The 72,089-nt window shown below is 45.6% G+C and overlaps 1 protein-coding gene across 1 annotated transcript; it reads right to left on the minus strand.

The window, feature by feature from the left end:
* Window positions 1-21,504: 21,504 nt before the first annotated feature.
* LOC123044811 (E3 ubiquitin protein ligase RIN2) lies at window positions 21,505-57,330 on the minus strand. Its single transcript, XM_044467688.1, has 12 exons — window positions 56,847-57,330; window positions 55,475-55,552; window positions 51,687-51,773; window positions 51,493-51,614; window positions 39,698-39,794; window positions 39,396-39,501; window positions 38,637-38,794; window positions 38,403-38,540; window positions 38,247-38,314; window positions 24,881-25,072; window positions 21,974-22,331; window positions 21,505-21,886 (listed from the first exon to the last, which is right to left on the minus strand). The coding sequence occupies exons 1-12, from the start codon at window positions 57,057-57,059 to the stop codon at window positions 21,827-21,829; spliced, it is 1,677 nt and encodes a 558-aa protein (XP_044323623.1). The 5' UTR covers window positions 57,060-57,330; the 3' UTR covers window positions 21,505-21,826.
* Window positions 57,331-72,089: the final 14,759 nt, after the last annotated feature.

The raw sequence follows: 72,089 nt of genomic DNA on the forward strand, positions 1-72,089 counted from the left end.
TATGGCGATCGTCAGTAGCCGCTCGCCCATCCCCTACGGTTTCTGGGTCGTGTGGGAAGGACCCCCCCCCCCTATCGCCCACACTCACTTGGCGACGGTTCCAAAATACCGTCACGGAAAGGGGTTAAAAACCGTTTGTATAGCACCTTATGGTACCAATGAGCCGTAATAGCCTAGCATAATGTTGCTTGCGTATTTATTTCCTTATTATCTTGTTTATTTATTTGGTTGTAGTCACTGCAGTTCTATTTCCGCAGTTTGCTAATGGCAACAATAAAATATTTTTTAAAACTAGGTCGTAATAACCACGGACCATTAGGTCATGACCATGGGCCTCCTAAGGGCCGTAGGATCTATGGGCCTCCTACAGGCTGTAGGATCAATGGGCCTCCTATGGGTCGTAGGATCAATGGGCCTTGTGCGGGTGTTAGAATCAATGCGCCTTCTATGGGACGTACTATTCATGGACCAATAAAGGACCGCAATATGGGTCGTAAACGGGCTAGAGTGGAAATTTTCTGTTTATGGCCCGATCATAATGGCCCATTAATATCCGATATGTATAATGGGCTTAAACGGGCCGTATTGACGATGCTAAAAAAACAGCCCAACAGATTAATGGGCCACAAACGGGTCGACTTTAACCACGGGCTGAATTTGGCCCGCAAGCAGAACAGGCCAGTAACGGTCCAGAAGTAATCGAATGTTGGAAATGAGCCCAAGAATAAATGGGCCCTTAGAAAGCCGAAAGATCACATGGGCTTGAAAGGGCCCAATGGAATAATGGGTCATTAATGGGTATAAAGCGATACATTGTTCATTATGGGCCAGTGTCACCACTAGACGTTAATGGGCCAAGAGTTACATAGGGCCTCATATGGGCCGAAATACATCATGGGCCATACATGGGCCGGAAGTTACAACAGGGTGGAATCATATTAGACAGCCCAAATGCTGGTACTGGGCCTAATTTGGATAGGCCATAACGGGTTGTGAGTTAGCGGACTGGAAATGGGTTGTATGTGAACAGGTCGTTAACAGGCTATGCGAACAGGTCGTTAACAGGCTTTCCATGGGCCGGCCCGCTACCTTTCGACCAAGTCAAATGGGCTGGCCTTTTCACCTGAATGGCCCACTATTGGGTCATGCCATGTGTCGACGTATCATGAGTGCCTCCCGTCCAATGAGTGGACGACATATGTCCTAACGCTGAGCAGACACGTGGATACTCCGGCGAGTCAGAATTTTACACCTGGAAAATCCCCATTAGTCTGGGATGTTAACGGGTTATCGGATCCAAACCGCAACCCGATAGCTTAACGGCGACCCGTTACGGTGGATGCCACATGTCGGTTACCCTTGACGAAAGGACTTGCATGACGTGCCATTTATCGTCATGGAAGTGGACACTTCCGTGATGATAATTTTGATATTGTCATGGAACACTTCTACGGCAGCACAGGTATGACTATCTTGATTCTGTCATAAAATTGTCATGGATGTACATGCATGACAGAAACGTGACCTACTGTGACAAACACATATCATCACGGAAGTGTGTTTGTTTTGTAGTGCAAGCTTGGATCGGTGTATCACCTATTGGTTGGTCTTGCTACCTCCAATACCATCATGAGGCATACTTTGATGCCCAAGTCAGGGGATGAGAAGATGACTAGAGGCCACCCTATCAACATGTTACATCACGTCGATCAACATCAGAAGTTCAAGGTTATGGATCTCATTGTTGAAACTATCAACAGAATTGCTGCAGACCAGAAGAGATCATGTGGCTTTGCACCACACATCCAGATGCTTATCAACTCTAAGGGTGCAAACAAGGCATTTCTACTGGATCGTGAGCATTTACCGCTATAGCCAGAGTTCGAGGACAACACCGTGACAATGGATCCTTCCCATCCCACCTCGGTTGCAGCAGAGGCTGCTAGGACTGCATAGGCAAGTGCTCCCACTGCTCCATTGCTAAAAACCAAGACAAATCATATGAACTATCTCCTTCAAACTACTCGAAGGATCGAGTGGAGTTTGGCCGACCTCGCATAGAACCACAAGAGTCTTGAGAGGATCATTGAGATGAAATTCTATGATCTGGGTGTCAAGGTTACAGAGATGTAGACCACCATCGAGAGTCTGAAGAAAGAGGTGGATGAAGCCAAGGCATAGTCTAGTGATGATGAGCACCATGGCACGGGTCTCCCCATGACCACTCAGTTCCATAATATGGCTAGATCAGCAGCAGTACCAGTCACTTCTAGAGCCATAGTCTCAGCTCCAGCTGCTGCATCTACGGTTGCTCCATCGGTGCCTCTAGTTGTCTCCACACCTCCACCTCAGTAGACTTCAGCAGAGATCTTTGCAGACACTCTACTCTCCACTCCGACGTTGCTGCAAGTCAGAGGACTTCACCACCAGGAGCTACCGGAGATCGAGCCTAGAGCGACGTTTAGCTCTATACTTCTTCAAACTTTTTGGAACTTGTTGCCAAAGGGGGAGAATTAGTATAGATCATTAGGCTTTGAGAGAGAGTGCTCTTGCTTTTTTCATTTGGTTTCTTTAGTTTCGTGCTACTTTGAGATACTTTTGTTTGTGCTTGTATGAGACTAAGTTACTTTGTGCTTGGTCATACCATACTTTGATGCTATGTTTGCTTAATTATCTATTCATAGGCTCTTCGTATGAGCATTCACTTGTTTGGTTGGCGATGAGTGCTTATTACATTGCAATCATATCTTTTTGAGCGTTCCACCAAGATGTATGTGACATGGAAGAGTGACCCATGATCCTAATCGATTGTGCATTTGCATTCAAACGCAAATTTTTAATAATGCACAAATTTAGGGGGCGCTTGCTTATCACATACTTCTTAAAGCGATGATGTATTTCATTGATTATATCATTTTTCAAATTGATCTATATGTTTTCATCAATTACCAAACCGGGGGAGATTGAAAGTGCAACTAATCCCTGGGTGGTTTTGGTAATTAATAACAACATATAGGTCATTGATCTAATGCTCATTGATAATAGATTTCAGAGAAGATCAATGATTGGCATGGCAAATACTAGTGATTGTGGACCCCTCAAAATGCTAAGAACAAGAATTGGCAAAGCTCCAAGACTGCATTTTTGGTTAAGTGATCCAAGACCAAATTGAGTCCATAGGAAAGCCAATACTATTAAAAGGGGATGAGGTTTTGATCATGTGATATTACTCCAAAAAATCCTCAAACACTTTTCCACATCACATCTGTCCAAAACCTTAAAGTGTCATCTTGGTCCCATCAAAAATCTATATTTCAGACTCATCGAGCTGATTACATACACTGCCTAAGCCAAACCCTAGCATTTCAGTTCTACCGATATGCATCTCAGCCTCACCGAGATGGCGTGACCAAGTTTCTATTGTGAAGTTGCTTCATTTCAGAATTACCAAGATGAAACGATCGAAACTACTGAAATGAGGTCTTTCCCTAGCCATTGCACTTCGGTCAAACTGAGATGTTCTAGTCGGTCTCACCAAGACTTCCAATGTTCGAATCTTTTACACTAGTTGGTCTCACCGGGACTTTGGTCTGGTGTCACCGAGTTGGGTCAAAGACTTGTAACGGTTGAATCTTTGGGTGAAGGCTATATATACCCCTGTTCTCCACTTACTCTCTAATAGAGCCATCAGAATGAACCACTACTTCCACTACTCATTTTCTAAGAGAGAACCACCTACTCATGTGTTGAGATCAAGAGATTCCAATCCTACCATTTGAACCTTGATGTGTAGCCTTCCCCAAGTTTCTTTCCATTCAATCCCCTCTTCTACCAAAGCCAAATCTGTGAGAGAGTGACTGAGTGTTGGGGAGACTATCATTTGAAGCACAACAGCAAGGAGTACATCATCAACAACACCATCTAGTACCTTTTGGAGAGTGGTGTCTCCTAGATTGGTTAGGTGTCACTTGGGAGCCTCCAAGAGATTGTGGAGTTGAACCAATGAGTTTTTAAGGGCAAGGAGATCGCCTACTTCATGAAGATCTACCCGAGTGAGGCTAGTCTGTCGTGGGCGTAAGCCATGATGGAATAGACAAGGTTGCTTCTTCGTGGACCCTTCATGGGTGGACCCCTTCATGGACTCGTGCAACAGTTACCTCCATGGTTTCAAGTCTCCATCAACGTGGATGTACGATAGCACCACCTATCGGAACCACGACAAAAATCATCGGGTCTTCATTGCTTTTGATTTCTCTGATCCCCCATTTACATTCACATGCAAAGTCTTTACTTTATGCTGCTCAACTCTTAGACTTGCATGTGTAGGGTGTACTTGACTTGGTAGAACTGCTAAAACTTGCCTACAACTAAAATTTGAAAAAGGACAAGTTATTATTTGGTCAAGTAGTCTAATCACCCCCCCCCCCCCTCTAGACATACTTTCGATCCTACAGATGAGTCATCTATATGTATAAACAACTAAAGATTTGAGATGTGCATGTATAAACATGTGTAATTTACATATCATATATGTAAAATATGTGATCTCAAGAGCTTATTACCATTTTAGACTTCATTGCTTTTAGGAATGTCCAATGATGCCTGCTTATCGGATGTTTTTGGTTTTTTACACCATGGGCACAATGGGGGAATTAGCTAACACTCTATTGATGGAGCGGTGGGCTCAAGAACGAACAACACTGTAAATGTTGATGTTCCTCTATTCTTCGATAGCGGAGGATTGGTGCGTATGGTTGTACCCGGATTCTATGGGTACCCAAGCAGGCAAGAAACTCATAATGGTGTGCTTATTTCCAGATGACACGTCCAAAAAAATTAATCGAAGCAGCCCTTTTCAAAATAGTGTGTCCAAAGCACACAACACACATTAAAATCAAATCAATCTTGCTAAAAATCAGTTGTCATCTCTGGAAGCGGTGGCAAGGAGACAAGGTTTTTGAACCCCTATCATTGCAATGTATGGCAGCTACGTGTGGGCGGGCGTGTGGGGTTGCGTGGGGCTTATTTGTCCATCCTTGTTTGTGTATGCTCGGATGGTGGATGTTGCTGGGGCGGCCGCAAGAGCTGGCATCGTTTCGTATGCTTCATTTATGGGTCAGTGTTGCCCTACGACTAAGGTGGGTTCACTCCTTTCGGGCATGCCCAGCTATTTACATGAGGTTGGCTTGCCTCTTTCATGCCTACCCAGTCTGTGGTAGGGTGGAATTGTGGCCATCCAGTACTTCTCTGGACGATTGTTATAAGGTTGATGACTCCTTTGTGGTGGGCACCTTCTTGCTTGGATCCCGCTTAGCTATCCCATCCAAAGGTTGGTTGGTGATGACCAAAGATAGAGCATATGTCTTGCTAGGCGGCTAGGGCTGGCTGAAGTCGGTCGGCCTCTTTCCTGCCCATTTGTTTTGTGGCCGAGTAGAGATGTGGTCATTACATTCATGTGCAAAAGGGCACGCCTACACTCCTCGGATCAGGAAGCAACAAGACGGAGCGTCTACACGCCTTGCCTCGGTAAACAAGGAGCCAAGACGAGCACGAAACTTATTGATCATCAGCACTTTGGCTCTCCCCTCACAATCCAAACCACCATACACACCCCTCTCATCGAACACTTGTTCCCACCATTGGTCGCGCATGTTCCACCACCTAATGAGCCAACTCCTTCACCTACTATCGATGCCAACCACCATTGTAGGCTTGTTGACATAACGCAAAAAATCCTCTCCCTCAATCCGTTGAAGAAAATGTTGGCCTCGCATGCTCGAGTATGCACTAGGGAGGCGGGCACTAGGCTTGTGGTGACCGGTACTTATGATGTCATCATAGCGACAGCAGCAAAAACATCTGCCCAACCGATAGTAGGGATGTTGTCATTCCAATTGGGGTTTTGTCCCTCACCATTTTCTCCATCTCCGCCTCCAGCAGCACCCGAGCAAACTATAGCAAGCATTGTAAGTGCATCAAACTCTAAATTGCTTCTTCGGTTGTGTGGTTTCGATCTAACGGTTAGGTTTTTTAGAGCAGTTACAACTCCAGGAATTTCAAAGAAAACAACCACCTTTTTATGCTATGAAAGTGCTAGGCGGTTGTTATAAATATATGCAGAATTGATGTTGTTTGATTTTTGCATCAGTTATATGCGTTGACCAAACTAGTGGAGGTCATTAGATTGATCATCGGTTAAGGGTCAAGTTCGGGAAAGGCTAAGTTTGATTAGGGGTGGACGCTTGGTTTTGGGAGAAGAATGGTTTGGTTAAAATTGTCTTGGATGGTGATCTTCAGCGAGATGAAGTGCATGTGCTAGGATGTTTGGTTTTTATGGTGTTGCGCATTGTATTTCGATTTATGTTGTCAATGGTGTGTTCAACCTAATATTTGTCATTACAATCATATACAAGAAAGCTGGTCACCGGCAATAATACTTCAGCCAACTTCTCCAAGGATAAAATCGTTGTATAGGTCGGCCCCTCCAAGAAGCTTGGGGAAGGCTGGTGAATGTGTGGCACTTCCATGAGCGCGGGTCCAACCCACTTTTGCATGGTGACTATTGCACCTGAGATGGAGTTACATCCGATCCTCAAGCCCTTTCTACAATTACTTTGCTTCCTATGCAAGGAGGGGTATCTTCTCAACCCATGGATGGAAAATAGGACACTACCCAAGTCCATGACCCTAATGGTTCTCAGCAGTTGATGGTGTTGGAGGTCACTACTAGAAAGGATGTCATCACGGTTGTAGCTAGAAGGTGAGCTTGATGGAAGACTCACCATTAACCAAGGGTGGCTCGACTTCGCGGTCGTTCGACAGATTAAGGTCATATACTTCCTCACCTTCAAGGTCCTGGATAAGGATAGTTTCATGGTTATCATGTTTGACCTTTTCAAAATGAAGGTTGTGGCTAAGTGCGGCCCACAAAAAAAGCGTTTCACATGATCCAACTGTAGTTGTTATTGTTGTCGTTTATAGTTTGCTTGGCTCTACAAGTTTTCTATGTGCTAAGGGCACAATAAGTCATTTGTTTTAAATAATGTGGTTATGCACATGCTTGTTAGTGTACTTATATTTGTGCTTATTCATGGTCATGTGGGAATAAGGAACCCTCTGCTGATCATTCATAAAACATGTTGTTCATTACTCCATCCGTTCCGAATTACTTGTCGCACGTATGGATGTATGTAGATGTATTTTAGTTTTAGATACATCCATTTCAGCGACGAGTAATTTGGAACAGAGGGAGTAGTTGCTTGGCTTCTTGGCTCCAATTGGTTTTTGGGCCAAGGGCGCAATGTGTCATCTAGTTGCATAGACATAGAACATTGATTATATTTAGATAAAACTTTCAGAGTGCTCCAAGCAAAAGTAATATATCTCTATAGTTTCATTCCTCAAAATGTGAAAAAGAACAAACTAAATCTTGCTTACTGGGGTGTGATCAGTCAATCATACATATCAAAAGAACGGTGTGTTCAGAAATTTCAACTAGTGCAGTAATAAGGAAACAATATGCTTCAAGCAATAAACAAACTATCAATTCCTGGTTTAGTCATATATAAATCAGTTGTAGCATGTAGAGTTCAAGAGGATGAGCAGGTTAGAACATGACTAAAATTGGCTACCTGCATCAAGTGGCAGGGGGGCGACGAGGCAGATGGGTTCACGGTTGAGGAAGTCATGGTGCTCCTTGTGTGGGTTCAGGGAGGTCCTGATGGTGGTGTGAATAGGCTTTGTCGAGGGCCCGGGATGATTTGCGGGTGGGTGCTAGGGAGATGAGCTCGACATGGAGTGGTAGAGGTTCCCTTGGATTAGTGTCGGGGATGCCCTACTAGTGGAGATGGACTCCAGCGGCCAGGGTCCTATGGACAAGGCGGCTGAAACAGGTCTATGGTCTATGGTTCCTACTAGTGGGGAGAGAGTGTAGGAGGTCCTGCCAATGGGGAGGATGCGTAGGAGACCTATAGAGTGAGGATAAGAGGTCACATGCGAGCGTCATAATACATGGGAGATCACCATGGGCGGTGGCGTGCAGAAGGAGATAAGGGCCTCAGGGCGAGACAAGGGCGGCGAGAGAAAGGAATTATGGAATGAAGGCTTCCTGGCTAGAATTCTATACATACTGTTTCATACATATGGAATTGAGGAACTGATGAGGCAATAGATGAGGAAAAGAAAAAGGAAATCATTTATCAAATCCATTTGGCTACTTGTAGATCTTATACTCTAGTCTAGTATTTATTTTGTTTTCTTAACCCTAGCTACTGTTTTATAGAGTGTTCTAGATATGAGTAGCTATGAGTAGAATGATGAATCTTAAGTAATATTTTCTAGAGTGTTATAGCTATAAGTAGAAGTGAGATGTGAAGGCTTCCCAAAGCCCTACAAATAGAAGCCCTCACCTCTAGTTTCTAGCCAGACTATGTACCCCACTACCTATAGTAGAACTTTGTGTTCTACCTAAGATCTTGGACTAGATCTTGTGCTCTAGGAATCTTGGATTGAACTCCTACTACCACATCGGCCTATTTCCTTCTCTAGAATGATATCTAGCGTAGCACGTTGAAGTAGTTCATTCAACACTTTGTGTTGTACACTTCGTGGAGCAAGGTGGAGTTGCTCCTCCACAACCTTGTGTTGCTTCAGGTGGTATCAGAGCCTCATTGATCCACACTTGTTCTTGATTTTCTCTTTGAGAGTGGAGCTACAATAAGCAATGGATCAATGGTGGAAGTGAATGGATATTGTAGAACAAAAATTCAAAGTGTTGCGTGAAGATCTTAACGGGAGATTCGATCAGTTGGTTGAGATGATAAGAAAATGTGTTACCCCTACTACCAACGAATAAAACTCACCAAATGATGAATAAGATGTTCAACAGAGAAGAAGGGGAGGTGATCTTGGAGCTAGACTACCATAACAACGTGCAGTTCGACGTACTACAAGAAGGCCAATTTATGTCGGAGCTTCTGAAGGTGAAGAATATGATGATGCCCTTAACGAACCTGGTCTATATGACTCATATCGAAGAGTAATGCAACACTATGTTGGAGATATGCCCTAGAGGCAATCATGTATGATGATATTTCCTATGTGTTTATGAATAAAGATAGTCCTTGGACATTATCAATGATGTGTATCAGCAAGTACATGACTTGTTTGTGGGACTACGCATTGTATGATGATTGTCCTAAAAGGTCCCTAGTCAAAAGCGATGTGTGGACGCTCAGCTAACTAGACTAGCATATGACACGATGGATGGCTCAGTCTCACTGGACATGCAGCATTGGATACTAGTCAGATAATATGGACTTGGAAAGATCAAGTCGGATTTGACATAGTCGGATCCGAGTCTAGGTAAGGTCTGAGTCGGATAGACCCGACTATGAGACGCGGTGATAGGTCATCTGTGAGTCTCTAGTACAACATATATTCTATGTCCTAAGACCTGAGCTGACGCATGTACTCGGGATGGTTACAGTCCTGCTCTGGGCCGACCAAACGCTACTCCATAACAGGGTAGTTATAAAGGTAGGTTTTAGGCTTATCCAGACCCATGTTGCGAGACATGGTCGAGCAAGATGGGATTTGCCCCTCCGATCAGGAGAGAGATACTCTGGGGCCCTCGTGTGATCTGACCAAGATAAGCATGGCCATGTGACAAGGATTATGAGATAATCTGGTTTGTTGTCGGCATCACTGGAATGAGAAAGAGGTCGGGCTAGCACAAGGATGACAGACTCGCCTTGAGACAGACAATATATATCGTGTGGCAAAGGGAACATAAGTGTGACATGTCGTACAGGTTCGCCAACCAGCTTCATTATCTACTTGCGGCTCGACATGCCTTGCTAGCGGCCACTACCAACCAAGCAGGTCAGAGGTGATCCGACCTGTGACCAAGCCGGCTTCAAGCTAAGGGGTCGTGCACTTAAGGGAAGGAACTGGTGATGCTGGATCTGACTCCATGAGTCAGATGTGATCATGCTCGGCCTCGGATCCAGGCCGAACAGACTTTGGGCTTTAGGGTCCATGCGGGACCTAATTGTTGAGCCCGGGATGGATGCCTATATATAGTGGAGGTGAGGCACACTCATTCGGTTGATTGCTTTGGCGCCATCACTAGGCATTGCATGTGTTACAACTAGCCACCTCCACTCGTTGTTGGTTGTGTGATCGGACCTAGTAGTCCGTCGCATGACGTTCCTCCTGCACATGCGGATACCATTAGAGGTGGAGCACTTGCACCGCTTCGGCGAACCTGATCATGGAATCCGATCAACTACGTGGGAGATCGACAAGGAGGAGACGACTCCGGAGACGCGCTGCCCCAACTCTTCTTCTGTTGCATGGCATTGCGTGTCTAGCGGTAGCGATCCGTGATCCATCCCTCGTAGCATGTTCCTAGATGTTTTGCGGGTAGGAATTTTAATTTGCAGTCGACGCACCCTACCACAGAACCCACCACCCTACATATGCAACGGATACATACAAGGTGAGAGTTGAGGTTCCAACTTTTAACAAAAATGTTCAAATTGAAGGGTGCCTTGATTGGTTTTATGAAGTGGAGACTTTCTTTGAGGTCATGGAGATTCTAGAAGATCATAGAGTTCCTTTGATCACGTACAAGTTGAAAGGAGGAGTCATTGAATGGTGGCATCGCCTTCAAGAAGAACGCGGGCTGAGAGGAGAACCTCATGTGAAAACCTAGTAGCAAATGAAGACACTTTTGAAAGGGAGATTTTTCCCATTGATTATGACCAGATGCTATTAATCCAATTTTAAAATTGTGCTCAAGGAAAAAGGACTCTTTCCATTACATGTAGGAGTATCTAAGGCTACAAGTGAGGTGCAACCTTGCTGAAACTGAAGATCAGCAAGTTGCAAGGTACATCAATGGTCTCGAGGATGCTATTCAAGATCGATTGGTGATGCAACAAATCTAGTCCATTTATCAATCACAAGCTCTAGCCTTAGATGCCTAGAGGTTTGTGAGGACAAGAAAGACAACCAAGGCTCCATATCCTCATACCGAAGGGTCGTCTAGCAGTCATACTAATAGAGTGGAAGAAAAGACTGCTCCACTAAAGGGAAAAAACAACACATCCCGAAGCAAACTAGAGGCACGGGTAAGGCAAATGAAGGCCCGGAATGCTATAAATGTGGTGAAGGGAGACACATATCTAGCGGTTGCCCACTTAGGAAATTTGTTAACACCACTATCCATGATGATGAAGACGACGAGGAAGAATATGAATTTGAAGATGTAGAGGAATAAGAGGTTTGTCAAGAAGAAAGTGAAGATGTGGTATGTGTGATTCAACGTCTCCTATGTCCTATAAAACAGCTTGATGATGCACAATGAAAGAAAACATTCAGGAGCAAATGCACTTTGAATTGCAAGGTATGCAAATTAGTGATTGATAGTTGTACCATTGAAAGAAAATATTATCTCCCAGAATTTGGTGAACCATTTAAAGCTTCAAAATCACGATCATCCAAATCCGTACACTATAGGGTGGATCAAGAAAGGATTTAATAAGTGGGTCACCAAACAATGCAACATGCCACTTTCTTTGAGCCAACATTATCGCTCAAATTTGTTGTGTGATGTGGTTGACATGAGTGCCAACCATATTCTTCTTGGTAGAACTTGGGAATTTGATGTGGAGACTACACATAAAGGGAAGGAAAATTCCTATCTTTCATTTAGAACAAGAGGAGGATCATTATTCTACCAAACAAAACTAATGGTAATACCTCTAAGGAGGAGGGGAAAAGTATATTAACTATCTCCCGCACCTCTAATGAGTTTATGGAAGACTTGACGGAGGAACATTTGTGTGATGTACTTATTGTAAAGGGAGAAGAGCACCAGGTTGTCAAAATTCCATCAAACGTACATGGCTTATTAGCAGAATTTTAGAGCATGCTAGGATAGCCACAAGGCCTTCCACCGATGAGAGGAATTCAACATAGAACTAACTTAATTCCAGGAGCAAGTCTTCCAAATCTTCCACACTACCAAAAGTGCCCAAAAGAGCATGATATGCTGAAGGAGAAAGTGGAGGAATTGCTGCAAAAGAGACACATTCGGGAAAGCATTAGCCCATGGGTTGTACCAACCTTGCTCAAGCCAAAGAAAGATGGATTTTGGTGCATGTGTGTGTATAGTAGGGCCTTCAACGAGATCACTAGAAGGTATAGATTCCCTATCTCCCGTTTGGATGACATATTAGATCAGCTGAGTGGAGAAAGAGTGTTCATAAAGCTAGATTTAATAAGAGGATATCATCAATTCACATTAAACCATGGATGAATGGAAAATAGATTTCCAAGACAAAGGAAGGGTTGTTTGAATGGCTAGTTATGCCATTTGGACTCCCAAATGCACCAAGTACCTTCATATACTTGATTGATGAATGTATTCCTTAGGCCCTTCTTATCCCACTTTGTTGTGGTTTATTATGATGACATCTTGATCTATGCAAAAATGAGGATGAACACTTTGATCAGGTTCGGAAGTTTCAGGAGTACTACAAGAAAATGAGCTCTACATCAACTTAAATTAATGTGTTTTCCTACAAATGCAACTTCTTTCCTTGGATTTGTCATAGCATGCGAGGGCATCAGTAGAGTTACTAAGCTCCCATGATTTACTCGCTTGTGGTTCAACGGGACGTTGGGTGACGTCTGTGGCCCCACTTGTAACTTGGTGGATCCTAGGTCATTAGTCGGTTTGCCAATACATGTGTGACACGGATGTTCACTGGCGTCGCTGAGATCAAGCTACCAGGTCGGTTTCCACGACACTCCCGATCTCTATTTCCTCTTGCCACTGCCCCCTTCACGCTAGGGTTTCGGCGCCATCTTCCTAGCTGCAGCCGGCACGGCCCTCCCCGGTTCGACGGGCCTCTGTATCCCCTGCCCCACCCCACAGCCTACCAGATTAGCGAGCGACCCAAAATATTGCTTGTTACCCACCCATCCTGCGCTCCTCCCCTGTATGGCACCGGCCAGTCAACCATTGAATCCAGTGAGTCGGGAGTCATGGGAGAGACAGTGAGCACGCAACTTGGAAATGGAAGTTCCTGATGCGTGGTGTTGAGGGCAATGACTACTTGGACCTGTTGATAGCGGCGTCCGAATTGGGGGCTTCAAGTTGTTCTTGTTCCTGTGCTACATCTGAGAATTCGGTTTCTTTCCTATTTGTTTTTTTCCTTATGTCTTGATTGTTGCATTGATTTTTGTGATGATGCATAGCTGTGGGGGCTTGTGGGTGTAATATTTTTGGGGGAGGAGAGGGGTGGCAAGGTATGTCTCGCCAGAACGCTTGGTCGATACGTAGTTTGTGCGGCTGCTTAAGTGTTTTGGGGCGCTTGTGGTGTCGTTGTTGGTCTGTTGTCAATTCTAGTGGTCATACTGTCCTGGTCGGGGGTGTGCTTCTTCATTTCCGGTGACTTACTTGTTTGATGAATATTCCTGATGGGGTTTGTTACAGACTATCTCTAATATAGCAATAGTAGGCTTCTGGTGTTTCAAGCTTTGATTACATGCATAGTAAACAAAACTGTTGGATGTGCATTCATATTTTTGTGTATCACTTGTTTAGCCTAAAATAAGGTACCTGATACTTAATAAACAGATCCTAGAATATGTAGGCTCCAGAAAATCTTAACTATTTCTTGATCTTTAAATGAATGTGAAGCAAGTCATGAATAAATAGCATGATGTAGTATCATCGCATCAAGTACATATATGGAGCCTATAGACGGTGGAGCTTCAAGAACACCAGAAAGCAATCAGAGCAGACCACTTGGAGAAGCATAACATACCACTTGGAGAAGCAATCACAGCCTATGGTTTTGTTTCCAGTAACAAATGTGAGCATCTCACCTTATTCTTCCTCTGTATCTGATTTGGGTCGGTTTCAGGTGAGTTTTTTTTGGCATTCTGTATGTGTGGATGCTTAAGCATAAGCATTTGTTAATTGGTTCAGTTAGAGATTAGAGCACATTTAAATTGAGTGGAAGGTGTATATATTTGATGTATAGAAGTGGCCAAAACAAGGAAGTGCTTTCATAAAAGTTAAAAATGCAATTTGTCATGAATCTTCAATGGCAACTCGAAGTTTGATGTTCTTATTTGTAATATGAACAAAGCTTTAACCTATTCAACATGGATGGGTAAATAGACCAGCCAATAGTCTAATAATGTTTGTTTATGGTCTTGGAATTGTATTCCTGCAAAAAAAGAAAAATATAGGTTTGAAATCGCAATGGAAGCATGCTCTTATGTTCACGACAATCCAAGAGCTGATTTTGTAGGTTAATATTTGCTTCATATTTTTCATCCTTAGCCGAGGGAGTTGATTTGGTGATAATTTTGGAATCTCTAGGTGGTTATTATTGACTTGACCTAACATGGAATCGTTTCCTTATTTAAACAAGAGAGATCATGTGGGTCATATAGCCTTGGCTATCAACTGGGATGTTAATTGCTACTTCATAGAATTATTGTTAATATCTCTCTTTTGTTGTATCTAACAATCAAGATGAGTGGTATACACTTAAGGGTCATGCCAACTGAACTGGTGATGTTTGTTTCTTCATTTCTCCACCTCGATTGATGCCACATGTTTCCCGCTGTTGCCTCTTGAGTTTGACACCATGTTTATACAGTTAAAATCACCCTCTGGTTGCTTGATCACATCTGATTTATTGCAGAATTTGTAACAATATTTTGTGTGTTCTTTGTTTCCTGTGCACACTTATGAAGTGTCTTCAAAATGTTTGTTAGAGCAGAGTTTGTGTATCCGGTGCCTTGGCGATGTCAACTATCAAGCATGTTTTTATGTTCATCACTTATACTTCACCTTTTGTTCAACCCAATTTATATGCACAACAGTTATTGTTCCTTAAAGCAATTATAGAAAATGAGTTACAATATTATTATTTTTCATGTTTTTCTTTAATATTTGAATATTACAAATTTCGCTCCCTTATGCCCCCTTGATATTTCATACAAAGAAGGTAATTAGATGCATTCTTCTCACCTTTTCTCTTTAATACCTGGATATTACAGTTATCCCCCCTGTTTTTTCATACAAAAAAGACAATTAGATGCATTCTTTTGTCTCCACACTCTTGAAAACATTGGACTTCTGCACCAGTGACAAGCTGAAGAATTATTTGGTTAATCTTAGAAACTAATTTTCGTTCTAGCAATCATGGTATCCACTAGCAACTATGATAATTTTTTCTTTGGTAAGAGTTTGCACGCGCCGGTAGCCCAGGCACATCTGAACCGTGGAGTGTGGAGTGGTAATAGCGAACTGGTTAGTTCAGCAGAAGAAGGTATTTAGAAGCTACCATTGACACATTTTTATATAATTTTGCAGTCTTTGATGTTCTTTGCAGCTCATGTACGCATCTATTTCTAATGAAATGAACTAATCATTTTATACTATGTATCAGGTGACCTCTCAGCGACGTAACCCTCTCAGCGACGCGCCACATCGGAACCCGGGTGTGGTGGAAAATGGGCAAGGGCCGGGCCGTCACCCCCCAAGTGGCGCGCTGTATCTTGATCCGGATACGGTGGCAAGTGAGCGAGGATCGGGTCGTCGCATCCTTAGTGGCGCGCTACATCGGCGCCCGGATGTAGTGGAAAATGAGCAAGGGTCTTCGCATTTGACTCGACGAGTGCGAAGGGTAAGGAAGCTAGCCGAGCCTAGGAGGATTCGCTTAGGTAGCTGGAACGTAGGGTCTCTGACAGGGAAGCTTCTGGAGCTAGTTGATGCAGCAGTGAGGAGAGGTGTTGATATCCTTTGCGTCCAAGAAACCAAATGGAGAGGACGGAAGGCGAAGGAGGTGGAGGATGCCGGCTTCAAGCTATGGTACACGGGGACGGCTGCAAACAGAAATGGCGTAGGCATCTTGATCAACAAGAGCCTCAAGTATGGAGTGGTAGACGTCAGGAGACGTGGGGACCGGATTATCCTGGTCAAGCTGGTAGCTGAGGACTTGGTTCTCAATGTTATCAGCGCATATGCCCCGCAAGTAGGCCACAATGAGAACACCAAGAGGGAGTTCTGGGAAGGCTTGGAAGACATGGTTAGGAGTGTACCGATTGGTGAGAAGCTCTTCATAGGAGGAGACCTCAATGGCCACGTGGGTACATCTAACACAGGTTTTGAAGGGGCGCATGGGGGCTTTGGCTATGGCATCAGGAATCAAGAAGGAGAAGATGTCTTAAGCTTTGCTCTAGCCTACAACATGATTGTAGCTAACACCCTCTTTAGAAAGAGAGAATCACATCTGGTGACTTTTAGTAGTGGCCAACACTCTAGCCAGATTGATTTCATCCTCTCGAGAAGAGAAGATAGGCGTGCGTGCCTAGACTGTAAGGTGATACCTGGAGAGAGTGTTGTACCCCAACATAAGCTGGTGGTTGCTGACTTCCGCTTTCGGATTCGTGTCCAGCGGGATAAGCGTGCCAAGGTCGCTAGAACGAAGTGGTGGAAGCTCAAGGGGGAGGTAGCTCAGGTGTTCAAGGAGAGGGTATTTAAGGAGGGCCCTTGGGAGGAAGGAGGGGATGCGGACAATGTGTGGATGAAGATGGCGACTTGCATTCGTAAGGTGGCCTCGGAGGAGTTTGGAGTGTCCAAGGGAAGGAGAAGCGAAGATAAGGATACCTGGTGGTGGAATGATGATGTCCAGAAGGCGCTTAAAGAGAAGAAAGATTGCTTCAGACGCCTATACCTGAATAGGAGTGCAGACAACATAGAGAAGTACAAGATGGTGAAGAAGGCCGCAAAGCGAGCTGTTGGTGAAGCAAGGGGTCGGGCATATGAGGACCTCTACCAACGGTTAGGCACGAAGGAAGGTGAAAGGGACATCTATAAGATGGCTAAGATCCGGGAGAGGAAGACGAGGGATATTGGCCAAGTCAAATGCATCAAGGACGGAGCAGGCCAACTCTTGGTGAAGGACGAAGAGACTGAGCATAGATGGCGAGAGTACTTCGACAAGCTGTTCAATGGGGAGAATGAGAGTTCTACCATTGAACTGAATGACTCCTTTGATGAGACCAGCATGCGTTTTGTGCGGCGCATCCAGGAGTCTGAGGTGAAGGAGGCTTTAAAAAGGATGAAAGGAGGCAAGGCGATGGGCCCTGATTGTATCCCCATTGAGGTGTGGAAAGGTCTCGGGGACATAGCGATAGTATGGCTAACCAAGCTTTTCAACCTCATTTTTCGGGCAAACAAGATGCCAGAAGAATGGAGACGGAGTATATTAGTACCAATCTTCAAGAACAAGGGGGATGTTCAGAGTTGTACTAATTACCGTGGAATTAAGCTGATGAGCCATACAATGAAGCTATGGGAGAGAGTCATTGAGCACCGCTTAAGAAGAATGACAAGCGTGACCAAAAATCAGTTTGGTTTCATGCCTGGGAGGTCGACCATGGAAGCCATTTTCTTGGTACGACAACTTATGGAGAGATATAGGGAGCATAAGAAGGACTTGCATATGGTGTTCATTGACTTGGAGAAGGCCTATGATAAGATACCGCGGAATGTCATGTGGTGGGCCTTGGAGAAACACAAAGTCCCAGCAAAGTACATGACCCTCATCAAGGACATGTACAATAATGTTGTGACAAGTGTTCTAAAAAGTGATGTCGACATCGATGACTTCCCGATTAAGATAGGACTGCATCAGGGGTCAGCTTTGAGCCCTTATCTTTTTGCATTGGTGATGGATGAGGTCACAAGGGGTATACAAGGAGATATCCCATGGTGTATGCTCTTTGCGGATGATGTGGTGCTAGTTGACGATAGTCGGATGGGGGTAAATAGGAAGTTAGAGTTATGGAGACAAACCTTGGAATCGAAAGGGTTTAGGCTTAGTAGAACTAAAACCGAGTACATGATGTGCAGTTTCAGTACTACTGGCTGTGAGGAGGAGGAGGTTAGCCTTGATGGCCAAGTGATACCTCGGAAGGACACCTTTCGGTACTTGGGGTCAATGTTGCAGGAGGATGGGGGTATTGATGAAGATGTGAACCATCGAATCAAAGCCGGATGGATGAAGTGGCGCCAAGCTTCTGGCATTCTCTGTGACAAGAGAGTGCCACAAAAGCTAAAAGGCAAGTTCTACAGGACGGCGGTTCGACCCGCAATGTTGTATGGCGCGGAGTGTTGACCGACTAAAAGGCGACATGTTCAACAGTTAGGTGTGGCGGAGATGCGTATGTTGAGATGGATGTGTGGCCACACGAGGAAGGATCGAGTCCGGAATGATGATATACGAGATAGAGTTGGGGTAGCACCAATTGAGGAGAAGCTTGTCCAACATCGTTTGAGATGGTTTGGGCATATTCAGCGCAGGCCTCCAGAAGCTCCAGTGCATAGCGGACGGCTAAAGCGTGCGGAGAATGTCAAGAGAGGGCGTGGTCGACCGATTTTGACATGGGAGGAGTTCGTTAAGAGAGACCTGAAGGATTGGAGTATCGACAAAGAGCTAGCTATGGACAGGGGTGCGTGGAAGCTTGCTATCCATGTGCCAGAGCCATGAGTTGGTTGCGAGATCTTATGGGTTTTACCTCTAGCCTACCCCAACTTGTTTGGGACTAAAGGCTTTGTTGTTGTTGTTGTTGTTGTTGTATCAGGTGAACACAATATGTTTAATATTTAGCAGACCACATTACACAGGCCATCATTTTATCCTTACATGGTTTTGATGTTGGTGGCATCTGATGTGCATCCATGATGTCTCTGTCGCAAATCACACCAGATACCCACTTCTTATAGCCAAGATGTAATGTATAACACTTTATTTTTTATGTATGAGAGCAAAATGACATTAATTTCACCATCATGTTATTTGCGTGTGGGGAATTTCACCATCTTTTTAGTATGGCCAAGAGGCTTTGTATTTCATTTGGCTTTATAGTGAAGATGTAATGTATAACACTTTAATTTTTGATGCATGAGAGCAAAATGACATTAATTTCACCATCATGTAATTTGCATGTGGGGCATTTCATCATCTTTTTAGTATGGCCAAGAGGCTTTTTGTATTTCATTTGGCTCCAAAAGCTAAGAGTTGACTGGCCCATCAAAATTTGCAGCTACAAAACTAGACTGGGTTGTAGAAATATTTGTCTATTTATAGGTGCATTAAGAGATCGATCAGTGGATCATTGGAAGTTGGGCATTTGCTTCATGTTTATCAATCAAAACATTTATTAAAAAAATGATGCGGCGAAGCGCGTGTTTGCTTCTAGTTTGTGTTGATGATTTCAAGGTTAAGATAATTCGAGATTGGCCAGCTCCGGAGACCATTTATGAGGTATGAAATTTTCATGGACTTGCAACCTTTTATATGTGATTTGTGAAGAATTTCAACACTATTATGGCACAAATTACCGTGTTTTAAGAAGGAAAGTTCTAATGGACACCAGCGGCTAAAGTTAGTTTCAACGAGATCAAGCAAAAACTTTCATAAGCTCTTGTCTTGGTGTTACCTGGTTTCAACAAGACTTTTGAGTTAGAGTCTGATGCAAGTGGACTAGGCATTGGAGTTGTTATATCTCACGAAAGGAAGACCATTGCTTTCTTTAGTGAGAAGTTAAGCAAAATTAGGCAGAAGTGGAGTACTTATCAGTAAGAATTGTATGAATTTTTTGAGCTTTAAAAACTTGGGAAGTCCTTTTGCTGCCTAAAGAGCTCATCGCTTACACTGACCATCAATCGATAAAGCATTTTAGAAATCAAAAGCATGTTGATCGCATGCTAGCAAGATGGACCGCACATCTGTGGAGGTTCAACTTAATTGTGCATAAATCTGGAGCAACCAGCCTAGTGGGTAATGCTTTGAGTCGTCGTGCATGTCTCTTGGCTTCTTTTGAGGTTGAACTTTCAGGCGTGGATCAAATAAAGGAGTTGTATGGGGATGTTGAAGACTTTGGCCATGTTTGGGTAAAGCACATCAAAGTTTAGCCATTAGGTGATGGCTATTTGGTGCAAGATGGCTATCTCTTCAAAAATGATCGTTTGTGCATCCCAAGAAGCTCTGTATGGGATAATGACTATAGAGCTCAATCAGGTGATCTTAGTGGCCATGTTAAACAGGACAAGACTATTACTAACCTGGAAGCTCGTTATTTTTAGCCATAACTAAAAAGAGATGCTGGAAAGCTTGTTACACATGCAAATCCAGAACATAGGGTTACACGTGCCTTTGCCTATTCATGTTGCTCCATGGGAGGATATCTCTATGGACTTCGTCTTGGGTTTGCCAAGAACAATACGAGGGAGTGATGTTGTGTTTGTGGTCATGGACAGATTCTCTAACATGTCTCATTCCATTCCATGTCGCAAGACAATGGATGCTCAACATGTGGCAAACTTATTCTTTCGGGAAGTGGTCAGACTCCATGGAGTTTCAAGGTCCACCGTCTCAGAACTTGATAGGAAGTTTCTTACTACATTTTGGCTCACTTTGTGGAAGCAAATCACCATTGAATTAAAAATTTCAAGCACTGCCCATCCACAAACAAATGGACAAACAGAAGTGGTGAACAAGATATTTGGCTTTATCTCTTGCAAAGTCCTCCTACAATAATTCAATCATTTATCCACGGGAAGGAGTCCTTTTTTCATTGTCTGCACTTAAGTTCCAACACATGTGGTGACCGGGTGAAGCTATCATCAATGGAAAGCTCAAAATCAGCATTGTTCTTTGCCGATAATTACACTAAGATATTTGAAGAAATTTATGGTGTTGAAGCACAAAATCAGAAATATAAACAACTTGTTGACTGCAAAGGAGGCTGAAATTATTCCAAGTTTTTTTAGGGTGAAATCATTAGTTGATGATAAGGTGATGGTCTACCTCGAAAAAGAGAGATTGCCTTTACGTGCTAAAGAGAAGCTTATGCAGCGAAGGCATGTGCCCTTCTCTACTATGAGGAAGGTAAATGATAATGTCTATGTGACCTTCGAAGCAACATGGGTATATCCACACACTATCAATGTTGAGGACTCGACTCTCTACCACCCAAAGAAGCGATCGATGTTGAGTTCCAAACAATTAGAGGAGAATGATGAGGAAAATAAAAATAAAATCATATGCCAAATCTGTTTAGCTACTTCTAGATACTTCTACTCTAGTCTAGTTTTTTTTTCTTAACCTTAAATAATGTTTTCTAGAGTATTTTAGCTATAAGCATAAGTGAACTGTGAAGACTTTCAGAACCCTATAAATAGTGGTCCTCACCCCTAGTTTGTATATGTACCAACTACCTATAATAGACCTTAATGTTCTTGCCTAAGATCTTATGCTCTAGAAGTTTTGGATTGAACTCCTAGCACATCGGCCTATTTCCGCCTCATCATCGGATGATCTAGGCATGGTTCAGGGGTAAAAACAACTTCGTGATTCATGATAATAATAAAAAGCAGCTTCACCATTTTCATGACACAGACCATTCAAGGGTTCTTTTGGGAGCTTCCCAACATTTCAGGATAATCAACGGTACTGCCAACACAAGTTACCTATGGTAATTTTATTTGGGTGGTAGCACTTGCATCTTTTTACATACACTAACCTACAGCATATTGAGCATAATGTTGTACAGCTATGACTACTATACAAAGCTGGCGCATTTTATCCATATGGAACAAAATAGACCAAAACACTTATTACAAGAACCCAGTGCTTTAACACCCAGGCTCGTCTTTAACTATACAAACTTTTCATATATAAACTTATAGCCAGTAAATATCATCGTTAAATGTTGTATTGCTCTATCATTGCATCAGCAGAAGATTATTCACAGTGGCATTCACGTTATTCGTTCTCATCAGGTCCTGCAACAAGGTTGAAAAGGTAAAACATTAGTGCATACTAGCGTCTAGAGAAATTACAAGAAGATGCTAGCAAAAACAGAAACGTACTTCAATAATTAGCTCGTCAGGCATATGGGGTAAAACTTCTCGTACTCTATCTACCATGGTATTAACCCGCGACATGCTTCCGTTAATTGTTCCTGCCGTGCCTCGGAACCGCAAGCTAGCAGAAGACACATCAGGCCTCGAGGAAGATGATGGAACAATTGAAGGGCCTGCCATTGACTCAGGCCACAGATTCCAGGTGGCATCTGCATGCCCATAATTATCAGTCACAGAAGCGAACTGCCTCATCATCATCTGAACTCCGCTAAGCCCCACGGATCTCACTGCACTAGAGGAACTGGGGTCATCGACCCCAGGGCTCGACCACGGTGGTGCCCAGCGAGAATCAAGACCCGCACCTCTGCGACAACCAACACAAACACATTAAGGAATCAAATATCAACAACTCTGTAGTCACATAAATTGAATGGAAAACTGCATTGCTGCCATCATTGATGAACCATATCTTCTGGGTTTTGAGTTAACATGTTAATAAAACAGGTAACAGTTCTACGCCTGAGCATTGTATTTACTTCCTCTGATCCAATATAAGGCCCTGTTTGATAGCAAAGCATTTTCTAAGTATTTTGAGAACACTACAGTTTTTGTGATTACCATAGTTTTATTTACAACGAGGTGTTTGGTCGCCCTTAAAAAATTGTGGTTTTAATACTACAGTATTTGCTAAACCATGGTTTTTTCTCTGTATTAAAAAAAGAGCCCCATTCCTCTTTTTAAAAAACAGAGGAGCTGAAAAGAACGTCATGGCACCGCGTTATCCTCTCCCCCGCTGTTCAACAACTCGTTTCGCTCTCCAAGGGAACTCGTCTGCTCCCACGCCCCGCCCCCGCGGCGGCTGCTGCCCTGCCCGAGTGCCCTTTTTATAACCTACAAGCCTTGAGCATGGCTGTTGACTGGAGTTTTGTTTGTGCAAGCTTCGGTTGCTATGCACGCGGATGGTAAGGACTGGCCAGCTGGCTAGCTAGCTGGAAAAAAGCGCTGCTGTGTGGCCGTGTGCATGGCCGTTCTTTGGCTGGTTGCTACATGCAACGGCTAGCACCGCAAGAAAAACGGGCGTGTTTGCAGCTAGTATGACTAATTTTACAACACTGTCAAACAGCTTCTCTGTATTGTTAATACTTTAAAAATACTCTGCTATGTCAATATCACAGTATTTCACGCCTACTGTCTAAATTACTGTAGTTTTTTGATACTTTGGTTTTTGCAATACTTTACTATCAAACACAGCCTAAGTGTCGTGGTTTTAGTTCAAATTGGAAACCATGGTAATCCTAAAAACTGTAGTATTTCCAGAATACTTCGAAGATACAGAGCTATCAAACAGGGCCTAAGTGTCGCGGTTTTAGTGACACAAGGCCCTGTTTGATAGCTCTGTATTTTCGAAGTATTCTGGAAATACTACAGTTTTTAGGATTACCATGGTTTTAATTACTTTGAGCCGTTTGACAATCACTAAAAACTATGCTATTAATACTACAGTTTTTCCAATACTATGGTATTTTCTCTGTTTTAAAAAAAGAGCCTCGGACCTTTTTTTTTAAAACCGAGCACGCGAAAAGAACGAGAGCTCATCGTTATATTCGCTTGCTCCCAAGCCGCCGCCCTATTGTCTGTGGAGCTCGTCTTGATCGGGCAGCCATGGACAGATCAAGGAACGGCAGTACAAGTACAGTGCACTGCGAACTGCCATGGTCGATGGGGCGGAGCAAGCTGGTAGACCTGTCTCTTTCCACGCTGATGGCAACGCGGATGAAGGCCAAGCTGTTTTAGTTCACGAGCAGCTTCGCCGTATGGTCCACTGCCTCCACGCGCAGCTCCTGATTATCCCAGACGCGAAAGAAAACCAAGCAGCTCCGGCAACGTGCAGCTCCGCCGTTGACCGCCTCCCTGTCACACCTGATACACCTGATACAAGTGTATCAGTGGACATGTAATAGGTGAGGAGAGGAATTGGGCCATAAGCAAGTGGGCTGGAGCCGTGGATGTAATGGGCCGCGTGTGGCCTAGAGCGGGTACTTAACCATCGTGTATCAGAGGACTGGTTATGCAATGAGAAAATACTGAATACACTTCTCGTCTCCCTTCGTCTATCTCTCCCTCCTGCTCTCCTCACCTACTCCTGTTCCCCTCCGTGCGATCGATCCCCTTCCTAGGGTTCATCGGTCGTCACACTCCCCCTATTTGTTACTTTGGTAAGCGTAACAGCGAGATTGTGCACGGCGCGTTTAGCTTGGCCATTCAGTTAGTGCATGATCGTACGTCGGTGCCGTGCATGGCAGTTCATCAGTTTGCAGATGTCTAGCTAGCTCAACGCACAATTCAAAACTGCTTCCAATGGCTCTTGCCAAACAGGTCCACTGTATTCTAAATACTTCAAAATACTCTATTATGGCAAAACCGTGGTATTGTGTACCTACAGGCTAAATTATTGTCGTTTTCAATACTTTAGTTTTTTTAATGCTTTGTTATCAAACGGGTTGGATCTGAGGGAGTACATGATTAGGCACAAAACTTATGTTAGTTTACTGCTAGTGTTCTAATTTTCGAAGTACATCTATATTCAACTGCACATATGCTAAATCAGAAGTCTTTAAGCAACCAGATTCCAGCAGAACTTCCCATAACCAGTGTCAACTGGCCAGTTTCTAAGAAACTGAGGTTTTGCAACTAGAACACCATTACTCTTGACTGCATGCACTTTGAAGAGGGTCGACGCAGGGAATTAAAGAACAACAAATTGCACTACTTTACTGAGTTTTGAGGGCTAATTTCAAAATGACGTTATTATATCAGAAATCTATCTAATAGTTACGAAAAATAGAGAAGCAATCTGGATTATAGTCTGGTGAAGTGCCACAGATATAGAACATTTTAAGTTTTTATGCATACCTCCAAACACCATCTGAAGGATCCTGCTGTTCAGGAACCCTTTGCTGATTTAATCCCATATTTAGCTGTTCCGAAATTAGCTGAACATTTGCTACCTCTGCTGTTGTTGACCTAGAATGTCCTTGAGCTGAAAGAAAGAGTGGCCTTCGACAAGTTGGACAAGAGTAACCCTCCATTAATCCTTGATCCAACCTGCCCATAGCAACAATATGAGTAAAATAAAACGAGGATCAAATTTCCTACATACATTTGATGGTAAAGACACTTAAGCCTTTAATGTAATTTACTAAGCAGATCAACAGAGGGGCACTCAAACATGACTTCAGTAATTGATCCTTGAAGGTGAGAAATTTCCATTGATTTGTTCGCTATGCACTGGTAAGTAATACTCCGTCCATTAACAAATATAACATGTTCTAACTTTTTTGTGAATCGGATGTATAGACCCATTTTAGTGTGTTCGTCCACTCATTTCAGTCCGTATGTAGTCCATATTGAAATATCAAAAACATCTTATATTTATGAACGGATGAAGTATCAAATAAGGACCTGCATATGGTGTTCATTGACTTGGAGAAGGCCTACAATAAGATACCGCGGAATGTCTATGTGGTGGGCATTGGAGAAACACATAGTCCCAAATACATTACCCTCATCAAGGACATGTACGATAATGTTGTGACAAGTGTTTGAACAAGTGATGGCGACACTGATGACTTCCCGATTAAAATAGGACTGCACCGGTGGTCAGCTTGAGCCCTTATCCTTTTGCTTTGGTGATGGATGAGGTCACAAGGGATATACAAGGAGATACCCCATGGTGCATACTTTTTGCGGATGATGTGGTGCTAGTCGATGATAGTCGGACGGGGTTAACAGAAAGTTAGAGCTATGGAGACAAACCTTGGAATCGAAAGGTTTTATGCTTAGTAAAACTAAAACAGAGTACATAAGGTGCGGTTTCAGTAGTACTAGTACTACTAGGCACGAGGAGGAGGTTAGCCTTGATGGGCAGGTGGTACCTCAGAAGAACACCTTTCGATATTTGGGGCTATGGGGATATCGATGAAGATGTGAATCATCGAATCAAAACCGGATGGATGAAGTGGCGCCAAGCTTCTGGAGTTGTCTGTGACAAGAGAGTGCCACAAAAGCTAAAAGGCGGGTTCTATAGGAGATTCGACCCGCAATGTTGTATGGCACTGAGTGTCGGCCAACTAAAAGGCGACATGTTCAACACTTAGGTTTAGCCAGAGATGCGCATGTTGAGATGGATGTGTGGCCACACAAGGCAGGATCAGGTCCGGAATGATGATATACGGGATAGAGTTGGGGTAGCACCGATTGAAGAGAAGCTTGTCCAACATCGTCGGAGATGGTTTGAGCATATTCAGCATAGGCCTCCGGAAGCTCTAGTGCATAGCGGGCGGCTAAAGCGTGCTCATAATGTCAAGAGAGATCGGGGTAGACCAAACTTGACATGGGAGGAGATCTGAAGGACTGGTGTATCACCAAAGAACTAGCCATGCACACGGGTGTGTGGTGTTAGTTAATATTCTAGCCTATATATTTTCCCCGTTGTATGAGGGGTTTCCTGCATATTTTACCACCCGTACATGTATATATATTGGGCATTGGCCATTGGCCCTCAGGGAATACAGGTTGTATATTACATAACATGGTAGTAGAGCTAGGTCTATTTTTTAGCACGCGCAACTCGTGCTTGAATCCTGTCTATCGCGCCGCCACCATCTTCTCTTGGCTGCCGACGCCGCTTCTCGTTCTTCACGACGGCTTGTCTACCTCCATCTGCCCCGTCTACCAAGTCTTGCCGCGTCCGGACGACGCTTCTGCAAGCCTGCGCTGCTTGCTCCACCCACCCGCCCATCTACAGGTCAACTTCAGAGCCGCCCGCCTCATCTCAGTCGGGCCATTGTTGCAGCTCTTCGCACGGGCCGCCCGTCGGCTGAAGGACGACGCCACCACGCTCCTCACGATCGGGCCCCACTGCCTGATCCCGATCAAACCAAACTGCTACTAAATCCCACCCGCGCTCCACTCCGCTGCACCCTGCAGATCGGGTCATCATTCCGCCCTCTAGATCGGGTCAACGCTCCGCAGGGCTGCATCCGTGTCCGCGTCGCCCATCCTGCAAGTGCTTCCGCTGGATAAGGTCACGGTCGTGACGTCACAACCGTGACCTGCCGCGCTCGCTGGCTAGTTGTGCCCAGAAATCAGCGATTACTGATTTGCTTGCTCTAGTCACCCCTGCCGGTCACAGGCACTCCTAGCTGCATCTTCATCACCGGTTCCAGGGGAAGACCAAAGATCTTGCGCGGTAGGTCCGCCAGAAAAACTCAAAAGAGAAAGAAGTCTCGTTAATCTCCTCATGCTCATTCCAAGTTCGAAGTACCTTTTGGCCAAAGTTTGAATCAAGCCGCCGGCCTCCTCTCTTGGGACTGATTCTGCTGATTGGCCTCTAGTAAAAAAAATTGTTGATTGGCCTCTAGTAAAAGAAATGGTGTCTCCAGCTTATCCTTTTGTGATCTTCGACGGTGCTCCCTGTACTGATCCCGTCTTGCACATGCATCGTCTCTCGGTGCTTAGTGCTGGTCCGCCTGTGACGTTGTTCCCTTCGGCGTCTTCCGAAGGTTTTGTTGGTCACTCTCCTACGACTACTCTCGCGACTTCCGCACATGGTGAACATCGCTCTACACCGACTCTTCTCACAACTTTCACCGGTGATTGTCGCTCTACACTTGCAACTTTCACTGGCTGTGCCGGTGCATATGACTCCACAAACTACGCCTCGCACACACGCCTTCCCGCGATGCTTGGGGCTTGTCCGCATGCGGCCTTTAGACTTTACGGACGGTCCTAGTCATGCTCCACCGCCACATCTAGCGGCCACAGGTGGTGGTGGCCGCTCCTCTCCCGGTGCTACTGTGTCGACTACTTCAGCTGTGTACTTCACCGAGGAGATTGCGCGACTTCACGCCCTGTTGATTGCCTCCGGCTCTCTATTGTCGGGTGCATCTACATCGACCTCTTCCGTTGAGCCCCTGACTAAGCAGGAGATTGTGCGACTTCGATGCCTACTAGCTCGGTTTTCCATCGACAGGTTTTGCTGGTTCTGCTACTGACTCTTCTGGCCTCTTCTGGCATTGTGAGACCGCCATCTACACAGGCAGGTACATCTGTGGATTTTTATATGGGAGCATCTTTCATATGACTCACGATTCATCCAATTTGTCCTCTATTCGACCTCTCAATTCTCTTGTTCGTGTTCTTGCTGCTAATGGTACCTCCCGGTCAATGGTCGAGGCATTCTTAGCACTTCATCCTTTCATGTTCCTGATGTTGCTCATGTTCCTCGATCTACCATGCAGCTCATGTTCGGTGGTCAGATTGTTGACTCTGGTTACTCTGGTTGTCAGGTCATTCTCGACTTTGGACTCGGTCTCTGTTCTAGACCGTCATACTGATGCTCTCCTTATTGCTGGCCCCCGGCACCGTGACTCCTAGGGCCTCTAGGAGTTGAGCTTGACTGGCTTCACTTGACTGGCTTCACCTTCCCTCCGCTGCCACTGCCAACAGTCTCTCCCCCTCTGTTGCCTTGTCTACCAACTTTTTTCAGCAGTGGCATCATCGCCTTGGTCACTTGTGTGGCTCTCATCTCTCTCATCCTTAGTTCAACTTGGTCTTCTTGGATCCTCCGGCGGTGTGTCTTTAGACTACTAGGGTTGTCGGCTTGGTAAGTAGGTCCAGTTACCTTATCCTCATAGCGACACTTTATCTCAGCGTCCTTTCGACCTTGTTCGCTCTCATGTCTGGGGTCCAGCTCCCTTTACCTCAAAAGGGGGTCATCGCTACTATATTATCTTTATAGATGATTTCTCTCGCCACACTTGGATATATTTCATGTCTTCTCATAGTGAGATCTTATCTATCTACAAACATTTTACTGCCATGGTTCACACTCAGTTCTCTACGCCTATTCGTGTGTTTCGTGTTGACTCTGTTGGAAAGTATACTCCAAGATGTTGCGTGAGTAGGGTACTCTTGTTCAGTTTGCTTGTCCTGGTGCTCATGCTTGGAATGGCGTGGCTGAGCGCAAGCATCATCACCTTAAGACGGCCCGTGCGATGATGATCGCCGCCACTCTTCCGCCTCACTTTTGGGCTGAGGCTGTCTCCACTTCCACCTATCTCATCAACCTTTAGTCGTCCACTGCCCTACAAGGTGGCGTTCCTTTCGAGCGACTCTTTGGTCGTTCTCCCAATTACTCGGCATTTTGTTTGTTTGGTTGTGGTTTGCTATATTCTTCTTGCCCCTCGTGAACGCACCAAACTGTTTGCTCAGTCAGTTGAGTGCGTCTTCTTAGGTTATACCGATGAGCATAAGGATGCGCATTTCTCGGGATGTGACTTTTGATGAGTCTCATCCCCCCGCATCCATCTTCCTCGACATTTTCAAAGGATATATCTTCCCTCACTTTCCCTGACACACCTATCACTCCCGTTGAGCCTTTGCTCGTCCATCCTACTGCCCCTACTTCTCCGGTTGTTGCAGATCCAACGCCACCATCTCCCATGGTTTCCTCACCTGGCTTGTCACCGGATTCTGCACCTTCATCCCCGATATCTTCTTTGTCACTTTCGCCTATCTCGATGAATCCTCCTCGTATTCTTCCATATTTTCCTTAGTATTATACTTGTCGCCCGCGTAATGTGGATACGTCTACTGAAGTGTCATCTTCCTCGTCTTGTCCTACTTATGCCTTGCGTCCTCGCGCCGCTTCCGCCTATTGATCGCCTTGGTTTTCCACGCGCTGGTGCTACCATTCTTGAGCAGACTTCCTATCGTCAAGCTGTTATGCATCCCGAATGGCAGTTTGCGATGGCAGTGGAGCTTGCTGCTCTTGAGCGCATCGGCACGTGGGATCTTGTTTCTCTTCCTCCATGTGTTCGTCCCATCATTTGTAAGTGGGTCTAAAAGGTTAAGACTTGCTCCAATGGTTCTTTGAACGTTACAAAACTCGTCTTGTGGCTCGTGGCTTTCAGCAAGAGCATGGTCATGATTATGATGAGGCTTTTGCTCCTATGGCCCATATGACCATTGTTCGCACACTTCTTGTCATGGCCTCTGTTCGCCACTGGTCTGTGTCTCAGCTTGATGTTTAGAATGCCTTTCTTAATGGTGAGCTGCGTGAGGAGGTTTACATGCAACCCCCATCTGGGTATTTTGTTTCTGATGGCATGATATTGCCATCTTCGTCGCTCTTTCTATGGCCTTAAGCAAACCCCTCGCACCTAGTATGAGCGTTTTGCCTCTGTGGTGACTGTCGCTGGTTTTTCAGCGAGTGCTCATTGTTAGAGAGTTATATATATATATAACCTTTCGTATTTACCCTATCGTATAAGGGGTTTCCTGCATATATTCCACACCTGTACATGTATATATACTGGCTTATGACCACCTGGAAATACAAGTTGCATATTCCTAACATGGTATTAGAGCCTTAGGGTTTTTTTAGCACGCGCAACTCGTGCTCTCGATCCAATCTTCTATCCACCGCAACCGCCGCTTTCTTCTCTAGACGGCGCTGCTCTTCAGCGCTGCTCTCGTGCGTCTTCACCAACCCCAGGTTGCTTTGCTTTGGCGCCGTCACCAAACTACCGTTGGTCGATCGATCCAGCTGTCAGCCCGCGATCTCCAACGTCTGATCCAGCTCGCAGCGGATCTGCCCCGCCGCCGCCTGAGTACTCCAGTCCATGCAGCGAACCCAGCCGTCTGCCCGCTCGCAGCGGACTCATCATCCCAGCCCTGCCCGCTGCTCCGCCCGAGGCCCTCGTCCGCTCCAAGCCGCCCAAGGTCCTGCCCACTGCTTTGTTGTCTAGTCAACGCAAAGAGCCAGCACTTCCATCCGCAGCCTGCGTGTTGTTCCTTGCCCGTCGATGCATCTCTCTTCAGCGGCTCGGTTGTCTTCTGCTGCTGCTAGCTCCAGCCCGTCCGGTTGTCATCTGTTGCGACTCTCGTCAGGTCTCTCTGCTACGTTCATTGCTGCCTGTTGACAAAAAAAAGAAAGAGAGAAGAAAAGGCACGATGTCTCAGTCCTCGGGTTATGTTGTTGTTCCTCGCTGTCCGCTGATTTTTGATGGTACCAACTACCTTGAGTTTGTCGGCTCAATGCGGATTCACATGCGTGGCCTTCGTCTTTGGGGTGTTCTTTCTGGCGAGGTCCCTAATCCGCCGTGTCCAGTTCCTCCTGTGGCTCCTACTCCGCCGACGCCACCGGTTCTTGCTACCGACGCTGATCAAGCTGCAAAGGATGCAGCTAAGCTGGCTGATGACGCTGTCGTTCTTGCTTATGATGAGCAGGTTCAGACCTATGAGGACGCACTTCAGACTTATCATGCAACTTTGTCTGCTTACACTCAGTGGCTTGATGATGATGCCCGTGTCGCAGCTGTTTTGACTGCTAGTGTTCTACCTCAGTTTGCCCCTGAGTTTCTCGGCCTCTACTTTATTTGAGAAGTGGACTCGGCTTCGTCAGCGCTATCAGCCCTCTGGTGATGCCTTATACCTGTCTGTGGTTCGTTAGGAACATGCTCTTCAGCAGGGTGACTCCACTATTGATGAGTTCTATGCACAGAGTTCTGCTATCTGGCGTCAACTTGATTCTCTCTGCACCGCTGGTTGTCGTACTTGTCAGTGTTACCAGGCTGTGCGGGCTGATTTGGAGTTTCATCGTGTCTACGAGTTTTTGTCTCGACTCCGTAAGGAGTTTGAGCCCCGGCATGCTCAGTTGTTTGCTCGTGGTCGTATCTCCCTCATGGAGGCGCTTTCTGAGATCCGTGCTGAGGAGACTCGCCTCTGTGGCGCTGGTTTACTTGAGGTTCCCTCTGTGCTCGCTATTCGAGTTCCTACTATGCCTGCTGCACCGACTCCTTCCCACTCGAGTGCTCCGCCGCTCTTGCCTACTCCTACGGGCGGCCAGGGTCGGTCCCGTCCTCACTGCGGCTACTGCAAGATGGATGGTCGTGTTGAGTCTCGGTGCTTCCAGAAGAAGAAACACCTGCGTAAGGCGCGATCATCAGCTTCAGGGACTTCTTCTACTTCGACATCTTCAGCCACCACCTTGACTGAGCAGGATGTTCTGCGACTTAAGCGTCTGCTTGCCGCTTCAGGTTCTCCTTCGACGGGTACTACAGGTTCTGTGACCGATGCTTCCCGCACTAAGCAACCACCCTCTACACAATCAGGTACATCCTCGTGGGTTCTGGACTCCGGAGCTTCTTTTCATATGTCTTCTCATTCTTCAAATTTGTCCTCTCTTAAATCGCTTGATTTTCCTGTTCATGTGCTCACTGCTGATGGTACTCCTCTTTTTGTTGCTAGTCGAGGCAATCTTACCACACCTTCTTACTCTGTTCCTGATGTTGCTCATGTTCCTCGACTTACCATGAATCTTTTATCTGTCGGCCAACTTACTGATTCTGGTTGTCGCGTCATCCTTGACGTTGACTCTTGTTCTGTTCAGGATCGTCGAACGCACACTTTGGTTGGGGCTGGCCCTCGCCGCCGTGACTCTCAGGGTCTTTGGGAGCTAGACTGGCTTCATGTTCCTTCCGCTGCCACCACTATCGCCAGTCCATCCGCTTTTGTCGCTTCAGCTACCGGCTCCTTCCAGCAATGGCATCATCGACTTGGTCATCTTTGTGGGTCTCGCTTGTCGTCATTAGTTCGTCGAGGTCTTCTGGGGTCTGTCTCAGGAGATGTCTCTTTAGAGTGTCAGGGGTTGTAGACTAGGAAAGACGATTCAGTTACCTTACCCTACTAGTGAGTCGGTGTCTCAGCGTCCTTTTGATTTGGTCCATTCTGATGTATGGGTCCGGCTCCCTTCGCTTCGAAAGGGGCCAATTGATACTATATTATTTTCATAGATGATTTCTCTCGTTACACTTGACTTTATTTTATGACTTCTCGCGGTGAGGTTCTTTCCATCTATAAGCGTTTTGCTGCCATGGTTCACACTCAGTTCTCTTCGCCTATTCGTGTGTTCCGTGCTGACTCCGTTGGCGAGTACATTTCCAAGATGTTGCATGGTGTTCTTGCTGAGCAGGGCACTCTTCCTCAATTCTCTTGGCCTGGTGCTCATGCTCAGAATGGTGTGGCTGAGCGAAAGCATCGCCACCTTCTTGAGACAGCTCGTGTGTTGATGATCGCCGCTTCTCTTCCACCTCATTTTTGGGCCGAGGCTATATTCACCTCCACCTATCTCATCAACCTTCAGTCGTTCGCTGCTCTCCAGGGTGTTCCTTTCAAGTGTATCTTTGATCGTTCTCCTGATTATTCGACGCTTCGCTTGTTTGGTTGTGTTTGCTATGTTCTTCTTGCGCCCCGTGAACGCACCAAACTGACCGCTCAGTCTGTTGAGTGTGTCTTCTTAGGCTATAGTGACGAGCATAAGGGCTATCGTTGTTGGGATCCTATCGGTCGTCAGATGCATATTTCTCGGGATGTAACTTTTGATGAGTCTCGTCCTTCCTACCCGCGTCCATCTTCCTCGACCTTTTCAGTGGAGGATATCTCTTTCCTCACTTTTCTTGACACGCCTACCTCTGTGCCTAGTATTCCTATTCCTCGTCCTGCTGTTGCAGATCCGACGCCATCCTCTCCTACGGATTCTTCCCCTCCCTCATTGCATGACTCTCCACGTTCATCACCGACACATTTCCCATCTCCACCTTCATCACCGATACCTTCCTCTTCTCCACCTTCATCATCGCTACATTCCCCGTCTCCACCTCCAGTAATTCCACCTCTTCCCTCCTTCCCTTTTCATTATACTCGTCGTCCACGTGTTGTGGATAAATCCACTGACGTGCCATCTACTTCTGGTGCGTCGTCCTCCTCATCCCAGACGACTTATGGTCTTCGGGCTCGGCCTCGCCCTCCCCCTGACCGCTATTCTCCTAGTCGATATGCTCTTTCGGCTATACTTGAGCCTACGTCTTATCGCGATGCTGTTGTTCATCCTGAATGGCAGTTTGCGATGGCAGAGGAGCTTGCTGCTCTTGAGCGCACTGGCACATGGGATCTTGTTTCTCTTCCTCCCGGTGTTCGTCCCATCACTTGTAAGTGGGTCTACAAGGTTAAGACTCGCTCTGATGGTTCTCTTGAGCATTACAAAGCTCGTCTTGTGGCTCGTGGTTTTCAAAGGAGCATGGTCGTGATTACGATGAGACATTTGCTCCTGTGGCCCATATGACCACTATCTGCACACTTCTCGTTGTGGCCTCTATTCACCATTGGTCTGTTTCTCAGCTTGATGTTAAGAATGCCTTTCTTAACGATGAGCTGCGTGAGGAGGTATACATGCAGCCACCACCTGGGTATTCTGTTCCTGATGGCATGGTATGTCGTCTTCGTCGCTCTCTCTATGGCCTTAAGCAAGCCCCCCGTGCCTGGTTTGAGCGTTTTGCCTCTGTGGTGACTGTCGCTGGTTTTTCAGCGAGTGCTCATGATCCAACATTGTTTGTCCACCTTTCTCCTCGTAGTCGGACTCTTCTTCTCTGTGTTGATGACATGATCATCACTGGCGACGACCCCGAGTATATTGCCTTTGTAAAGGCCCGTCTTAGTGAGCAGTTTCTTATGTCCGATCTTGGACCTCTGCGCTACTTTCTTGGGATTGAAGTCTCTTCTAGCTCTGATGGCTTTTTTATATCCCAGGAAAGTATATACAGGATCTTCTTGTTCGTGCTGCTCTTACCGATGAGCGCATTGTTGAGACTCCAATGGAGCTCAATGTTCACCTCCGTGATACTAATGGCGACCCCTTGCCTGATCCGACGCGTTATCGTCATCTTGTTGGGAGTCTTGTCTATCTAGCTATCACTCGTCCGGATATCTCTTATCCGGTTCATATTCTGAGTCAGTTTGTCTCCGCTCCCACTTCGGTTCACTATAGTCACCTCCTTCGTGTTCTCCGGTATCTTCAGGGCACGATCTCTCACCGTCTATTCTTTCCTCACTCCAGTTCTTTACAGCTTCAGGCCTATTCGGATGCTACGTGGGCTAGTGATCCCTCCGATCGCCGTTCACTTTCTGCTTACTGTGTTTTTCTTGGTGGTTCTCTCATTGCCTGGAAGATGAAGAAACAGATTGCAGTTTCCCGTTCGAGTGCAGAGGCTGAGTTACGAGCTATGGCTCTTTTGACGGCAGAGATGACTTGGTTACGGTGGTTACTTCAGGATTTTGGTGTTTCTGTTACTACACCTACTCTGCTCTTGTCTGACAGTACAGGTGCTATTAGCATTGTGCGCGATCCTGTGAAGCATGAGCTCACCAAGCATATTGGTGTTGATGCTTTCTATGTGCGCGTTGGTGTGCAGGATCAGGTTATTGCTCTTCAGTATGTGCCTTCCGAGTTACAGTTGGCGGATTTTCTGACGAAGGCCCAGACTAGAGCGCAGCATGGCTTCTATCTCTCCAAACTCAGTGTTGTTAATCCACCATGAGTTTGAGGGGGGGTGTTAGAGTTATATATATATATATATATATATATATATATATATATATATCCATGTAACCTTTCATATTTACCTTATTGTATAAGGGGTTTCCTGCATATATTCCACGCCTGTACATGTATATATGCTGGCCTATGGCCACCTGGAAATACAAGTTGCATATTCCTAACACTCATGATCCAACGCTATTTGTCCGCTTTTTTGCTCGTGGTCGGACTCTTCTTCTATACGTTGATGACATGATTATCACTGGCGACGACCCCGAGTATATTGCCTTTGTGAAGGCTCGTCTTAGTGAGCAGTTTCTTATGTCTGATCTTGGCCCTCTTTGCTACTTTCTTGGGATCAAGGTCTCTTCTACTCCGATGGCTTTTCTATTTCCTAAGAAAAGTATATCCAGGATCTTCCTGCTTGTGCTGCTCTTACTGATGAGCGAACTGTTGAGACTCCCATGGAGCTCAATGTTCACCTCTGTAATACTAATGGTGACCCCTTGCCTGATCTGTCGCATTATTGTCATCTTGTTGGGAGTCTTGTCTATCTAGTTGTCACTCATCCGAATATCTCCTATCCGGTCCATATTCTGAGTCAGCTTGTCTCTGCTCCCACTTCGGTTCGCTATAGTCACTTCCTTCGTGTTCTTCCATATCTTCAGGGCACGATCTCTCACCGACTGTTCTTTCCTCGCTCCGATTCCTTACAGCTTCGGGCCTATTCGAATGCTACGTGGGCTAGTGATCCCTCGGATCGCCGTTCACTTTTTGCTTACTGTGTTTTCTTGGTGGTTCTCTCATTGCCTGGAAGACGAAGTAGACTGCAGTTTCGCGAAGTGTAGAGGCTGAGTTACGAGCTATGGCTCTTTCGACAGCAGAGGTAACTTGGTTACAGTGGTTACTTCAGGACTTCGGTGTTTCTGTCACTACACCTACTCTGCTCTTGTCTGACAGTACAGGTGCTATTAGCATGAGCTCACCAAGCATATTGGTGTTGATGCTTTCTATGTGCGCGCTGATGTGCAGGAACAAGTTATTGCTCTTGAGTATGCGCCCTCCGAGTTACAGTTGGCAGATTTCTTTACGAAGGCCCAGACTAGAGCACAGCATGGCTTCTATCTCTCCAAACTGAGTGTTGTTTATCCACCATGAGTTTGAGGGGGGTGTTCGAGTTATATTCTAGCCTATATATTTTCCCCGTTGTATGAGGAGTTTCCTGCATGTTACCGAAAAAGGGTTTCCCCCCGCTTTGTATACAAAGCAACCAACCAAGCCGTACAAGGATAGGTGCTGGAGTGGAAGTAGCACAGTCACGCCCAAAAGAAACGACAGAGAAAGAGCAAAAGAAACAAATGCCGACAACGACGGATCAACGAAAACGAAGAAGCCTCGCGAACGCTGCGCCCACCGGGATCTTCCACTAGGCTCCAAGACTCCGAAGCGTCGGCACCTATCAACACCTCCAAGAAGGATCGCGACGATGACGACGCTGCTGCCAAGGGTTTCCCCCGGTACACGACGAGGCGAGAGGAAGGGTAGCCCCCGACGCCCTCCCGGAAGGTCAGGTGGCACCCACAGGCGCCACCGCGCCGGTGTCGGCCAAGCCGACAGGGGTTTCCCCCGATCCCAACCCGCACCTCGGGCGCTCCGGAGCCAGCCACCAAACCAACCACCACCCAGCGCCAACACGGTCAAGAGGCCCCCACGCCGTCTCACCACGACACCGCGAAGTGAGGACAACACGGCGAAGAATCAGAGCCGGGACTAGGGCAGCAGCACCGTCGGCACGCGGGAGGGCCCCACCTCCACCGTCAGCGACGGTAGCCGTCCGGACGCAATAGCAAGAGCACACCAGGCCCGTAGGCCCACAGGCATGGTTGAGCCCTCGTGGGCCCGTAACGCTCCCGCCCTCGCACTGCTGCCGGCACGCCATTGGCGCCGCCGCCCACATCCGAGCCGCTCCTCCTCCACACCGAGCCGCAGACAGCAAGGCCACGCCGGCGTCGGCCCGCTAGGACCCAGATGGGGCCCTAAGGGCCCAGATCTGGGCCGGGGGCGCGCCGCCGGCCACCAGCACCACCAGGCCACCCGCCGCCAAGAGGCAACGCCACCACCGCGCCAGCCGCCGGCCCCGCCTCCAGGACGCCGGACCACCGCCAGCCGAGCTGCACCCGCCGCCGAGCCCTGCCCCGGGAAGGGCGCTACGCGCGGGAGAAAAGAAGGCCCACCGCCGCCGAGCCACCCGGCCAGATCCGGGGGAGTCGTCCGGCGGCGGCGGGGGAGGGAGAACGGAGAGGTGGGGGCGAGGAGAGGATGCGGAGGGGCCGCCCCGGCCGCCGCCCGGGGAGGCGACGCGAGGCGGAGTCGGGAGAGGGAGGCGGAGTCCTGTCAAAAGGATTTCGTGCGCCAACGTTTCCTGCATGTTTACCACCTCTACATGTATACATATTGGCCATTGGCCCTCAGGGAATACAAGTTGCATATTTCCTAACACGTGGAAGCTAGCTATGCATGTGCCAGAACCATGAGTGGGTTGCGAGATCTTACAGGTTTCAGCTCTAGCATACCCCAACTTGTTTGGGACTAAAGGTTTTGTTGTTGCTGCTGATGAAGTATGAAATAAACTCCTTTACAGATTCCATTATAGAAAGTTCCAGTTGACAGCAAAATCAGGAGTTCAGGACACTAGTCTCGTAGTTTAATTCGGAATTCAAGTAACTAAATGACATGGACATATGGAAGAGTACACTGATAACTACAGCCTTTAACTCAAAAGATTTTTTACTAGCAATCAAGCATCAATTGGCAACACATTAAAAGCAACTAAGGGCATACCAAGATCGCAAGCAAGGTAGATGAAATAGATGGTTGCAAGGCAACTTTTTAGCTCGAGCCATTGGTCCCTGTGAGTTGCAGCAGAAGCAACAAAAAATTCAGATACACAAGTAGTCAAGGACTACAGAGTTTCTGAAGATCTAGAAAACTGTTTACCCGGCAGATGGCACACTCATCATCATATGTGCAGATCTCATCGTATTTAGCATCTGGAAGTGCTCCGTCGAGCGAACGGAGTGCCTTTCTTAACTTAATGTAGGTCCTAATCCTCTTCAAAAATGAAACTACAAGAGCCTGCATATGATAAAAGACACATCAGTACATATTAAATAACTTCCATGAAAGTAACACAGTTTATCAACAGTTGCCAATAGGTGATGTCTGCCTTACACGCAAGTTAAACAGGAGGACTGCGTCGACCAGGTGAAACGCCATACCACGGAGCCAAAAGATCATCGAATAATGACCAAGTGACATCAACAAGCTTATCAGGTCAATGACAAAACCAAAATTCCTTATAAGTTGGCCTCTCCATTCAGAAAATGAACCTGCAGATGGGAAGCATGATTACATCCTGGTAGCAAAGTCAAAAGAGTTCAAGAAAAGTTTGCACAGGAGCTTAGTAAGTCTTGCTCCTGAAACATTGTTCCAACAGAAGATAAAGCGCAGCCTACAGATACACCAAAGCAATAAGTAGTGACATGTGTGACTGAAACTGCTGTTTGTGTAACTCCCTGGTCAAGAAGAGTCGTTCTGGCCATATATTTGTACTTCCTCCGTCCGGAAATACTTGTCGGAGAAATGGATGTATCTAGACGTATTCTAGTTCTAGATACATCCATTTTTATCCATTTCTCCGACAAGTGTTTCTAGATGGAGGGAGTGCAATCTAATGGAATTATAATGTTTATGAACTAATTTCTTAGACAAATGTACACACACTATTTTGATGGCCAAGATAAATATTCACAAAGATGTTACTGGTCAAAGTTAAATAGTTTGACTGTAAGCATGGATATCACTTTTGTAACCAGATGTCCTGCTTGTGTGCCTCAATATTACTATCATTGAGATGGTAAACACAAAAACTGTACATGCACAACATAAGAGTTATATATCAACAATGAGTTTAGCTGAGGAGCTTATCACCTGCTGCTTGTTTATAAGTTTTTTGGAAATCAAGATAGTCCACACCACTGTCCATCAGATGTCGCTGCCAAATGTCAAACAACTGAAATCCATGCACCATGATAGACTGCCAAGAAGGTGGGCTATTTCAGAAAAGTCATCAAGAGATTCAGAAGTAATGACTACTATGACAGGTAAACATTCATTATGTTTTTTTTTCTAGTTAACAACTTAATATTCATAAATGGCAGTGCAGCAAAATATATAAGTAAATTGGAAGTCAATGAGTCACAAATACCCCTCACAATATTGGTTCAAATTACCTGCAGTGACTCAAAGGCAATACTAAGTGGCTCAAATAACATAAGCCAAAATAACTTAGAATTGCATGAACTGCAGAACCCTACACAAAGCTTCATCCTGGAGAAGTTAGATAAAAAATAACTAGTGAGTTCTCTGAACAGAAACAGCACCATACTTTTGTTATGAAAGCTTATTGTATTGCACAACCCGAAGCGCCTAATACATATTACATATAAGTAAAACGGAGGCTGAATGACCAAGGCTTTTGTATACTCGTATGGCATGCACCAACACGACAGAGTGATGGACATGGATGGATGTAACATAAGCAATACACTGAAGAGACTGACTCGAGAAGGGATACTAGCTAGAAGTAGCAGCAGCCAGCAAGCACTCAGCCAAAACAGCAAGAACAGCACACCATCGGCCAGCACAATAGTACTCGGCCTAACACCACCAGTCCAACAACAACAGCGAACCAGCACCAAAATAGCAGCCCATGGACTAAGTAATGCGGCACCCGCCCACAAAGCCATCATGAATGAAGCTGAACGGAGCAGAAGTCTGCGGCGAGGAATCTGCAGCTGCATATCCATTCATGGAACGGCAGAGGTAGTCAGGCAATAATAGAGGAGGTCAGCGGCGCTGAATGAAGACTTGCACTGCAGACAAGATCAGCATGTCAGATCCAGAGCTCGCCTGAACCTGAAACTAGAGTCAACGTTGCCTTCCGTTTCGTCAGTTATTGGACGGCCAAGATGATCGCAAGGCCCATTTACCTGAAACTATTCAGTTTCACCTGTTGTCACTAGTTATTGTTACCGTTTCACTTGTCGAGTAACTAGCTCAGCAGTATATAAGCGTGGGGCGTGCACTGTGTTAGCCATTCAATGATCATTATCCTGTAAGGACAAAAATACAGTATAGCAATACAAGTCGGGGTCTTTCTCTTCCGAGGCGAACCCTAGATACAATTTCACTTTCGTTTTCCATTTCTCATGATTTCACCGATCTGAGTAAAATAGGGATCTGTCAAATGGTATTCAGAGGGGCAATGGGGCCCAGTCCTCTCTCAAAGGCCAAGTACCAGGATGCAGAGGCGCCAGAACATAATTGAAAAAGCTGCAGCTTACAAGATGAGGAAGAATCTGGAGGTCCCTGCCACTTCCAAAAGTAAGTCCTTTAATAATGAATCTGTCGATGCTTTGGAGGCTTATGCCTCTGCTGTTGATTTAAAAATTGGTATGTCTGATGAAGATAGATCTAATATCATTAGTGACATAATTAGAAGTGAAAGTGAGAATTGTCTTGAATTTGCTTCTCAACACCCTGACATATCCTTACCTGATGATATAGATGATGCTTTTTATGATGAGAGTGGGGTATGTACTCCTGAAAATTGCAGATCCGACTCCAACAGACCAGGGGGCACTGCTGGTTCTGTTGGCAGTCTTGAACCTGCTCCAAAACAAGGGCTTTATAGCCTATCCCATCCTTTTAAGATCCCATGATAGGTCTCCTTTGGATTATTAGAGGTGTGAGCCAAAAGGAAAATTACAGTGCCTGTCTGATATTATTAACAAGTATAAGCCAGATTTCATAGGGTTTCAAGAAACAAAAAAAGAGCAAATCTCTGATTCTTTCTTAAATACATTAGCTGGCCCTACTCAGTATATTTGGCACTTGTTGCCTGCTGCTGGCTCTGCTGGGAGCATCCTTGTAGGAGTTAATACTTGCTCTTTTGAGTGCTTTGACTTTGTGTGCAAAAAATACTGCATAATTGTTACTCTGAAAAATAAATCTGATGGTTTTTGCTGGCAGCTAGTGGTAGTGTATGGTACAGCTTATGCTGTGGATAAAATTGACTTCATTGCTGAACTGCATGAAGTGATGGAAGGGTTGTCCCATCCTGTACTTTTTGGTGGGGATTTTAACTTGATAAGAGAGGCTAAGGAGAAATCCTTGGGAAATGTTAATAATTCCTGGGCCTGCCTACTTAATGATTGGATCAACAAATGGGGGCTCATGGAAATAAAGCTTGCTAATAGGGTTTATAACTGGGGTAATAATCAAGAGAATCATGTGTTTGCAACTATAGACAGAGTGTTTTCTTCCACTGAGTGGGATAGTCACTTCCCTCTATCTACCCTATGTGCCCTTCCTAGGGTTGGTAGCGACCATGCACCCCTCCTCCTTGATACTGGGATGAGGGAGAATAAAGTTAACAAGCCTTTTAAGTTTGAGAAATGGTGGTTGGGGCAACCTGGTTTCTCTGAACTAGTGGAAAAAAATTGGGCCACCCCCTCCCCATTCAGTTCTGCCATTGAGACATGGCAGTTTAAGACCAAAATGTTTAGACAAAAAGCAAAAGGTTGGAGCATCAACCTTGAGGCTGCGATGAAAAATAAGAAGAAAGCTCTTCTGCAAGAATTTGATATTCTTGATGTTTTTTCTGAGCAAAATAGAATTTCTGAGGATATCCTTAGAATGAAAGAGATCAAAGAGGAGTTGGAGAGTATATTTGGAAAAAAGAAGAAACTGCCATGTGGCAGAGGGCTAGGGATCGAAAAATCTTAGAGGGGGGCAAAAACACAGCTTACTTTCATGCTGTGGCTAATCAACATAGGAGGAAAAAACAATTGTCGGTTTTAGAGGGCCCTGATGGTCCTGTTTACTCTACCAAAGATATGTTGGAAATAGCCACTGACTTCTACAAAAACCATTTTGGTTTTGAGCCAAAACCTAATATTCACTTGGGTGACCAGTTTTGGTCTGCTGAAGAACTTGTTACTGAGGCTGAAAATGAACTTCTTGAAAGACCTTTTACGGAGGAAGAAATTAAAGAAGCCATTATGGGATCGTATGCCAGTGGAGCTCCAGGTCCAGATGGCTTATCTTTCTTGTTTTACCAAAACTTTTGGGAGGTGATTAAAGCAGACTTTATGGCCTTGGTGAGGGATTTTGAACGCGGAACTTTGGATATCCAAAGACTTAACTACTCTACTGTTATTCTTATTCCAAAAGAACCGGATGCTAGACATATGAAGAAGTTTAGACCAATCTGCTTGAGTAATTGTTCGGTAAAAATCTTCAGCAAAGCTATGTGTAACAGGGTTTCGCCGGTTGGGCACAGGCTGCTTTCCCCTTGCCAATCTGCTTTTGTGAGGGGGAGGTTTATTTTAGAAAGCGTAGTTACAGCCCACGAGGCTATTCATGAAGTTCATAAATCTGGCAAATCTGGGGTTGTCCTCAAATTGGATGATGAGAAAGCGTATGATAGGGTTAACTGGGACTTCCTAGTAGAGATCTTAACTTCTAGAGGTTTTGGGTCTAAATGGATAAGATGGATTTTATCCATCCTTCGAGATAGTTCTTTCTCTGTTAAAATTAATGGTCTTATTGGTCCTTATTTTGTGGGTGGTAAAGGATTAAAACAAGGAGATCCCAGTTCTCCCATCCTTTTTAATCTAGTTGCAGATGTCTTTTCTCGAATGCTAGCTAAGGCTGGCAGGGGAAATATCATTTCGGGGATTATTCCCCATATTATTCCCAATAGCTTGGTTAGTTTGCAGTACGGTGATGACACAATTCTTTTCTTGGACCCAGATATTAACCACGCGAAAAACCTTAAATGGTTGTTGGCTTGTTTTGAAAACCTTTCTGGTATGAAAATTAATTATGATAAATGTGAGTTGGTCCCTACAAATTTGGATGAGGCAACCGCTAAGATCTTATGTTAGAGTACGTAATGGGCCTAATGGCCTGGGCTGGCGGTATAGCCCGTTAGTCTTAGGGGTCAAGTAAGCCTTGCTTGGGAGTCAAGTAAGCCTCTCTATATAAAGAGAGGAGATGTATCAATCGAATCAAGCAAGAATTAAGAAGGAAATCCCTTCCCTCTTGCCCAGCCGTGGGCAAAAGGCCCCCGGCCGGCCCTCTCGCGCCCTCCTTCTAGCAGCGCCATAACAGTCTGGTATCAGCTAGCTTCGGTTCGATCATGTCTTCACCGCCGCCAACCCCCTCCCTCCCGCTGCCGACCTCCACCACCGCGCCGCTGCCCATCACCTCCGCGCCGCTGGACTCCACCGCCGACACCTCCATCGGCCAGATGCCTCCCTCCACCGCGCCCCCTGCTGCCGTCTTCACCCCGGAGCAGGTCACCGGGGTCCTCAACGACCTGGTCACAGCGGTCCAGGGGATCCGGCTATACTTAGCCAGTCCCTACGGGCCGCCGCCACCCCCGCCGCCGGCCGCCACCACCGGCCCACCGGCCCTGCCATGGTACCCGCCACCCGGGGCGGCTTCCACGGCGCTCGCAGGGCCACTGTAGCTGCAGCCGCCGCCTGCTGCCACCCCGCAGTGGCCGTCGCCGACCCTCGCGGCGCCCCTCGCGCCCATCGCAGCTGCCATCCACCGCCACCACCGCCCCGCCATGCCTACAGTGGCAGCTGCCGCTCCTGGCGGACTCCGCCGCGCCCGGCGCTCCGCTGCAGCAGCCACCGTCGGTCAGCTCCGGCCCCGCATCGACCGCGCCGGCGGGAGTCCCGATCCACCAGATCAAGTTCCCGCCATCGCCATCACCGCTTCCCCAGGGCGTCATCATCCAGCAAATCAAGTTCCCGCCGTCGCCGTGATCACTTCCAGCTTGGATCACTACCCACCACGTGTCGGCGGCGGTGAGGCTGCAAGCTGCTGCGCGCGGCCTCCTAGCTTCAGGGTTCTGAAACTTAAAGGATATGACATGTTCTTAGGAGTGGATTGGCTGAAGAAATATAGTCCTATACAGATGGATTTCATCTTAATGAAAATGAGTGTGACAACACCACATAAGACACTAGTGACTTTCATGGATGAAACTGTGCCCTGGGAGCAGCCACCTGAGATTGTAGACACTGCTGATAAGTTCATGGAGCAAGCTGTTTGTGGTTTCTTCTTGTTTACTGCTGCCTGTTCGGAATTAGTTGCAGCAGATCAGCAAGTACCTCCAGAACTCCAGCCAGTCCTCCAAGAATATGAGAAAGTTTTCTCCACCCCTACTGGATTACCTCCTAGCAGGCCTTGTGATCACAGAATCCCACTAGTTGAAGGGGCAAAAGTGGTAAACCAGAGACCTTACAGAGTCCCACATCACCAAAAAGAGGCACTAGCGAAAATCATCCTGGACCTGCTAAAAGCTGGACTTATTAGACCCAGTACTAGCCCATTTTCTTCTCCTGTTCTCTTATAGTAAAAAAAAGGATGGTACATGGAGGTTATGCATTGACTACAGGAAGTTGAACTCCATCACCATTAAGAACAAGTATCAAATACCAATGATTGAAGACCTCTTAGACAAGCTAAAGGGAGCTCGTATCTTCTCCAAAATTGATCTCAGAAGTGGCTACCACCAGATCAGAATGGCAGAAGAGGATATCCACGAAACTGCATTTTCTACACTTTAGGGACACTTTGAATTCCTGGTTCTGTCTTTTGGCCTCACCAATGGCCCGCCCACATTTCAGGCCCTCGTGAACTTCCTGTTCGGCCCCTTCACGTTTGTGGTAGTTTTCTTTGATGACATCCTAGTGTTCAGCAAGTCCTTAGAGGAACACAAGATCCACTTGTCCAAAGTATTTGCTACTCTCCAAGAAAACCAGTTGTATGCAAAACTGGACAAGTGCTCTTTTGGTCAGTCTGAAGTGGAGTATTTGGGCCATGTTATCAGTAAGGAGGGAGTGGCTACGGACCCTGCAAAAATCACAGCAATTCAGGAATGGCCAGCACCCACAAATGTCACTGAGCTCAGAAGTTTCCTTGGACTAAGTGGGTATTACAGAAGATTTATCCAGGGGTATGGCCTCATCTGCAGGCCACTGTTTGACTGCTTGAAAAAGGATGCATTTTCCTGGCAGGAACCACGAGAGCAAGCATTCCTCACACTCAAGGACAAGTTAACAAATGCACCTGTCCTGGCCCTACCTGACTTCACTAAACCCTTTGTTTTGGAGGCAGATGCTTGTGGGTATGGCCTAGGGGCTGTCTTAATGCAGGAGGGGAGGCCTATCTCATATTTCAGCAAAACTATTGGACCCAAAGCAGCCGCTATGTCCACATATGACAAAGAGGCTTTAGCAATTATTGAAGCAGTAAAGAAATGGAAACACTACTTCCTAGCAACCACTCTGGTGATTAGAACAGACCAAGAAAGCCTCAAATACATCCAGGAGCAGAAATTGACTGAAGGCATACAACATAAATTACTTCTCAAACTCTTGGGCTATAATTTCAGAGTGGAATACAAGATCTCTGATAACCTTTAGTTGCCCTGTGCTGCCTTCCCACTACTGTTCCTTAGTTCATGTAATCTGGCCTGCTACTCTGGCTAGGCCCGAGAGCTCCTAGCTTCACCTGGATGTTGTTCCCCATTTTTTCAATGAAAATGGGGAGGGGGGGAACCCCTTTTGATCAAAAATGGTATTCAGAGCTAGGTTAATCCTTGGAGGCATTTCGAGCGGGGAGGCGCGGTGGTTTGCTTCTTGGTAAAATCCCACCCTCCACTCCCTTCTCGCGGTGGTGGCGTTTCTGTTGCTGTGGTGGCATTGCGGCGGCAGTGATTCATTCGAACACAGAACAGGCGGCTGGAGACGGTTGCTGACGAATCCTTCGTCAAAGGTAAAATCCCATGCTCTATCCTGTTCTGTGCGTTGATTTGGTGGCGAATCTTACGGCGGCGGTAGGATCCGGGGTCCGTCGGGTTTCTAGACGAGTTCTAGTGTAAAATTCCTCTTCGGCTCATCTAAGATCGGTACGTGGTGTATGAAGCAAGCTGCGGATGGGGATGAATTGGCAGAGTTGTATGCAGAGATCACAGATAATCATCAAGCAACAATGAAGATCCGATCTGAGTTAGATAAAATCAAGACAGATGTTGGAGCTATATAGATGCAACAAGTATATCTCACAGAAGTTGTCAGAGGAATGCAATCCGCAGTTCAAGACATTTCTCAACAACTGCAGATCATGTCTGAGGTGCTCAAAGCAATGATACCTGAACCATCAGATCAGCTGTCAGGATCCCAAACACAACCTGTACTGCAACCATCAGCTGAGCAATAGCAATAACAAATGCCTTTAGTGAATCAAAGGACTGAAGCTCTTCGTCAGAAATTATCCAATGAACAAGAGGGCACTTGGCAAATTGGATTTCTGACGGCATATTTGCCTCCAGTCAGAATTGGAAATCGTTCTGCACCTCCAGGATTTGGGTACCTAATGTTGAAGTGTAAGTGGATTGCCTAGCCCTTTTCATCAGCTCGGACTTTTGGTTGCGTTGGCTAGTGCATGAAGCTTAACATGGTATCAGAGCCAGGTTTTGAGGTCAAGTCCTGGCTTTTGCAATTTATTCAAAAATTGTTGTTCCCCCCTTTGTGTCCATGTATAGGCCTCTTGAGCCATACCTCTGAGACTATTCATGTGTTGACTTCCGGCGTCACACGTGAAAGGGGGTGTTGAAGTGTACATGTGGATTGCTTAGCCCTTTCCATCAGTTCGGAATTTTGGTTGCGTTGGCTAGTGCATGAAGCTTAACACCTAACACTCCTCAATCAGTTCATACTATGAGGAAGAAATGAGGACACAGTTTTTAATTTCCATCACAAAAGGACCTTGTATGGATTTCCCTTGTTTTGGTGGGGGATAATCCAATGGGTTGGATACGGCAATGTGAGAAATATTTTCAAATGGCTGGCACTCCTGAAGAATGTAACTATATAAGGTCCATATTGCAACAGTTATACTTTGTGGGGCAAGCAGACATGTAGCTTAGGCGTTCAGGCCTGTTAAAGAAGAAACTCACATGGGAAAAATTCTGTGAAGAAGTGATTCATAGTTATTCAGGATCTAGCAATCTGAAACTGACTGTTAATTTATGTGAAACAAACTGTGCTGATGTCAATTTCTCACATTGCCGCATCTGAAACTGACTGTGCTGTTTGAAGATGTAATGGCAGATGTCCAGGAAGATAATCCAAATATTTCAGAGGCATGGTTTATAAAGTACTATCTGAATGGGTTAAGAGAGGGAATAAAGTATCAACTTTGTCCTCTCAGGCCAGTCAGTTTAACTAAAGTTCATTGGTTAGCAAGGGACATGGAACCCTTTCATCCCCCAAAGAAAATTGTTTCAGCATATTATACAAGTAAATCAGCTTGAAACAACTTCCATAAACCAGCACAGCACACTGTTCCTACTGCAGGCAGGCAAACCTGGAGTATCGACAGAGAACTAGCCATGGACAGGGGTGCCTGGAAGCCTGCTATCCATGTGCCAGAACCATGAGTTGGTTGCGAGATCTTATGGGTTCACCTCTAGCCTACCCCAACTTGTTTGAGACTGAAGGCTTTGTTGCTGTTATTGTTGTTGTAGTCATGCCATTGGCCTTATCTAATAAACCAGCAACCTTCCAGGCTCTCATGAATGAGGATTTTGGCCCTTATCTAAGGAAATTTATTTTGGTCTTCTTTGTTGATGTCTTAATTTACAGCAATGATATGAAGTTTCATTTGCAACATTTGGAAATATTACTAACACTATTCATGAAGCACTCTTTAGCTGCAAAGCTCAGTAAGTGTGTGTTCGCTGTTCCACAAGTGGAATATCTTGGGCATATCATTTCTGGTGAAGGAGTATCTACATATCCTAAAAAGATCAGTGCAATTATTGACTGAAAAACACCTACCAATGTGACACAATTAAGAAGATTTTTGGGGCTCACTGGTAATAGAAGGTTTATCCAGAACTACGGGATTATCTGTACACCTCTCCATGAACTTTTAAAAAAGGGAAACTTCAACCGGATTGTTGTATAGCAAGAGGCTTTTGAAAAATTGAAACTGGCCATGACATCAGCACCTGTGTTGGCATTACCAAATTTGCACAACCTTTTGTACTTGAAACTGATGCCTTGGGCACAGGACTGGGAGCACTAATCATGCAAAATGGAAAACCAATTGCATATTATATAGCTCTACCCTCTGCCCAGGAAACGCTGCCATGTCAGCTTATGAAAAAGAAGCTCTTGGAATTATAGAAGCTCTAAAGAGATGGAGACACTACTTGTGGAGCAATAAACTGATAATCAGGACAGATCAACAAAGCCTACAGTATATCACAGAGCAAAGGATTACGTAAGGTATCCAGCACAAGCTCATGCTCAAACTTCTGGAATTTGACTTCACTATGAAGTACTCCCTTCGTCCCAAAATAAGTGTCTCAACTTTGTACTAACTTTAGTGCAAAGTTGTACTAAAGTTGAGACACTTATATTGGGACAGAGGGAGTACAAAAAAGGAAAAGAAAAAACATCGTAGCTGATGCACTGTCCAGAATGTGCAATTCCATTTTCTCTTCTGTTGTTACACCTTTTAGAGCAACTCCTCATTTCCCCTGCTACTGATACTAACGCTTATTCTCTACTCCCTCCGTTCCAAAATACTTGACTTCCGTTTGTCCAAAAATGGATGTATCTATATACTAAAACATGTCTAGATACATCTATATTTTGACAAATGGAAGGCATGTATTGTGGAACGGAGGGAGTACATGCTGGTGTTTTGAGATATAAAGGAAGAATTGTCATTGGCAATGATTTAGCACTACAAACAAGGCTCGTACAAGCTCTCCATTCTTCTGCTGTTGGGGTACATTCAGAACGAGAGCAACATATCACAAAGTCAAAAGAATATTTTATTGGCCTGGTCTAAAGAAGCAAATTTTAAAGTTTATTGCTAAATGCCCAGTCTGTAAGAGATCAAAATCTGAGCACCATCACTACCCAAGGCTTTTAGATCCCTTACCTGTTCCTGATATAGCATGGACCTACATTACAACGGATTTTGTAGAGGGGCTGACAACATCCCAGGGAAAGTGGTTATAATGGTGGTGATGGATAGATTAAGCAAATATGCCCATTTCATTGCTTTATCCCACCCCCATACTGCTCATACTGTTGCACAAGCATTTCTGGATACAATCATCAAATTACATGGCCCTCCCAAGTTGACAAAGATAGGATCTTCACCAGCAATTTTTTGAAAGGACCTGTTTAACTCAATGGATATCCAACTAAGGTGCAGTACAGCTTATCATCCAGAGTCTGATGGTCAGATGGAACATGTTAACCAATGTGTGAAAACTACTTGCGTTACATGGCTATGAATAAACCGAAGAAGTGGCTGCTTGGTTGCCATTAGCTGAGTATTGGTATAACCCATGTTTTCATACCAGCACAAGGTTAAGCCCATTTCAGGCCTTGTATGGGTTCCCCCACCTCTGATATCTGAAATCTCTATCCCTGGACCTATGGATGAGGAAACAAATGTGTTCCTTCAGACTAAGAGATGTTGGCCCAGCTTAAGGATAACTTGCATAAAGCTCAGAATCGCATGAAGAAATATGCTGCTATGTTTTTAAGGCGACGCCTTGCTTTAAGGCGCTGGGGGGGCGCTTCGACGCCTAGGCGCCTAAAGCGGACGCCTAGGCGCCTAAAGCGCAAAGCGCTGGGGGGGCGCCTCGACGCCTAGGCGTCGCCTAGGCGTCGCCTTACGGACGCCTTTAAAACATAGATATGCTGACTTAAAAAGGGTTGAGCGCCAATTGAAAGAAGGTGATATGGTCTACCTTAAAATGGAACCCTACCGCATGGCAGCATTTGGGTTGTGTGGCACCATTAAACTACAGAGCAAGTTCTATGGCCTTATTAAGATACTCAACCAAGTGGGCAAACTGGCCTATAAACTCCTATTACCTGAAGGTGTGAAGATTCATCCAATTTTCTATGTTAGTCAGCTGAAACAGCACTTGGGACAAAAAGTGTGCCTAGTCAAGATCTTCCCTTAATCAATGAAGTCGGATCGATTAAATGTGCTCCAGCAGCAGTACTGGAAACCTGACAAATACCACGAGATAATCTACCGGTGGTTCAATGGCTTGGTCAATGGGAAAATCTTCCTCCAGATGCAGGTTCTTGGGAAGATGCAGGTTTCATCAAGCACACCTTTCCAGCTTTCTTTCGCTGTACTCTTACAAGCCTGGTTAGCGGCTGATCCAAGCGATGGCTGCAAGCCCGCAACAAGTAGCAGAAGCAGCACACTGCGGCCAACACAAGCTGCAGCAGAGGGACCAGTGCTGAGGGTGAAGCCAGTGGAGATGAAAAGAGGAGGCTGGCCAGCGAGCTAATGAAGTGGAAGATTGGATCGGCAACGGGTAGGCCTTGCTGGAAAAGCAAGGTCAACGACAAGAATATCACATTGGTAGCCAGCAATGCCGGACAAGATTGGCGGGCTAAAAATCAGCACCAGCAACAGACTGGGGACCAGCGGCGACAAGATAAGGTGGTTCCCATATCCGGCATGGGCGCAGGTCGGCTCGACTTGAACAGGCGCCAAGCTGAAAATGAGGGATCTCAGGGATAAGGAAACCGGTGAGGAGGATGTGGCATGGGGACATCAGCCAGTTGCTACTACACAACTACAATCGGTATGGCAGTGGATTTGGGGTGTCAAGTACGCCCCCTGGAGTGGAGCTAGCTCTCCAGGGACAGCTCATTGAAGACGATGAGCTGCAGTGGCGACAAATGGCACTCTAGGTTTAGCTCTAATACATTGTCACGAACTGGGTTTGCTGTATTGCACAGCCAAAGGGTACAAGGACTCAAGGACAGCCCTAGACCGACAGAGCAACACCATAATACCTTAACAAATTGGGTAAATTCATCTCCAAAAGATACTTAGATAAATTGCTATGAAGCTTGATCCATGCTGACTAACCAGGGAATATTACCATAGTAGATCAGTCGAAAGAACCAGCAACAGTGCAGAATATACACGGAGATATTTCAATGGAGTTGCTGAGGGTGACGCATTGAGGCACTCAAGACGTTCTCTGGCCAATGATTGAAACATCTGGATATGACATTTATTTCAGTTAATATGATGGGTAGACTCTCAACAAGTAGATGTAATTGCACACAGTACCTTCAGTGAACAAAGAAGGACTAGCCAAGTTGACCAAAGGATTATTTGTTGAGAATTAGGAGGCACAACCAATGGGAGAAAAGTTCCCTGCAACAAAAGATAAGTCCTTGTAATTTTATTCACATTGTAGACTGCCACATGCACATAAATAAATAAAGGACGGGGTAAATTGCACATAACACAAAGTAGATACCACTTGTGTCCCTTTCTTTATACCAGGCTTCGGAAGAATAAACACTTGACAGCATTTTGGGACAAACGATATTACACTTTGCACTAGGTTCCATTACCCTCTGTTGCCACGTCCATTTCACTGCATGAGGGTCCCACAAGGCAGTGTAATGCGTTCTAAAGACCCCGCATCGCACTTGTCCCTTCTACCTCCTTTCATCATCTCCACATCGCACCCCAAATCCATACATAACCCATCAGCACACCACCTCACCACCAAATCCTTGTGGCACTGCGCAAACATTTTCTACCCTCCACATTCTCCTCCTCCAGTCACTTTGCCCCATCACCTCTATATGCCCTTCTCTGAAAAATCGCTGCACCCCAGCTCCAAATTCTCCATGGTCCTTCAAACTAATCCAAACAGCAGCAACACGCGGGAAGGCCTCTCGCTCACGCGCACAATGTACACAAAGTAGACGCCTAGAGGGTTTGGACCTAGCAATTCAGCATACAAGACCAATCCTGTAGATGGCAACTTCGTATCAGGACAATTCCACACAGATGGCACTAAGGTTTAATAAAGCTTTCTCCAAAAGCAGATTTTTTTTTCAAGATTCTCTGAAAAAATGATAATGGCTATCCACCCTAAAGCACACCTTGAATCTAATTCATCAACTTGCAACTTATCATTACAATGGTACATGTAGCTGTTATATAGTACAATCAACCGACAAATTTCTCATGCCTAGAATAAAAAGGAAAGAAAGACTCAGGGCCTGTTTGGATTACTACCAAAGTCCACCCTATAAAAAAAATGGCTTGCACGTGTAATTTGGTAGCTGTTTGGATCTGCGCCAAAAACTTAGCTCGCCCAGCATGCCCTGCGCCCATCCGTGTAATTCTCGCCAACGTGTGGGCGAGACGAGGGAGTGAAAAAGCTGCACCAAAAATTTGGCGCTGTGACTCTGGTTGTTATGTGGGCCTGCTCCGTGCATGCAGTTAGGATAAGTCAAATTTTTGGCTGTAACCAATCAGCAGCGCTTTTAATTCAAAGATATGCAGGCCTGTGCGTGATTAGCAAAGATATGCAGGCCTGTGCGTGATTAGCAACCGCACACAAACAGGAATTCCATCCAAAGATATACCAACATGAAGTACACACAGCATGCCGTGTCATTCTTTTGGCGATTTTCTTCACACTGACTGCATCTAAGTCTTTAGAAAAACTGCATCTAAGTATTGATATGTATTTCTTCTCAATTTTAGATAATAGATAAATTAAATATTTTTGGAACTAGTATAATAATCATGTTGGTTGGTCACAAACCAAACAAAACAATGGTCTCATTTGCCAAAATTGTGGAGGATATAACGGTCACAATCCAAACAACAACAACTGCCAAAACTTTGAGGGGGCTAGTTGGGAATCAAACCAAACATACCCTCAATCTGGAAAACGATCTCTCTTTGATAGACGAGTCTTTCACATCTTGGAACTTCTTTTATTTCCCAAAATAGTAAACGGATGCACGAAATCACTTGTTGTGCTGTGTTATATTTTGTTACATCTGGTTGGTGATCCCCGTGCAAGCCTTCGCGCGCTACAAAACTCTAGTGATCCTCATGAGCAAAACCTCCATAAATCCTGGTGGTCATGGACTACCAAAGCAATAGTCAATTGATTATCCTCTGATTGTAACTGAACAGAACTCCTTAGACTCGCCGATTGATTATCCTCTGACTGTAACTGAACAGAACTCATAAGACTTGCCAATTGATTATCCTCTGATTGTAACTGAACAGAACTCATCAGACTCTTCCAACTTTCTTTTTGGAAAGGGAAGTCATAAGGGAGTCCCCTACAACGGGTTTTTAAATAATAAAAACCCAAACTCCTGTCCGTGAGGACTTGAACCTGGGTAGCTGGGTTATACATCCACTCCCCCATCCAAGTGAGCTAAGCTCACTTTAGACTCTTCCAACATGGCGTCCATCTTGTACTCAGTTGACAATTCAAGTGGCTCTTGACTTCCTGGGACAAATCAGAAAAGACTTTTTTGTTGCCCGCAAACTGGACACCATCCCATACACTTCCCTCCAATCTAAATCAACCGTGTGATTACTCAAGTACAGGCCTTGCAAACATTTCCTTTTGTCTTACTAGAAAAACAGCCAACTGATAATTCTACTTCTACCTCATGTGTTGGTTCATGCACATACATAATTTGGCTTTGTGTGTGCGCACAACTTAGCAGCAGCTAGGGCTCTGGCCTTCTCTTCATTGACGTTCCAGTTGTAAAACTGAACAATGTGTAGCAAGTAAATTTTCTGACTTTTACTTTTTTGACATCTTGAATCAGAACTGCATTAGTATCGCTAGAAGTAGCCATGGTTGTATTAGCTACTAGGCGGCACTGAATTAGTATTTTGCTAGTAGTCATGGCTGTAACAGCTACTTGGCGGCATTAAGAAGGGAGTATCCACCTGCAGTGAGCCAATCTGAAAGGACAGGGCATGAGAGAAGGGACAGGAGACCTAGAAGACAAACCACACACCCACTAGTATCCTTCCAGCCTCACTGACATATAGGACCCAAATGCAGGTTCTTAGAGGTCACAACTATTAAGGAGTATAAGTATTGGTCTAGGTCTCCTTACGTGTTAGTATTAGTCTAGATTTTCTTACCTGTACTCCAAGTTCATTGTAATATATATTCGCCCGTCGGGCTACGCAATACAGATAAGTTACTCTAGCATGGTATCATGAGCCCAGGTTTATGGGCTGGACACCGCAACTGGTCCATATCTCTCCTGATCGAGTCCTCTCCCTCTCGGTCTCCATCTTATCAAATATCAGTCTCCACTTTTATCGAAAACTCTAATTGATTTTTCCCGTCATTCCTCCTTGATAAATCGATCTGGTCTCACTTCCCGATTGATTCATTTGGTCTCGCTTTCAATCTCGTAGCCAAGATCCATCCTGTGGCGACATTTCAAATGCGGCCACATTTAGGCTGCCACCTCTCACCAACCGCCTGCATGTCGTCTCGCTTGGGCGACGTCCAGATTAAGGCCCCCGTGGGAACCTCTCGCTCGAGCCCTCCTTGTCTAGCAGTGCCCCGACAAAGTCTTTCTGGTCCTGGTCCTTTTTATACAATCTTTGTGGCCTTTCTGGTCCTAGTTGTTTTTCTATAGGATTTATGTGGTATCCTTTCGCATTGCTGTTAATCTATGCCAATTCTCTTGCTGCCGAGTTTATAAGTAAATCACTTCAACAAACTGAAAGGACAAGGCTTTCCTATGATGTATGTGTATTATTATTGAAAATGCATGAGGGCACAAGAGCATTATATGTCAGCTGCAAGTCATAAACATGTGAGATATGCATTTAATTTCATTTTGAAAAATTAAGCTCATTATCCAGATGCTTGAAGCTCACTGGAGCATTAGATTGAAGATTCATCTTATCAACCATAGACTTGTTCAGAGGACTAGAGGTTTAAGCAGACCAAATTTGTCGGCAATATTTGGGAGCAGTAAAAACACATGAATAGTTCAATGGAAGGACATATAATAACGAGAGAGAGAGAGAATGAGAGAGAGAGAGAGTATTACCTTGTAGATTACATAGTTAATGATGTGTTCCAACACTTTTCTAGTCTCTGTAGAAGTTAACCGAACAAAAAATAATGTCTGCATAGCAGAAAAGATATGTAAGTCTCAAGACTGTTGTATTAGAGAAATAAGAAAGATGAGTATGTTGAGTTTACAACCGAGCTACAGCACCCGAGGATATTTTATATTACTGGAGATTACTACTCCCTCCGATCCATATTAATTGTCGCTGATTTCGTACAAAGATCTAATGTGATTTCAGCTTAATTAATTAAAGGCGCCAAGAGAAGGTAGATATGGCCAGATAGCAACAGTTGCTACTTTCAAAGAATGATGATGGTCTGTTCATTAATCTTTCCTGCTTTTTGGAACACTGGGTGGCCATCGCCATAGTACGTACATTCATTTTATTTTGTTCTGTAATAGATCTAAACTTGATTTCTCCTTTAAAACTGAACTTTAAGGAAAATAGCCAAGTTGTTTACGTTGTACACGAGTTTCCCAGCATAGAACATGCCTTGGTTGAGATTCAAGATTATAACCCTGTTTTAAGATGTCTCATATTGCACAGTGTGAATATGAAGAAACTCAGTTACAACTCAGTCAGGCAGATTATAACCCTGTTTTAATGTCTCATATTGCACAGTGTGAATATGAAGAAACTCAGTTACAACTCAGTCAGGCAGACATAAATTCCAAGTGGATAACTTCGTAGAAAAATAATTCGTAATATCATTAAGATTGGGTTATTCAGTAGTTTCATTGGGATTCCACCGTCATAAGCCCGCCACTACTGTTCGTTTAGCCAAGAAACCTAGCGATGTAAATAACTAAAACTCAGCAGATGCAAAATATGTATGGGCTTGGCATCTAAGACCGTATATTTTAATAGAACGAATTCCCTAGTATTATGAGCATAGCACAAAGTGAAATGCATTTAGTATCGTCAGCTTACATGACGACTAAACAACTCACAAACAAATGAACCTTGAGGACAGGCTCAACTAAGCATATCACAGCATCAACCCAGCTCTTGCAAGACCAGCACTTAAACTAGAGAAAAAACTTACCACACATTTCCCAGTCCCAACTATCAACATCAATCCATTGGTAAATGAAATGAGGACGAGTGACAAGCCTTTCTAAACAAAATGCACGCCCAACAAAATTGCAGCTCGAGGACCATAACATCAGGAATATGATGCAGGTTGCTAACGCAATTAGCCACCAAAAACGCAACCTACCATAATGAGCTTGGTCGATTGCCTACAACGCAACGATGGAACCCAATATCCGTGGCGGCATTAATCGAGCCCGGAAAACCATCCCCGAATTGATAAACAATCCTACGCTGAGCCGATTAACCAATCACCTTGAGAGCTAGGAGGAGGACGAGGAGCACGTGCGCCACCAGATTCGCTAAGAGGGCGACGGTCACGTGCGACCGCAGCGAGGTCTCGAGCCAGTCCCCGCCGCCGACATCCCGGTTCAGCGGGGCGTCGAGGAAGGACGCCGCCCACCACTGCAGCGCGGCGGCGCTGGCCGCCGTGGATGCGGCGGCGACGTATAGGCAGTTCACGGCCATGCGTCGCGCTGGCGCATCGGCGTGTGGAGCCAAATCCTAACCTGGGCGAGAGCCTACTTGGTTTGACGCGCGGAATCGGAGCTTGCTTGGGGCTGGGGAGAATCTGACGCCGGCTTTATTCGCGCGGGGACGGAGGAGGGGAGGGGAGACGACCGCCAGACCAGAGCGACGAGAGGCCGTGACGGGAAGGAGATGAGAAGGCGAGGGGCGGGGGGAGGAGCAAAATTATTGGTAGGTTGGAAGCAATGAATAAATTAGCTCGGATTAGATTAATTTGCGCTTTGTTTGACAGAAGATGTATGCGTTTTAGCCCATCTCAAGTGCAATGTACTAGAGCAACTTCAACGCGGCGACCCATTTTCGTTCGTGCGCGTCCGTTTGAATTGGGGTAGACAGAAAAGTCAGCCCAATGTGCCAATTCAAATAGACGCGCGTCCATTTTTCGTCCGCGTGCCGACTCATTTCCGGCCCAATTTGAGCTTCATATGCGTCAGCGCGGACACAAAACGGATGCACGCGGCGCCTGCCTACTCCTCCCCTGGCCCGCTAGTCGATGGCACATTGGCCATCCTCTTCCATTCCAACAGCAAACCCTCGCCCGCCTCCTTCGTCGACGTCGTCGCCGCCCATTTTTCGATGCCTCTGCCAGTAGCCGGTGCTGCAACATCCCACCCCACCCCCCTCCAACGCCGCCACCTCCCACCTCGCCGTCATCGCCATCTCGCCGTCGGGGATCCAAAAGCTTCCCATCCCCACCTCCCCGACACAGCCGCGACCAGGAAACCGCCTCGTCGCCACACCAGCTCCTTCTCCTGACACCGGCACGTTCGTCGGACACCGCCAGTGCAGCCAGCTGGTCCAAGGGCGGCGCGCCTCCCTTCGCCGGCTGGCTCCTTCGTCGACAACCGCAAGTTGTTCGACAGTTTGCCAAGGTACAAAATGGACTCCGCCGACGAGTTTTTTTTTCATAATTTCTTTTGCGACTCCGACGATTCCTCGTCCGGTGAGGAGGAAGAGATCTTGGCTGTCGTGTTGGTCCAACACCACCTTAATAGCCAGCGGCCGTTGTTCCGTGGCTCCATTCCGGGGCATCTTCCGGCGTTGAATCGCAACCGAGAGAGCGGGCATTTCCTTCTTTGGAAGGACTACTTTGACACAACGAACCCGACGTTAAAACATCAGAAATTTCGGCGTCGTTTCGTATGAGTAGGCATCTTTTCAACCATATTAGAGAGGGGTGGTCGGATACGATGACTATTTGGAGTGCAAAGATGATGCCCTTGGAAAAATTAGCTTCTCCTCTTATCAGAAATGCACTGCAGCCGTCCGGATGCTTGCATACGGTGTGCCCGGTGATCTCATTGGCGAGTACGTCCGTATGAGCGAGTCTACATGCCTAGACTCCATGTACAAGTTCTGCAAGGTTGTGATTATTGTGTTTGGCCATGAGTACTTGAGAAAGCCGACTCTTCAAGATACAGCCCGCTTGTTGGCGATGAATGCCAGCAGGGGCTTCCTAGGGATACTTGGCAGCATAGGCTGCATGCACTGGGAGTGGAAGAGCTGCCCTTCTTCTTGGCAAGAGCAATAAGGGCCATGTTAGGGCTTGCACTGTCATACTTGAGGCCGTGGCATCACAAGATCTCTGGATCTGGTGCTCTTTCTTCGATATGGCCGGATCATACAATGATATCAACGTGCTTCAAGACTCGTTGGTGTTTGCAAGGCTTGCCGAAGGCAACAGACCGCCGATGAATATTACCATCAACGGTCACAACTACGACAAAGGATACTACCTAGGTGGCGGTATCTATCCTCAGTGGACCACTATTGTGAAGACAATCCCCAACCCTGTCGGAGAGAAGAGGAAAAGATTTGTCCAAGAGCAAGAGAGTGCTAGGAAGGACTTTGAGCGTGCCTTTGGTGTATTGCAATCTCGATGGGGCATCATTTGGTATCCTGCTAGGACTTGGAGCATGAAGAAGTTGTGGGAGGTAATGACTGCTTGTGTGATCATGCACAATATGATCATAGAAGATAAGCATCTGGAAGGTATCTACAATCAAGGGTTTCGGTTTCAGGGTGAGAATGTTGTACCTGAGCACGGAGGAGCGGCAACGTTTGAACAATTCACTGATGCGGCTTGAAACTGCGTTGGTATTTCCCCAAAGAGGAAGGGATGATGCAGTACAGCTACGGTAGGTATTTCTCTCGGTTATGAAAGCAAGGTATCAATCCAATAGGAGAAACCAATCAACACTATGTAATATGTATCTGCACACAAAGAACAAATCCTCGCAACCCAACACGTAAGAAGGGTTGTCAATCCCTCCTCGGTAAAAAGATAGATCAGTTTGTATAAGTTTGGATAAATAGATCTCGATAAAACGCGAAATAAAATAAATAAAGAAAAAATGCAGCAAGGTATTTTTGGGTTTTTGGAATAATAGATCTGAAAACAAATGCGAATAAAAATAGATCTGAAAGCAATATGATAAAAGATAGACCCGGGGGCCGTAAATTTCACTAGTGGCTTCTCTCGAGAAAATATCATACGATGGGTAAAGAAATTACTGTTGGGCAATTGATGCAAGATCGAATAATTATGACGATATCCAAGGTAATGATCAATATATAGGCATCATGTCCAAGATTAGTAGACCGACTCCTGCCTGCATTTACTATTATTACTCCACACGTCGACCGCTATCCAGCATGCATCTAGTGTATTAAATTCATGGAGAAACGGAGTGCAATAAGAATGATGACATGATGTAGACAAGATCTATTCATGTAGGAATAGACCCCATCTTGTTATCCTTAATAGCAACAATACATGCGTGCCTCGCTGCCCCTTCTGTCATTGGGAGAAGGACACCGCAAGGTTGAACCCGTCACAAAGCACCTCTTCTCATGGCAAGAAAAATCGATATAGTTAGCCTAACAGAACCAAAGATTTGAAGAAGAAATACGAGGCTATAAATAATCATGCATATAAGAAATCAAAGAAGACTAAAATAATATTCATGGATATAGATCTGATCATAAACTCAAAGTTCATCGGATCCCAACAAACACACCGCAAAAAGAGTTACATCAAATAGATCTCCAAGAGAACATTGTATTGAGAATCAAAAAGAGAGAAGAAGCCATCTAGCTACTACTTACGAACCCTTAGGTCTATGGTGGACTATTCATGCATCATCGGAGAGGCACCAATGAGGATGATGAACCCATCTGTGATGGTGTTAGATTGGATCTCGTGGTTTTGGAACTTACGGCGGCTGGAATTATGTTTCGTCGACTCCCCTAGGGTTTGTGGAATATTTGGGAATTTATAGGGCGAAGAGGCGGTGTAGGAGACCTCTAGGGGGGCCACAACTCACCTGCGCACGCCTGGGCCTCCTGGCGCGCCCAGGTGTCTTATGGTCCCCACGGGGATCCCCTCTGGTGCTCTCTTGGCCCCCGAGGTGTCTTCTGGTCCCAAAAAATCTCCAAAAAAATCACTGCATTTGGACTTCGTTTGGTACTAATATTCTGTGAAGTAAAAAACAAGCAAAAACAACAACGGGCGCTGGGCACTATCAATAGGTTAGTCCCAAAAAATGAATAAAGTTGCTATAAAATGATTGTAAAACATCCGAAAATGATAATATAACAGTATGGAACAATCAAAAATTATAGATACGTTGGAGATGTATCATTCGTCCAATTTCATCATGAAATGCGTGATTGGCAAACTCACATGCAGCTGCAAAATGATTTGGTCGAGCATATGTGGGCTCATGTTGGCAACCAATAGATGTATCCTTCTTTAATTTATATTTGGGCTTTTAAAACTATGATTTATATTTGGTTGTGAAACTATATATTTGCATGTGAAATATGCAAAGTGTTCATTGAAAATGGAGGCCAGCCGACCACGCCGGGAAATATGGGTCGGTGCATTGGGCGCACTGCCAACCCAAATCAAAAAGAGGGCGGACACCAAGTGGGCGGCCAACCCAAACGGACAAATGCATCGTCGGTTTGGGTCGTCGTGTTGGAGTTGCTCTTAGAGCATTTCCAATAGCTGACGTAGATAAAAAATAACTAACATATTCATTTTTTAGACCTAAAAACCCACCTTCAACAGATGATGTGGATGAAAGAAAATTACGCCACCTCCTCCAAGAGATGTAATATACAACATCTAAAGATGCAAATTTGCATCTTCACCTCCAGAAGATATAAAACAGCAGGTCGCGCGCCAACCGCCCAACTGCCTTCATTTTCATTCCGCCTGCCCGCCTCCCGTGTGCCGCATGCCATCCAAGCCATGGCCGACTCCGATGACTCTGCTGCCTCCTTCGTTGCAGTTGTCGCTGGTTTGATACACCTCGCCGCGGCCGCCGTCGGCACGACCACCTTCCCCAATCCCGCCTCTGCCTCCATGCCGCCGCTGCCATGATGCCACCCCAATTTTGCCTCGCCCTGGTCAAACGCTATCGCGGTTGTGCCACCGACGAAGAAGCAACCGATCGCCAACCCCCCCGATGGAGGCGTGAAGCAGCCGACGGGGCGCAACCTGGCAACAAACTAATGTCTGCTAGAACTACATCGGTATTTTCCCAAATAGTAAGGGATGATGCAGCACATCAACGGTAGGTATTTCCCTCAGTGATGAGACCATGGTTATCAAACCAGTAGGAGAATCATGCAACACTAAACAGCCCCTGCACATAAATAACAAATACTCGCAACCCGACGTGTTAAAGGGGTTGTCAATCCCTTTCGGGCAATGGCGCCAGAAATTGGCACGGAGATGGGGTAAAGTTGTAATAGATTGGATAAATGGATAGCAAATAAAAAAATGCAGCAAGGTATTTTTGTATTTTTGGTTTAATAGAACTGAAAATAAAAGCAAAGGAAAATAGATCGTGAAGGCAAATATATTAAAGAACGGACCCGGGGGCCGTAGGTTTCACTAGCGGCTTCTCTCGAGAAAAATAGCAAACGGTGGGAAAACAATTATTGTTGGGCAATTGATAGAACTTCAAATAATCATGACGATATCTAGACAATGATCATTATATAGGCATCACGTCCAATATTAGTAGACCGACTCCTGCCTGCATCTACTACTATTACTCCACAAGTCGACCGCTATCCAGCATGCATCTAGTGTATTAAGTTCATGGAAAAATGCAGTAATGCAATAAGAACGATGACATGATGTAGACAAGATCTATTTATGTAGAAATAGACCCCATCTGTTATCCTTAATAGCAACGATACATACGTGTCGTTTTCCCTTCTATCACTGGAATCAAGCACCGTAAGATCGAACCCATCACAAAGCACCTCTTCCCATTGTAAGATAAATAGATCAAGTTGGCCAAGCAAAACCGAAATATCGGAGAAGAAATACGACGCTATAATGAACCATGCATATAAGAGATCAAAGAAGACTCAAATAACTTTCATGGATAAAAACATAGATCTGATCATAAACTCAAAGTTCATCGGAACCCAACAAACACACCGCAAAAAGACTTACATCATATGAATCTCCAAGAGACCATTGTATTGACTATTGAGAATCAAGAGAGAGAGAGGAAGTCATCTAGCTACTAACTAGTCTACAAAGAACTACTCACGCATCATCGAAGAGGCACCAATGGACATGATGAACCCGTTCGTGATGGTGTCTAGATTGGATCTGGTGTTTCTGGAACTTGCGGCGGCTGGAATTGATTTTCGTCGATTCCCCTAGGGTTTCTGAAATATTGGGGTATTTATAGAGCAAAGAGGCGGTGCGGGAGGCCACCGAGGTGGGCACAACCCACCTGGGCGCGCTTGCCCAGGCACGTCCTGGTGGGTTGTGCTCCCCTCAGGTACTTTCTTGGCCCATACAGTGTCTTCTGGTCCAGAAAAAATCCATAAAAAGTTTCGCTGCGCTTGGACTCCGTTTGGTATTTGTTGGGGAACGTTGCAGAAAATAAAAAAATTCTACGCTTCACCAAGATCAATCTATGAAGTCATCTAGCAACGAGAGAGAGGAGTGCATCTACATACCCTTGTAGATCACGCGCGGAAGCGTTCAAGAGAATGGGGTTGAGGGAGTCGTACTCGTCGTGATCCAAATCACCGAAGATCCTAGTGCCGAACGGACGGCACCTCCGCATTCAAAACACGTACGGTTGGGGAAGACGTCTCCTCCTTCTTGATCTAGCAAGGGGGGAGAGGTTGATGGAGATCCAGCAGCACGACGGCGTGGTGGTGGAAGTAGCGGCGATCTCGGCAGGGCTTCGCCAAGCTCAGCGAGAGGGAGAGGTGTTACAGAGGGAGAGGGAGGCGCCAGGAGCAGGGGTGCGCAGCCCTCCCTCGCCCCCTCTTTATATAGGGGCCCTGGGGGGGCGGCCCCCTAGAGATTGAATCTCAAGGGGGGGGGCGGCCATGGGGAGGACTTGCACCCCAAGCCAAGTGGGGCGCCCCCCACCCCTAGGGTTTCCAACCCTAGGCGCATGGGGAGGCCCAAGGGGGCGCACCGGCCCACCAGGGGATGGTTCCCCTCCCACTTCAGCCCATGGGCCCCTCCGGGATAGGTGGCCCCACCCGATGGACCCCCGGGACCCTTCCGGTGGTCCTGGTACAATACCGGTGACCCCCGAAACTTTCTCGGTGGCCGAAACTGGAGTTCCTATATACAATTCTTCACCTCCGGACCATTCCGGAACTCCTCGTGACGTCCGGGATCTCATCCGGGACTCCGAACAACTTTCGGGTTACCGCATACTAATATCTCTACAACCCTAGCGTCACCGAACCTTAAGTGTGTAGACCCTACGGGTTCGGGAATCACGCAGACATGACCGAGACAGCTCTCCGGCCAAAAACCAACAGCGGGATCTGGATACCCATGTTTGCTCCCACATGTTCCACGATGATCTCATCGAATGAACCACGATGTCGAGGATTCAAGTAATCCCGTATACAATTCCCTTTGTCAATCCGTACGTTACTTGCCCGAGATTCGATCGTCGGTATCCCAATACCTCATTCAATCTCGTTACCGGCAAGTCACTTTACTCGTACCGTAATGCATGATCACGTGACCAAACACTTGATCACATTGAGCTCATTATGATGATGCATTACTGAGTGGGCCCAAAGATACCTCTCCGTCATACGGAGTGACAAATCCCAGTCTCGATCCGTGTCAACCCAAAAGATACTTTCGGGGATACCTGTAGTATACCTTTATAGTCACCTAGTTACTTGTGACGTTTAGTACATCCAAAGCACTCCTACGACATCCGGGAGTTACACGATCTCATGGTCTAAGGAAATGATACTTGACATTGGAAAAGCTCTAGCAAACGAACTACACGATATTGTGCTATGCTTAGGATTGGGTCTTGTCCATCACATCATTCTTCTAATGATGTGATCCCATTATCAATGACATCCAATGCCCATAGTCAGGAAACCATGACTATCTGTTGATCAACGAGCTAGTCAACTAGAGGCTCACTAGGGACATGTTATGGTCTATGTACTCACACATGTATTATGATTTCCGGATAACACAATTATAGCATGAATAATAGACAATTATCATGAACAAGGAAATACAATAATAATCATTTTATTATTGCCTCTAGGGCATATTTCCAATAGTCTCCCACTTGCACTAGAGTCAATAATCTAGTTACATTGTGATGAATCGAACACCCATAGAGTTCTGGTGTTGATCATGTTTTGCTCGCGGAAGAGATTTAGTCAACGGATCTGTGACATTCAGATCTGTATGCACTTTGCAAATATATATGTCTCCATCTTGAACATTTTCACGAATGGAGTTGAAGCGACGCTTGATGTGCCTGGTCTTCTTGTGAAACCTGGGCTCCTTGGCAAGGGCAATAGCTCCAGTGTTGTAACAGAAGAGAGTGATCGGCCCCGACGCATTGGCTATGACTCCTAGGTCGGTGATGAACTCCTTCATCTAGATTGCTTCATGCGCTGCCTCCGAGGCTGCCATGTACTCCGCTTCACATGTAGATCCCGCCACGACGCTTTGCTTGCAACTGCACCAGCTTACTGCCCCTCCATTCAAAATATACACATATCCGGTTTGTGACTTAGAGTCATCCAGATCTGTGTCGAAGCTAGCGTCGACGTAACCCTTTACGACGAGCTCTTCGTCACCTCCATAAACGAGAAACATATCCTTAGTCCTTTTCAGGTACTTCAGGATATTCTTGACCGATGTCCAGTGTTCCATGCCGGGATTACTTTGGTACCTTCCTACCAAACTTATGGCAAGGTTTACATCAGGTCTGGTACACAACATGGCATACATAATAGACCCTATAGCCAAGGCATAGGGGATGGCACTCATCTTTTCTCTATCTTCTGCCGTGGTCGGGCATTGAGCTGAGCTCAATTTCACACCTTGCAACACAGGCAAGAACCCCTTCTTGGACTGATCCATATTGAACTTCTTCAATATCTTATCAAGGTATGTGCTTTGTGAAAGACCTATGATGCGTCTCGATCTATCCCTATAGATCTTGATGCCTAATATGTAAGCAGCTTCTCTAAGGTCCTTCATTGAAAAACACTTATTCAAGTAGACCTCAATGTTGTCCAAAAGTTCTATATCATTTCCCATCAAAAGTATGTCATCTACATATAATATGAGAAATGCTACAGAGCTCCCACTCACTTTCTTGTAAACACAGGCTTCTCCATAAGTCTTCATAAACCCAAACACTTTGATCATCTCATCAAAGCGAATGTTCCAACTCCAAGATGCTTGCACCAGCCCATAAATGGATCGCTGGAGTTTGCATACCTTGTTAGCATTCTCAGGATCGACAAAACCTTCCGGCTGTGTCATATACAGTTCTTCCTTAAGATAGCCGTTAAGGAATGCCGTTTTGACGTCCATTTGCCATATCTCATAATCATAGTATGCGGCAATTGCTAACATGATTCAGACGGACTTCAGCTTCGCTACGGGAGAGAAAGTCTCATCGTAGTCAACCCCTTGAACTTGTCGATAACCCTTAGCGACAAGTCAAGCTTTATAGATGGTAACGTTACCATCCGCATCTGTCTTCTTCTTAAACATCCATTTGTTTTCTATCGCTCGCCGATCATCGGGCAAGTCTGTCAAAGTACACACTTTGTTTTCATACATGGATCCTATCTCGGATTGCATGGCTTCAAGCCATTTGTTGGAATCTGGGCCCGCCATTGCTTCTTCATAGTTCGAAGGTTCACCATTGTCTAACAACATGATTTCTAGGACAGGGTTGCCATACCACTCTGGTGTGGAACGTGTCCTCGTGGACCTACGAAGTTCAGTAGTAACTTGATCCGAAGTACCTTGATCATCATCATTAATTTCCTCTCTAGTCGGTGCAGGCACCACAGGAACATCTTCCTGAGCTGTGCTACTTACCGGTTCAAGAGGTAGTACTTCATCAAGTTGCGCTTTCCTCCCACTTACTTCTTTCGAGAGAAACTCTTTCTCCAGAAAGGACCCGTTCTTGGCAACAAAGATCTTGCCTTCGGATCTGAGGTAGAAGGTATACCCAATGGTTTCCTTAGGTTATCCTATGAAGACGCATTTTTCCAACTTGGGTTCGAGCTTTTCAGGTTGAAGTTTCTTGACATAAGCATCGCATCCCCAAACTTTTAGAAACGACAGCTTAGGTTTCTTCCCAAACCATAATTCATACGGTGTCGTCTCAACGGATTTAGATGGTGCCCTATTTAAAGTGAATGTAGCTGTCTCTAGAGCGTATCCCCAAAATGATAGCGGTAAATCAGTGAGTGACATCATAGATCGCACCATATCCAATAGAGTGCGATTACGACGCTCGGACACACCGTTACGCTGAGGTGTTCCATGCGGCGTGAGTTGTGAAACGATTCCACATTTCCTTAAGTGCGTACCAAATTCGTGACTTAAATATTCTCCTCCACGATCTGATCGTAAGAACTTTATTTTTCGGTCACGTTGATTCTCTACCTCATTCTGAAATTCCTTGAACTTTTCAAAGGTCTCAGACTTGTGTTTCATCAAGTAGACATACCCATATCTACTTAAGTCATCAGTGAGAGTGAGAACATAACGATAGCCACCGCGAGCCTCAACGCTCATTGGACCGCACACATCAGTATGTATAATTTCCAATAAGTTGGTTGCTCGCTCCATTGTTCCGGAGAACGGAGTCTTGGTCATTTTACCCATGAGGCATGGTTCGCACGTGTCAAATGATACGAAATCAAGAGACTCCAAAAGTCCATCTGTATGGATCTTCTTCATGCGTTCGACACCAATGTGACCAAGGCAGCAGTGCCACAAATATGTGGGACTATCATTATCAATCTTACATCTTCTGGTATTCACACTATGAATATGTGTAACATCACGTTGGAGATTCATTAAGAATAAACCATTGACCAGCGGGGCATGACCATAAAACATATCTCTCATATAAATAGAACAACCATTATTCTCGGATTTAAATGAGTAGCCATCTCATATTAAACGAGATCCAGATACAATGTTCATGCTCAAAGCTGGCACTAAATAACAATTATTGAGGTTTAAAACTAATCCCGTAGGTAAATGTAGAGGTAGCGTGCCGACGGCGATCACATCGACCTTGGAACCATTCCCGACGTGCATCGTCACCTCGTCCTTCGCCAGTCTCCGCTTATTCCGCAGCTCCTGTTTTGAGTTACAAATATGAGCAACCGCACCGGTATCAAATACCTAGGAGCTACTACGAGTACTGGTAAGGTACACATCAATTACATGTATATCACATATACCTTTAGTGTTGCCGGCCTTCTTGTCCGCTAAGTATTTGGGGCAGTTCCGCTTCCAGTGTCCCCTTCCCTTGCAATAAAAGCACTCAGTCTCAGGTTTGGGTCCATTCTTTGGCTTCTTCCTGGCAACTGGCTTACCGGGCGCGGCAACTCCCTTATCGTTCTTCTTGAAGTTCTTCTTACCCTTGCCTTTCTTGAAACTAGTGGTTTTATTGACCATCAACACTTGATGTTCCTTTTTTGATTTCCACCTCCGCTGATTTCAGCATTGAAAATACTTCAGGAATAGTTTTCACCATCCCCTGCATATTGTAGTTCATCACAAAGCTCTTGTAGCTAGGTGGGAGCGACTGAAGGATTCTGTCGATGACCGCCTCATTCGGGAGGTTAATGTCCAGCTGGGACAAGCGGTTGTGCAACCCAGACATTTTGAGTATGTGCTCACTGACAGAACTATTTTCCTCCATCTTACAACTTTAGAACTTGTCAGAGACTTCATATCTCTCGACCCGGGCTTGAGCTTGGAAAACCATTTTCAGCTCTTCGAACATCTCATATGCTCCATGTTGCTCAAAACACTTTTGGAGCCCCGGTTCTAAGCCGTAAAGCATGCCGCACTGAACGAGGGAGTAATCATCAGCACGCGACTGCCAAGCGTTCATAACGTCTTGGTTCTCTGGGATGGGTGCTTCACCTAGCGGTGCTTCTAGGACATATGCTTTCTTGGCAGCTATGAGGATGATCCTCAGGTTCCAGACCCAGTCCGTATAGTTGCTGCCATCATCTTTCAGCTTGGTTTTCTCTAGGAACACGTTGAAGTTGAGGTTGACATGAGCGTGGGCCATTTGATCTACAAGACATTTTTCAAAGGTTTTTAGACTAAGTTCATGATAATTAAGTTCATCTAATCAAATTATTTAATGAACTCCCACTCAGATTAGACATCCCTCTAGTCATCTAAGTGATACATGATCCGACTCAACTAGACCGTGTCTGATCATCACGTGAGACGGACTAGTCATCATCAGTGAACATCTCCATGTTGATCGTATCTTCCATACGACTCATGTTCAACCTTTCGGTCTCTTGTGTTCCGAGGCCATGTCTGTACATGCTAGGCTCGTCAAGTCAACCTAAGTGTTTTGCATGTGTAAATCTGTCTTACACCCGTTGTATGTGGACGTTGGAATCTATCACACCCGATCATCATGTGGTGCTTCGAAACAACGAACTTTCACAACGACGCACAGTTAGGGGGAACACTTTCTTGAAATTAATGTGAGGGATCATCTTATTTACTACAGTCGTTCTAAGCAAATAAGATGCAAAAAACATGATAAACATCACATGCAATCAAATAGTGACATGATATGGCCAATATCATATTGCTCCTTTGATCTCCATCTTCGGGGCGCCATGATCATCTTCGTCACCAGCATGACACCATGATCTCCATCATCATGATCTCCATCATCATGATCTCCATCATCGTGTCTCCACGAAGTTGTTCGCCAACTATTAATTCTACTACTATGGCTAACGGTTTAGCAATAAAGTAAAGTAATTACATGGCATTTATTCATTGACACGCAGGTCATACAATAATTAAGACAACTCTTATGGCTCCTGCCGGTTGTCATACTCATTGGCATGCAAGTCGTGATTCCTATTACAAGAACATGATCAATCTCATACATCACATATATATCATTCATCACAACCTTTTTGGCCATATCACATCACAAGGCATATGCTGCAAAAACAAGTTACATGTCCTCTAATTATTGTTGCATGTTTTTACGTGGCTGCAATAGGGTTCTAGCAAGAACGTTTCTTACCTACGTAAAACCACAACGTGATATGCCAATTTCTATTTACCCTTCATAAGGACCCTTTTCATCGAATCCGATCCGACTAAAGTGGGAGAGACAGACAACCGCTAGCCACCTTATGCAACTAGTGCATGTTAGTCGGTGGAACCTGTCTCACGTAAGCGTACGTGTAAGGTCGGTCCGGGCCGCTTCATCCCACGATGCCGCTGAAACAAGATAAGACTAGTAGTGGCAAGAAAATTGACAACATCTACGCCCACAACAAGATTGTGTTCTACTCGTGCATAGAAACTACGCATAGACCTAGCTCATGATGCCACTGTTGGGGAACGTTGCAGAAAATAAAAAATTCTACGCTTCACCAAGATCAATCTATGGAGTCATCTAGCAATGAGAGAGAGGAGTGCATCTACATACCCTTGTAGATCACGCGCGGAAGCGTTCAAGAGAACGAGGTTGAGGGAGTCGTACTCGTCGTGATCCAAATCTCCGAAGATCCTAGTGCCGAACGGACGGCGCCTCCGCGTTCAACACACGTACGGTTGGGGAAGACGTCGCCTCCTTCTTGATCCAACAAGGGGAAAGGAGAGGTTGATGGAGATCCAGCAGCACGACGGCGTGGTGGTGGAAGTAGCGGCGATCTCGGCAGGGCTTCGCCAAGCTCAGCGAGAGGGAGATGTGTTACGGAGGGAGAGGGAGGCGCCAGGAGCAGGGGTGCGCAGCCCTCCCTCCCCCCTCTTTATATAGGGGCCCTGGAGGGCGCCGGCCCCCTAGAGATTGAATCTCAAGGGGGGCGGCGGCCATGGGGGGGACTTGCCCCCCAAGCCAAGTGGGGCGCCCCCACCCCTAGGGTTTCCAACCCTAGGCGCAGGGGGAGGCCCAAGGGGGGCGCACCAGCCCACCAGGGGCTGGTTCCCCTCCCACTTCAGCCCATGGAGCCCTCCGGGATAGGTGGCCCCACCCGGTGGACCCCCGGGACCCTTCCGGTGGTCCCGGTACAATACCGGTGACCCCCGAAACTTTCCCGATGGCCGAAACTGGACTTCCTATATACAATTCTTCACCTCCAGACCATTCCGTAACTCCTCGTGATGTCCGGGATCTCATCCGAGACTCCAAACAACTTTTGGGTTACCGCATACTAATATCTTTACAACCCTAGCATCACCGAACCTTAAGTGTGTAGACCCTACGGGTTCGGGAATCACGCTGACATGACCGAGACAGCTCTCCGGCCAATAACCAACAACGGGATCTGGATACCCATGTTGGCTTCCACATGTTCCACGATGATCTCATCGAATGAAGCACGATGTCGAGGATTCAAGTAATCCCGTATACAATTCCCTTTGTCAATCGGTACGTTACTTGCCCGAGATTCGACCGTCAGTATCCCAATACCTCGTTCAATCTCATTACCGGCAAGTCACTTTACTCATACCGTAATGCATGATCCCATGACCGAACACTTGGTCACATTGAGCTCATTATGATGATGCATTACCGAGTGGGCCCAGAGATACCTCTCCGTCATACGGAGTGACAAATCCCAGTCTCGATCCGTGTCAACCCAACAGATACTTTCGGGGATACCTGTAGTATACCTTTATAGTCACCCAGTTACGTTGTGACGTTTGTTACACCCGAAGCACTCCTACGGCATCCGGGAGTTACACGATCTCATGGTCTAAGGAAATGATACTTGACATTGGAAAAGCTCTAGCAAACGAACTACACGATCTTGTGTTATGCTCAGGATTGGGTCTTGTCCATCACATCATTCTCCTAATGATGTGATCCCGTTATCAATGACATCCAATGCCCATAGTCAGGAAACCATGACTATCTATTGATCAACGAGCTAGTCAACTAGAGGCTCACTAGGGACATGTTATGGTCTATGTATTCACACATGTATTATGATTTCCGGATAACACAATTATAGCTTGAATAATAGACAATTATCATGAACAAGGAAATATAATAATAATCATTTTATTATTGCCTCTAGGGCATATTTCCAACAGTATTGATTTCTTGTGATGTAAAAAACAAGCAGAAAACAACATCTGGCACTGGGCACTATGCCAATAGGTTAGTACCAAAAATGATATAAAATGATTATAAAATGATTGTAAAACATCCAAGAATGATATATAATAGCATAGAACAATAAAAAATTATAGATACGTTGGAGACGTATCAGCATCCCCAGGCTTAATTCCCGTTCGTCCTCGAGTAGGTAAATGATAAAAACAGAATTTTTGATGTGGAATGCTGCCTAACATGTTCATCACATAATCTTTTCTTTGTAGCATGGACATTTCGACTTTTATATGGTTCAAAGCAATAATCTAGTTTTGACATG

The sequence above is a fragment of the Triticum aestivum genome, chromosome 2B (genome assembly GCF_018294505.1).
Source record: "Triticum aestivum cultivar Chinese Spring chromosome 2B, IWGSC CS RefSeq v2.1, whole genome shotgun sequence".
Lineage (NCBI taxonomy): Eukaryota > Viridiplantae > Streptophyta > Magnoliopsida > Poales > Poaceae > Triticum > Triticum aestivum.

What these genes read in the sequence shown, in the direction of transcription:
- LOC123044811 (XM_044467688.1), bottom strand. Translation starts at nt 57,059, where the DNA reads ATGGCCGTGAACTGCCTATACGTCGCCGCCGCATCCACGGCGGCCAGC. An exon ending in TCCTCCTGTTTAACTTGCGT is followed by an intron (nt 38,541 to 38,636) that starts GTAAGGCAGACA and finishes TATCATATGCAG; the next exon opens with GCTCTTGTAGTTTCATTTTT. An exon ending in ATGAGTGTGCCATCTGCCGG is followed by an intron (nt 38,315 to 38,402) that starts GTAAACAGTTTT and finishes TGCAACTCACAG; the next exon opens with GGACCAATGGCTCGAGCTAA.